Below are 72089 nucleotides of genomic sequence, written 5' to 3' on the forward strand. Positions count from 1 at the left end.
TGGAACAGGCCACCACAGCTCTACAGCTATCCGTGGCCCTGGAATCCCTTCTGTTCCTTGCTTGGTGGCACCTGGACCCTCTGAGTCCCAGGATCTTCACCAGGAAACGTCTCTTTTCTCCTTTCTAGCTCCTGACTGACTTGGAGCTCCCTTTCCTTGCACTTCTCCTCCTTGCCTGCCTCCTGCAGGCCTCCTCCTCCTTCCCCACTCTCTCTTTCTCTTTCACAGCTACATGCTGGCTCCTCACTTTCTCACTCTCTAAGGTAAACTGAAACTAACTTGACCTTCCTTTCTCTGACTGCACTCTGGTGGCTCCTCCCACCTCCCCAGTTGCTCTGATCTACCCTATAGGAGCAGGGATGAGTCTTACGGCCCCTCCCAGCATGCAGCATGGGAGGGTTTCTGCCACTATCCCTGGTCCCAGTGTGCTCCTAGCAATGGGTGTAGTGTAGATTTACCAGGGGACCGGTGTTCACTCCTTTCCTCACCCAGAATGGGGCATCACACCGCTAGGTGGGGTGCAATGTCCTGTGGCGACGGAAGCCTCAGGGGCGCCACACTACCCCACAGCGAATCCAAGCACGTCCTCGGGCTGAAAAACAAGAAAATGTGGAGAGAAACTGCAAAACATTTTTGTTATGCATAACATAAAACAATAAAAACTTTTCTTCCCTTTATGGGAGGCACAGTTACTTAAACGTTGCAAAACTTTCTTATGAAGAATCTCTATACGTGCACTTCCAGTTTATTGCACAGTCTGGGCACCTCCCCCATAATTCTGGTAGGGGGCACAACTGGTGCAACTATTTACATTCTTGGCTACAACAAGTCCAGTAGCCTGGCAGTTCGTTCAGCTTCCTCAAGCTACAAAAAAAAAAGGAAAAGACAAAACCAGCCACTAAGTCCAGTGGCCTGGTTACACAGGACACATTACATTCACATACACCGGGAACCACATTCCAGTTCCGTGGCCCGGTACATAAACAAGGGGGGTGACTTCTTCAAAAAGCACAAGGGGCAGTACAAAAGGGACATCTTCACAAAGAATGAGGGGCAGACAGGGGCTATATACAGTTCAGCATCTTCTTACTTCTTTACATGTAGGGATTCTTCTCCGGCTCCCCACCTGGCAGCAGGTAGACAGCGGTCAGCACAGTCTGCATCTGCTGGTCTTGGCGGGCCGCGCCTGGCATGGCGGCGGCCCGTATTGGAGTCGCTGCTGTGACCGATTCTTGACGGGCCGCACCTGGCGTGGCTGCGGCCTGGGCTTGGCGGGCCGCATCTGCGGCGTGGATTAACGTCGCCGCTGCGGCGGGATCTTGCTTGTCCAAGCGGGGTATCGCTGCTGGGGCCTGAGCCAGACGGGCCGGGCTTGGCGTCGCTGCTGTGGTGTGGATGGGCGTCGCTCCGGCGGCAAAATCTCGGCGGGCCGCACCTGGCGTGGCTGCGGCCCGGATTGGCGTCGCCGCGTCGGGCGTCCCTCCAGGGACCGCGGGCATGGCAGCGGGGGTTGGGGCATTCGCGCCGGCAGGGGCAGCATGGGACTCACCCAGATCTAGGCCGGAGATGCTCTGCAGCAGGATCGGCATCGCCGGTGTGGACTCCGGATGGACGTGGGCATCACCCCCACACAGGCCTCGCTGCACAGACTTCTGCAGACTCCTCATGGCCAGCACCATCTCCTTACCCCACACGGCTGTCTCCCGTCCGCTCTGCTTCTTCATCCCATCAGCCATCCTTCCGACCTCAGCCTCCAGCTCAGCGGCGGTCACAGACCTGATCCAGGTGAGCTCCCCCTGGCCTCCGCTTACAGGAGCCATTTTCTCTCTTCTTCCGCCCTCCATGGCGGGCACCGCTTCGCGCTCTTTTCTTGGACAAGGGGGCGGGGCTTCTCTTCGTGCCCTTTCTTCTGACACGCCCCCCTTCTTCCCGCTCTCAGCAGCGCTAAAGGCGGCAGTTTTTCACAGTAAAACACCGGCTATTTCACGATTCTTCAAGGCGCACAGTACCCGGTGAAACCGGGCACGAAGTCCTGTTCATGACGCCAAAGTTGACTCGCCCACCCCAGGGCTATGGGACACCTGGTGCCGGGCCGGACTAGTCCGGGGTAGTCAGTGGTGGCGGGGCCCGACTCCGTGGCCCTGGTGGGTGTCAGATAAATATATGGCTTGGTGAATAAAGTTTGTGTTCGTGACGCCACCTGTGGTATGCGGCTATTAAGCCGCCGCTGCTGTGTAAGGCTTCCGGGGTGATGATGTGGCAGCAATGATGGTACTGCTCCCCACAGGTGGAGCAATGCCCCGGGGCACTGTTGGTGCTCGTGAGAGTCTATGGTGTAATGGAAGGCTAAGCAGATGAAATAACAGAGACTACTCCAAGGGTGCAGTTCAAGTTCTTTACTCACAATTCTTGTCAAGCTGGCAGGAACCCTTGGACTGCTGGGACCTCTGTCAGGGACCTCCGCCGTTTCTGGGTGGTTCTTGGAGCAAAACCCGGTGCCCTTCTCTTAAGTGTCTCCTTCTTCTGCTGTCTTCCTAAGCCTTGCCTTTTGTAGGGTAAACCTGGCTTGGCCTCCACAACAGCCTCCTGGCTGGGGGGGTCACCTGTCGGCTGATTACCCCTTTTCTGGAAGTTCTGCTATGGGCTGTGGCCCGGGGAGTGTACAGCTTTCCCTGGGCCTCGGTTTTTACTGTTTGGAGATGATTTTGCACTCCTCCGGTTTCTAGGGACCGTCCCCTGTTGCAGCTTGATCCCTCCTACGCTGTTACTCTGGAACAGGCCACCACAGCTCTACAACTATCCCTGGCCCTGGAATCCCTTCTGTTCCTTGCTTGGTGGCACCTGGACCCTCTGAGTCCCAGGATCTTCACCAGGAAGCATCTCTTTTCTTCTTTCTAGCTCCTGACTGACTTGGAGCTCTCTTTCCTTGCACTTCTCCTCCTTGCCTGCCTCCTGCAGGCCTCCTCCTCCTTCCCCACTCTCTCTTTCTCTTTCACAGCTACATGCTGGCTCCTCACTTTCTCACTCTCTGAGGTAAACTGAAACTAACTTGACCTTCCTTTCTCTGACTGCACTCTGGTGGCTCCTCCCACCTCCCCAGTTGCTCTGATCTACCCTATAGGAGCAGGGATGGGTCTTACGGCCCCTCCCAGCATGCAGCATGGGAGGGTTTCTGCCACTATCCCTGGTCCCAGTGTGCTCCTAGCAATGGGTGTAGTGTAGATTTACCAGGGGACCGGTGTTCACTCCTTTCCTCACTCAGAATGGGGCATCACACTGCTAGGTGGGGTGCAATGTCCTGTGGCGACGGAAGCCTCAGGGGCGCCACACTTACAGAGGGATAAAGTCAACCTCTTAGCTTTGTCATGAGTCGCAGGAAATGGCCTTTTATTTGTCCGCATCTGAGGGACAGAGATCTGGCTGCTGTGTGGAGACGGTGGTGAGTAGGGTGTCCATGGAAAAATGCAGGTTTGTGAGGAAAGTGCAGGCGTAGACATGATGTTGCCTTCATCCAACGTTGGTGCTATTGATGTCTGAGAGAGCTGTACACACGCACTTGTTTCCCTTTCCAAACCAACTGATGACCTATGAAGCAAAATGCCTGTTGCGGTTACAGTGGTGGAAGTTGTGCGTGGAAAACCAGGTGTGACAGCTGTCCCCACAGTCCTAGAAGATGAAGAGCGCGCGGATGCACTGGAAAGGGCAGGCGGTGGATGGTCCGCTCCGCTAGGCTGCATTGCAGCACGATGAGCTTCCCACTGGGACATATGATATTTATTCATGTGACGATTCATGGAAGAAGTTGTCAAACTGCTGGGGTTTTTTCTTCTACTAACAGATTCCCGACAAATTTTACAGATCACATGATTTGGGCGATCCTATGAAAGGTCAAAAAAGGATCAGGCTAGGCAAGGCTTAGAGGGCATGCGACCTGCTGAGCCCCCCCGACTAGTGCTCAGAGGCAGAGTGGTGGCTGAGGATGCAGTTGTAGATGTGCTACCAGTACTCCTCCTCTGTCCAGGAAGGCGCAAGGTAACTTCTTTGTCAGTTGCATCCTCCTCCACCGCCTCTGTTGACCTCCTCGAGTGCCTGACTGTGGGTTGACAGTAGGTGGGATCTAGAACTTCCTCATCAATTGTTGTGTTTGCACTCCCCTCACCCTCAGACCGAGCCTCTTCCTGCCCTGACCGAATATTTAAGTTGTCATCCCAATCTGGTATCTGCGTCTCATCGTCATCAGTATGTTCCTCATTGCCTATAACAACAGGTGTTACAGTTGGTGAATAAGGGTCAACATTATGCTCAGAAAGTTGTTCCTCACAGCCTGAATCTGAGTCACAAAGGTTCTGGGCATCACTGCAGACCATTTCCTGGTCTGTACTCACTGTAGCTTGGGAGCAGACCTCTGATTCCCATGCTATAGTGTGACTGAACAGCTCTGCAGACTCAGCCATCTCTGCTCCACCATACTGTGCAGGGCGGATGGAGACTTGAGAGCTGGGAGAAAGCAAGTGTGATTGGGATGACAACTCAGAGGACTGGTGTTTTTTGGATGCGGTAGTTGAGGTGGAGGAGAGGGCACTTGTTGGACCACTTGAGATCCATTCAAGCATTTTCTTTTTTTGGGCAACATCTACCTTTGTTCCAGTTGTTCGTGTTCGTAAAAAAGGGAGCACATCCGATTGTCCACGGAAAGTAGTAGACATATTACTTTTCCTGGTAGATGGCCTATCTTCAGCAGATGTTAATGGAGCTTTGCCACCTTCCCCACGGACACAAACTTTTTTCCTTTTCCAACACGCCTGTTCCCCTTTCCACCAGCATCTGTCATTTTGCCACTCACTTTGCTAGCGACAAGAATGTCCACGTAAAATGTGGTAGTAAAAATTGAGAGGTGGTGTAGATTGCAGCGGTGGTCTACCTTTATTGACAGCAGAATAAACAACAATAACTATCACGGACAATGAAACTATGGCCCTTAAAATGGCAGCACAGTTTGCTAGTATAATAGCTTAGTAAAAGTGAGCTTGAGTGTGCAATGCAGAGGTGCTGCAAATAGATTTGCACCAGTGGGACACTAATGGAAGTCCAACTGCCACTTTTAGGATGCCACTAAATTTCCTCAGTGTTTGCTAGTATAATAGCTTAGTAAAAGTGAGCTTGAGTGTGCAATGCAGAGGTGCTGCAAATAGATTTGCACCAGTGGGACACTAATGGAAGTCCAACTGCCACTTTTAGGATGCCACTAAATTTCCTCAGTGTTTGCTAGTATAATGGCTTTGTAACAATGAGCTTGAGTGTGCAATGCAGAGGTGCTGCAAGTAGATTTGCACCAGTGGGACACTAATGGAAGTCCAACTGCCACTTTTAGGATGCCACTAACTTTCCTCAGTGTTTGCTAGTATAATAGCTTAGTAAAAGTGAGCTTGAGTGTGCAATGCAGAGGTGCTGCAAATAGATTTGCACCAGTGGGACACTAATGGAAGTCCAACTGCCACTTTTAGGATGCCACTAAATTCCCTCAGTGTTTGCTAGTATAATGGCTTTGTAACAATGAGCTTGAGTGTGCAATGCAGAGGTGCTGCAAATAGATTTGCACCAGTGGGACACTAATGGAAGTCCAACTGCCACTTTTAGGATGCCACTAAATTTCCTCAGTGTTTGCTAGTATAATGGCTTTGTAACAATGAGCTTGAGTGTGCAATGCAGAGGTGCTGCAAATAGATTTGCACCAGTGGGACACTAATGGAAGTCCAACTGCCACTTTTAGGATGCCACTAAATTTCCTCAGTGTTTGCTGGGATAATGGCTTAGTAACAATGAGCTTGAATTTGCAATGCAGAGGTGCTGGAAATAGATTTGCACCAGTGGGACACTAATGGAAGTCCAACTGCCACTTTTAGGATGCCACTAACTTTCCTCAGTGTTTGCTAGTATAATAGCTTAGTAAAAGTGAGCTTGAGTGTGCAATGCAGAGGTGCTGCAAATAGATTTGCACCAGTGGGACACTAATGGAAGTCCAACTGCCACTTTTAGGATGCCACTAACTTTCCTCAGTGTTTGCTAGTATAATGTCTTAGTAACAATGAGCTTGAGTGTGCAAAGGGCAGGAGGGTACAGTGGCCAGTTGTGGGTCAGTGGAAAGGGAAGGAAGCCTCACTTTCTATCCCTCCTAATGGTGAAATGCAGCAAGGAACTCCCTGACCTTAGCTACACAGACGCTCTTATCTGTAGCTGTTAAAACCTCTTTCCACGGACCTGACTGTCACCTATGGCTCTGAGCCTGCTGGAATTAGCCCTTACAAGGACTGATAGAAACTTCAATCCCTATTCTATATAGCGCTGTGTGTAGAGCGTCCACAGCAGTATCGGAGACAGGATCTGCGCCAGCGGTGACTGACACCCAGACGCAGAAGGCAGATAATGGCGTCCAGACGGGAAAATGGCCATTTTTATAATGCAAGGGCATGTGACAGGGACAGCCTATGACACATGCCCTCGCTTGTCTTGCAAAAGTCCACTTAGCTGTGTGTGTGTCTAGGATTGGCTGACATGCTGGCCCGCCCCACTACACGCGCGCTTAGGGAGGGAAGGAAGATCAGAAAAAAAAAATATATAGCGATCGCAGCAGCAGTGATCTGAACGCGCTGTTCCCGCACACTATACGCTGAAATTTCGTAATAGTGTGAGTCACAGAGTGACTTACACTATTACAGCGGAAAGCCAGCTAGTAATTAGCTTGGCTTTTTGCTGCTAGAACCGTTCTCGAACGTAACTAGAACTATCGAGCTTTAGCAAAATGCTCGAGTTCTAGTTCGATCTAGAACAGCCCCCAAAATCACTCGAACCACGAACTGGCGAACCTCGAACCATGAACCGCGCTCAACTCTAGAAGTGAGTGAGGCTGCTGCCAGATTGCCCATGCTAAAAATATCTCTAATGCGTCTGTGTGTGCATGTATCATGTGTATCTATGTATGTCAGTGTATATGACTGTGTGTAGATTATGTCTGTTTATATGCGTTTTTCTGAATTTCTCTTTAAATATGTAAAGGTACATATGCCTGTATGTGTGCGTGTCTGCATGTGCATGGGGACCACTAAGAATCTTTCACCCAGGGCCCACAAAAACCTGTAGCCGGCCCTGCCTCCTCTCCTCACCAGTGCCTATACAGTCTCCACAACAGTTGCTGAAGAGGAACCTGAGACCCTCAGAAGACCCTATAGTAACCCTGACTAGTGAGAGGCAGGTGGGGTTGACTAGACCTCACCGTTGCACTAACAACACACCAGGGAAGTAAAGACAAACAGGGGGAAAAAACAACCAAAAGGATACAGCCTGAGTACAGGGAACATCTACTGCAGAACTTCCCTCCAAGGCGGCTAGAGACCACATGACTTTGTATCTTCAGCAGAGATTGCTGGGATACACCACTATTTAATCCAGAAGGGCGTTACTACAAAGTAAGTGCAGCTGAAAACACTCAGCAAGGAACTGCTTGCAAAGGCTGCATGGGAAAAACTGATACTTCATCACTACAGTGTCAAGAGAAATGAAACCCATTTAACCCCTTAACGACTGCGGGCAGTAATTTTACGTCCTAGCGGTCATAGTGTTACTGCCCGTGATCTGCTGCCAGCAGCTTGCAGCAATCGGTGCACATCTCAGCTGATTTTTACAGCTAAGATTTGTGCCCACCCGCACGAGCAGAATTGTTATCTGCCCATGCCATTTAATCCCTTAAGTGGCGCTGTCAATATGTGACAGCGCCATTATTATGGCATCGGCGGTAAACATTTACTCACCGGAAGTCACGTGACGTGATCATGTGACTTCCGGTGGTTGTCATGGTACCACAGGGTCATCTGATGACTGCTGTAGCTCACATGACTCACTTTCAGTTTCACCCGGCCCAGAGCTGGGTAATACATGAAATTAGTATATCTGCTGTTCACAGATGGTAGCTGTGATCAGCAGATATGGCAGAGCGATCAGATTGCTGATCCATATAGCCCCCTAGGAGAGCTAGTAAAATAAAAAAAAAGTTGAAAAAAGTTTCAAAGAATTTAAAAAAATTAAAAAAAACCTAAAAGTTCAAATCATCCCCCTTTCGCCCCATTGAAAATTAAAAGGTTAAAAAAATAAAAAAATATACACACATTAGGTATCAGAAATGCCCGATCTATCACAATATAAAATTAATTAATCTGATCGGTAAACGGCGTAGCTGCAAAAAAATCCTAACGTCAAAATTAAGTTTTTTGGACGCCACAAATTTTGCGCTAAATGCAATAATAGGCGCTCAAAACGTAGCATCTGCGAAAAATAATACCATGAAAAACAGCAGCCTGAGATGCAAAAAATAAGCCATCACTGAGCCATAGATCCTGAAAAATGAGAGCGCTATGAGTCACGGAATATGGCATAAAATGTGTGCCACTTTTTTCAGACAAATTTCTGATTGTTTTAACCTCTTAGATAAAAGTAAACCTATACATGTTTGGTGTCTACGAACTCACAAGGACCTCGGGCATCACACCCACATATCGGTTTTACCATATAGTGAACACAGTGAATAAAATATCTCAAAACCACTAGTGTTATCGCACTTTTTTGGCATTTTTTCCGCATTTGGAATTTTTTGGCCGTTTTCCAGTACTCTATATGGTAAAACTTATAGTTTCATTTAAAATAACAACTCGTTCCGCAAAAAATGAGCCCTCATATAACCATATTGACTGAAAAATAAAAAAGTTACGTCTCTCGGAAGAAAAATGAGAGCGAAAAAATCGGCCGGTTGTGAAGGGGTTGAGAGCCAGATGAGAGGCTGAAGTCCAAAAACTGCCACTGGTCTCTACATTCAGGGAGACAAACGTGACACATGTATGAAGAAATCACAAAAAAGATTGTATATTACGCCACATGTACATGTCTTAAAATCTATTTGGGCCTAACTACAAGACAACTTATGGTATGGGTTTGACAGCAAGTTCAGGTTTGCTCTTCCTTATTGGTAACCTTAGTTGCAAATTTTCCCAATATGAAGCCAAGTGAATCTGGAAATTGAAAATAATGCATCCATTAAGCTCTTAAGGGTGCTTTACACGCTGCGATGTCGCTAACGACGCCGGATGTGCGTCACAAACACCGTGACTCAGACGATATATCGTTAGCGATGTCGCAGTGTGTAAAGCACCCTTTAGTTGTTTTCTTTCTATGTTACAGCCAAAAATATCTCCTGGTTTTAACCCAACGAAACACCTATAGGAATTTCTGAAGAAACAAGTTGTGTCCACCCTCCATCCAGCATCCAGGATCTACAAGAGGTCATTCTTGCAGAATAGAAAAAAATGGATGTTAGAATATATATATATCTCCAACTTGTTCACTCCATGCCTACAAGACTTGATCAGGTCCTTAATAATCATGAAAGTCATACATACAAATAGTAGATGTAACACTTTTTGAGGTATCGTATTTTTTGCTTTATATGATGCACCGGATTATAAGACGCATTCCCAAACTTAGAGATAAAAAAGGTAAAAAAAATGGGGTTTGACAATCCAATGGTGTCTTACCAGAGGGGAGGGGGGGGGGGGGAAGCAGTGGTGGAGTGGAGTCACAGGAGGCAGGGGCGGTGCTGGTGGGGTCTGTGCTGGCAGCGGTGGGGTCTGTGCTGGAAGCGGTGGGGTCTGTGCTGGCAGCGGTGAGCTCTGTGCTGGCAGCGGAAGCTGCCGTGGCTGTGTGGAGCATACCAGTGTGATGGGTGTCTCAAATGCTCTGTTGATAGTCCGGGCTTAAAAGTAATGGTGCCCAGAGCGGCGTGTGCGCAGATGGAACTCTCAGCCGAGAGCTCCATCTGCGCACATGTTGACTCTGTGCTCCATCATTTGAAGCCAGAGCATGTGGAACACCCATCGCACAGCCACTGCAGCCTTTGCTGCCAGCACAGCCCATGCAGCCCGTACAGCCAGCTGGCCGCCTGTACAGAGAGGCAGATGGCCGGCCGCACAGAGATGCAGCTGGCCGCCCACACCGACAGTTGGTCGCACAGAGAGCCGTCCGCATAGAGAGGCAGTCGGCCACCCACACAGACAGCCCCCTGGACCAATTCTCCACCTTCTGGTAAGCTATATGCAGATTTTAAGGCTCACCCCTCATTTTCCTCCCAAGTTTTTGGGAGGAAAAGTGCATTTTATAATCCGAAAAATACGATATATGTTCATTTTTGCATCATCTATTTTGAGTACACTTGAAGATTTTCTAATGAAAGTTTTATTATTAACCTTACTTTCATGTTGTGGGTCCAAAAAAAGTTCTATGAAACTCAGTCCAGTCAACATTTTTGAAATTGTTCTTTAGTTCATTGAGATATTGATTAAAATCATACTTTTCAAAGGGGGTGTATGTACCGCCCGCGCTCGGCTGCTGGCCAAGCCGCTCGGGTCCAAGCTCATTTTGGTGGGTGGCTCGAGCGCTTCCGGATCCGGGGGTCACGTCGCTCTGAAGGGAAGCTGGCGCTACGTGTAGGGATTTCGGTGGGGAGGTTCACGGCCGAGGCCGTGGTGTTTAGGGATGTAAGTTCGTGATGCCACCTACGGGATGTGGTGAGTGTGGACACCACTGCTGCTGTTAACTAGGCTCCCGGGGATGGTGTTGTGCAGCCTGGTGTTGACCCCCCCCGTGGGCAGAGGTGATGGTCCCGGGGCCCCGTGGTTGCGAGGTGCGGGCGTGTTGGTGCGGTGCGGTGCGCAGCCCGAGAGCAATGTTGTACTCAATATGACAGATACACCGGAGTCTCTGGTAAACCAAAAGGATGGTGGTCGGTGCCCGCAGCCGGCTGCGCTTGGTCCCCCACCCGGTTCGGTGGTTCCCGCCTTTCTCCTGCACCTCTTTTTGTAGAACTTGACTGCCTATGCTTCAGCAATGGTAGTCCGCTCCCCGGCTTTATGTATGTCGGAGAACCCGTTTGCCCGCAGGCGCTGGCCCGTGGGATCTCTCTGCCTGTGCGGTGGCTTTCTATCCCCCTCGGTGGGCTGTTGCCGTCTTTCGGGTCTTGGGACGGGAAAATACCTAAGATCCAGACCTCAATCAGTGAATTCGACATGGTACAGTGGCTTCTGGACCTCGTTCTGGGTCTGAGTACGTCTCCTGGTGCTCCGGTTTTCAGTTGGTTCCCCGGTTCGGTACCGGCGGGCCACTACCCTTTCCCGATCCCTTACAGTTCCACCAGCCGTCTTCCCGGCTCCTGCAGGCGGCAACCACCGTCTGTCTCCTGGTCACAGGGTATCCGGGCTATGACCCAGATCCCTGACAGACGTCTACACTTTGCTACTACTCTCCTTCACCTCCCTAACTGATCTGTTGTGTTTTCCCACCTCAGGCTATCCGAACTCCTCAGTGGGCATGGCCAACCGCCTGGCTCTGCCCCCTGGTGTGAACGTCAAGACCTGAGAGGGGTGACTCAGGGTTTTCAGGTTGGCTGCTGTTACCTTGTTAGGGGATGGGTGTTTGTGCAAGGTCCTACCTGTGACTACCTGACTAGTCCAGGGCGTCACATGTACTCATTTATGCTGAGCATTGTATATATTTTTACCAGCTTGTAAAAGCTGATTAGCAGCTTGAGAAAGCTGGTAAGAATAATCAATCATACTTTCTGCGCTGGCAGAAATGCAGACTGACCCCTAACACATAGCTTTATTCTGGCACAAATACAAGTGGAAGATGTCAGAAGTATTAACTTTCCCACGGCACAATGTTCTTTGGCAGTGGACTTACTGGTCAATAACTGGCAGAACTGTAGGAAAAAGAAAACCAGTATCAAATTTTTAATTTATCATTAACTTTTATTCTTGTTAGTTGGTTATCTACATAGTCACCTGTCAAGTCTATGCCGATGAATTTAGGAAAACCAGTGGGAACTCTGCAGCTTGGGGTTACTGGAAAGGTGTATGATAAGAAGACTTTTACTTACACCCAGTGGCATAATTTGAAGCTAACTAGCCCCAGTGCAACGGATCCCCCAATTATTTCAAGTCTTTTAATAGCATTGGTCTTTTCATATGAGTCAAAGGAACTTTTTGGGCCCCTAGACTCCAACCACCAGTGATCTACAGGATGTGTTTCCCTGCCACTAATTTTGGTTTACACTCTGCGACTTTATCCTCCTCTTCATACTGTGTATGCTATCACCTCACTGTCATCCCTCTAGATGAAATGGGTTTTTAGTTATATAGGGGTCGGTATAACCCTTAAAGGATTTATATATCACCACTTGATCATACACTACATCTGTTATTTAAACACACTCACATTCTAAGGCCCTCTTCACACGTCTATTTAAAAAAATGCATGTGAAACGTTCCGGTTTGACCATCCTTGTGCTGTTCGTGTGTACGTGTGTGCTGTCTGTGTGACATCCATGTGACACATACCGGAAAAAAAGCATGACACTGAAATGAATGTTTTTTTTATGTGTTAAAAATGTGCAAAGATAGATAGCAGATAGATTTTACAGCTATCAGTCTCCCCCCAAAAAAATAATTAATTGAAAAAAACAATGTGATAGAGAGAGAGAAGATAGATGATAGATAGATAAATAAATAGATAGATAGAGAGATAGATGATACATAGCTACTAGATAGATAGATTTTACAGCTATTAGCCAAATTAATAAATAATTCACCAGAAAAGGTAAAGTAGACAGCTGGGAGCTGGCATTATCAGGCTGGGAAGGTCCATGGTTATTGGGCCCTTCCCAGCCTAAAAATACGAGCTGACAGCCACCACAAAAGTGGCACATCAAATTACTGTAGATGCGCTAATTCTGGCGCTGTGCCTTTGCTCTTCCCAACAGCTCTGGTGTGGTGGCAATTCGGGTAATGGTTTATGGGGTTGATGTCAGCTGACATCAAGCCCTAGTGTTAGTAATGAAGAGAAGTCGCAGCGCAGTGACCCGGAATTGCCAGTAAGCAAATCTATGAAGTGTCGGAATGATGCTCCATAGACTTTGTTTGTTGGAATCTATGGACTACGTTAGACTAGCATGGTTTTTGTTGATTTTTTTAATAAGATGGTAAACGAGAGAAATTTAATTTGAGCATTTAATAAAATAAATTTTTTTTGGGTTGTGTCTGTTCTGTCCCCACTTAAAGGCGATGGAAGGTGCGTAGTTGTGAGAGGTACCTTCGTTTTTCCTAGAGGTGGGGCAGACAGGACCAGAGCACTCCAGAGTGAAACATGCACATGCTGAGATGAAACAATGGTGGTTTATTTTCTCCAAAGGTTAGGACATGCAGAGTGCAGTAATCCAAGTACTTGGCATTCTCCAGCGATGCTTGCCTCTGAAGCTACTACGTTGTCAGAAGACTTTGCTCCTAGTAGCTCCAATCCAATAAGGGATGTTGTTCTCACAAACTCTGGTTTGGAATGAACATCCCAGGATGTGATGCAAGAGCGTCATCAGACACTCCCATGGGCTGGACAAAAGAAACAGAGGAGCCGAAAGGTCTGACCAGTAGATGGCAGCAGAGACAAGCATGAAAAACATTAAATAACAGTTTTAACTAAGATAAATAGAAACAGCACACTCCCCGTCTGAAATTCACTTTGGGGATTTCACTATTGAGTCCATAATACAACCTGAAAGGAAAGGCATGTTAAATGCAAAAACAAGCTCAATTGAGTCCAAAACAAGAAGGATGGCTCAAAGTTCAGGTCCGGTAGCGTTCATCCTGTAGGGACGCTCTCTATGGGCAAAAGCAGAACAAGTTTGTGGATTGGCCTTGCAAAGGTCTTCGTCTCACCTTTCCTGATGACCTTTAGCTCCACCTTCCGAACATTGCCGTCCTGACTAGGCAGTATCCTAGTAATTAGTCCTATAGGCCAGTCAGTCCTTTCTGTGGTCTGATCTTTCATGAGGACTAGGTCTCCTTCCTTGAGGTTCGGCTTGGGATGTCGCCACTTCTTTCTTCCTTGAAGAATAGTGAGGTATTCCTTCCTCCATCGGTTCCAGAAGTAGTCAGCCAAGTATTGAACCCGTTTCCAGTGTTTTTGATAAGTGTTCGCGTGGGTGAACTCTCTGCTGGGCATTACCGCGTTGTCAGTTTTTTGGGTAATGAGAATAGTAGGAGTTAATATGGTTGGTGTTTCTGGATCCATGGTCACCGGCACAAGGGGTCTTGAATTGATAATGGCTGAGACTTCAGCTAAAAGAGTGACTAGAGTCTCATGTGTGAGTCTTGAGGAATTGACGTCCATTAGCATGGAGTTCAAGATGTTGCGTGAAATCCCGATCATCCTCTCCCAGGAGCCTCCCATGTGAGAACTGTGAGGGGGATTGAAGATCCAGGTGCAACCTTTCTCTGCCAGCTGATCTTGGATAGGTTTGGTGTCGATGTTCAGTTCTCTACATGCACCGACGAAGTTGCTTCCACGGTCAGACCTCAGCTGTTTCACTGGTCCTCTGATGGCAAGGAACCTTCTCAAGGCGTTGATTAGGCTGGAGGTATCCATGGACTCTAACACCTCAATGTGAACGTCTCGAACACTCATGCAGGTGAATAACACAGCCCACCGCTTGCTGTTTGCTTGGCCTCCGCGAGTTCTGCGTGTGGACACCATCCATGGTCCGAAAACGTCTAGGCCCACGTAGGTGAAAGGTGGCTCTGTAGAAAGTCTGTCTGTAGGCAAGTCAGCCATTTGCTGGTACAGTTGTTTTCCTCTCGCTTTACTACAGTGCACACAATCGTGTAGTATTTGTGCTACACGTCTCTTCATTCCAATAATCCAGGGGCCTGCAGACCGTAAAGCACCTTCTGTAATTTGTCTGCCTTGGTGTTCAGTCTTTTCATGGTGGTGTCGGATCAGCAAGACTGTAACATGGTGTTTGTTGGGAATGATGAGAGGATTTTGTTCTGCAACTCCAAGATGAGCCTCGTTCAAACGACCGCCAACTCACAGTAAGCCGAAACTGTCGATGACTGGGTTTAAATTGGCGAGATGACTTCTTAATGGAATCTGCTGTTTGTTGTATAAACACTTCCATTCTATGGCGAATTCACTCTGTTGGAGGTGGCGTATTATGAGGGACTCGCTATGGGAGATGTCCTCAGCAGAAAGGGCCTTGTGGCAGACATGCCAGCGATGACAGTCTTTGTTTTTAAGGTCAGTACAATAGCATCTGGCGATATGCACTAACCTAGCAACAGTCCTGACGAGCCTCATCCAGCTGGAGAAACGTTCAAAACGTTGGCAACCGAAGTTGGAAGTTTTTTCTGCACTGGTGGCCAGGGTATTGAATTCAGCTCGGACATCTGGATCGTTGTCTGGATCTAGGATGCTGAAGGCTTCCTGGACACCCTCTTCTGACTGTCTCAGCAGGAACTCTGGACTAGAGTTGAGCGCGGTTCGTAGTTCGTGGTTCTCCAGTTCTAGGCTCGAGTGATTTTTGGGCTGTTCGAGATCGAACTAGAACTCGAGCTTTTTGCTAAAAGCTCGATAGTTCTAGATACGTTCGAGAACGGTTCTAGCAGCAAAAAGCAGGGCTTTTTACAGCTACAGTGAGCAGGAGCCATCGCTGGCAGCCTGCCACAAGCTGGTAACCAAGATAAACATCGTGTATCCAAGCAAAGCGCTTTGGTTAGTAACCCGATGTTTATCTTAGTTACGTGCAGGAAGCCCACACTTTCCCGCTCAGCTCGCTCCACCCCCTCCTGCCCGCGGCATGTACACATACATACACATACACAAACACACACACACACACACATCCACCCCCCCCCCCCCCGCCCGCCCGCCCGCTCGCTCGGCTTACCTGCGGTGATGAAGTCCCGCCATCCCGACCTCAGCGCTGTCACTGTCCTCCATGGCAGCCGCTTGTCACATCACCTATCGCTTCCGACCCGAGACTGACACTGGCGGTGACGTCACGGACCTCTCGCGATACTTGATGTGAAGGCGCCGGTCATTGACCTCAGTGACAGGGGCTGTCAGTGTGCTGGAGATCAGCGCAGGTAATGTACCTCACTGACAGCAGCACTTGTCACCCCCCTGCAGTGACCTGGGCTGACCCATTGATGTTAGCTCAGGTCACTGCACTGCTCTCCCAGCCAATGGGGAACATCCTGCTCTTCATTGACTGGGACAGTGTGCATCGTCATGGCAACCCCTTGGATTACACCAGACCTGGATTTGTTTTTCAATCTAATAAATTGGTTAAAGAGGGAATGTTTTGGGGAGTGTTTTTTCAAATAAAAATGTGTTTGTCGTGTATTTTTTTTTTATTACTGACTGGGTTGGTGATGTCGGGTATCTGATAGACGCCTGACCTCACCAACCCCAGGGCTTGATGCCAGGTGACATTACACATCTGGTATTAACCCCAAATATTACCCCGTTTGCCACCGCACCAGGGCGCGGGATGAGCTGGGGCGAAGCACCAGGATTGGCGCATCTAATGGATGCGCCACTTCTGGGGCGGCTGCGGCCTGCTATTTTTAGGCTGGGGAGATTCCAATAACCATGGACCTCCCTAGTCTGAGAATATCAGGCCCCAGCTGTCTGCTTTACCTTGGCTGGTGATCCAATTTTGGGGGACCCCTACGTGTTTTTTTTTTTAATTATTTATTTAATTTAAAATAACAGCGTGGGGTGCCCTCAGTTTTGGATTACCAGCCAAGGTGAGGTTGCCAGCTGTGGTCTGAAGGCTGCAGCCGTCTGCTTTACCCTAGCTGGCTACAAAACTAGGGGGAACCCTATGTCATTTTTTTTCATTTTTTTGGCTAAATACAAAGCTAAGCACCCCTTAGTGCCACATGAAAGGTACCAAAGGGTGTTCCACTTTTTCTCCATTTTTTTCTCCACTTTCTCTCCACTTTTTCTCCACTTTTTCTCCATTTTTTTCTCCACTTATTCTCCACTTTTTCTCCTCTTATTCTCCACTTTTTCTCCACTTTTTCTCCACTTTTTCTCCTCTTATTCTCCACTTTTTCTCCACTTTTTCTCCACTTTTTCTCCATTTTTTTCTCCACTTTCTCCACTTTTTCTCCACTTTTTTCTCCACTTTTTCTCCTCTTATGCTCCACTTTTTCTCCTCTTAATCTCCACTTTTTCTCCACTTTTTCTCCACTTTTTCTCCACTTTTTTCTCCACTTTTTCTCCTCTTATGCTCCACTTTTTCTCCACTTTTTCTCCACTTTTTCTCCACTTTTTCTCCACTTTTTCTCCTCTTAATCTCCACTTTTTCTCCTCTTATGCTCCACTTTTTCTCCACTTTTTCTCCACTTTTTCTCCACGTTTTCTCCACTTTTTTCTCCACTTTTTCTCCTCTTATGCTCCACTTTTTCTCCACTTTTTCTCCACTTTTTCTCCACTTTTTCTCCACGTTTTCTCCACGTTTTCTCCACTTTTTTCTCCACTTTTTCTCCTCTTATGCTCCACTTTTTCTCCACTTTTTCTCCACTTTTTCTCCTCTTAATCTCCACTTTTTCTCCACTTTTTCTCCACTTTTTCTCCACTTTTTCTCCACTTTTTCTCCACTTTTTTCTCCACTTTTTCTCCACTTTTTCTCCTCTTATGCTCCACTTTTTCTCCACTTTTTCTCCACTTTTTCTCCACTTTTTCTCCTCTTATGCTCCACTTTTTCTCCACTTTTTCTCCACTTTTTCTCCTCTTATGCTCCACTTTTTCTCCACTTTTTCTCCACTTTTTTCTCCACTTTTTCTCCTCTTATGCTCCACTTTTTCTCCACTTTTTCTCCACTTTTTCTCCACTTTTTCTCCTCTTATGCTCCACTTTTTCTCCACTTTTTCTCCACTTTTTCTCCATTTTTTTCTCCACTTATTCTCCACTTTTTCTCCTCTTATTCTCCACTTTTTCTCCACTTTTTCTCCACTTTTTCTCCTCTTATTCTCCACTTTTTCTCCACTTTTTCTCCACTTTTTCTCCATTTTTTTCTCCACTTTCTCCACTTTTTCTCCACTTTTTTCTCCACTTTTTCTCCTCTTATGCTCCACTTTTTCTCCTCTTAATCTCCACTTTTTCTCCACTTTTTCTCCACTTTTTCTCCACTTTTTTCTCCACTTTTTCTCCTCTTATGCTCCACTTTTTCTCCACTTTTTCTCCACTTTTTCTCCACTTTTTCTCCACTTTTTCTCCTCTTAATCTCCACTTTTTCTCCTCTTATGCTCCACTTTTTCTCCACTTTTTCTCCACTTTTTCTCCACGTTTTCTCCACTTTTTTCTCCACTTTTTCTCCTCTTATGCTCCACTTTTTCTCCACTTTTTCTCCACGTTTTCTCCACTTTTTTCTCCACTTTTTCTCCTCTTATGCTCCACTTTTTCTCCACTTTTTCTCCACTTTTTCTCCTCTTAATCTCCACTTTTTCTCCACTTTTTCTCCACTTTTTCTCCACTTTTTCTCCACTTTTTCTCCACTTTTTTCTCCACTTTTTCTCCACTTTTTCTCCTCTTATGCTCCACTTTTTCTCCACTTTTTCTCCACTTTTTCTCCACGTTTTCTCCACGTTTTCTCCACTTTTTTCTCCACTTTTTCTCCTCTTATGCTCCACTTTTTCTCCACTTTTTCTCCACTTTTTCTCCACTTTTTCTCCTCTTATGCTCCACTTTTTCTCCACTTTTTCTCCACTTTTTCTCCATTTTTTTCTCCACTTATTCTCCACTTTTTCTCCTCTTATTCTCCACTTTTTCTCCACTTTTTCTCCACTTTTTCTCCTCTTATTCTCCACTTTTTCTCCACTTTTTCTCCACTTTTTCTCCATTTTTTTCTCCACTTTCTCCACTTTTTCTCCACTTTTTTCTCCACTTTTTCTCCTCTTATGCTCCACTTTTTCTCCTCTTAATCTCCACTTTTTCTCCACTTTTTCTCCACTTTTTCTCCACTTTTTTCTCCACTTTTTCTCCTCTTATGCTCCACTTTTTCTCCACTTTTTCTCCACTTTTTCTCCACTTTTTCTCCTCTTAATCTCCACTTTTTCTCCTCTTATGCTCCACTTTTTCTCCACTTTTTCTCCACTTTTTCTCCACGTTTTCTCCACTTTTTTCTCCACTTTTTCTCCTCTTATGCTCCACTTTTTCTCCACTTTTTCTCCACGTTTTCTCCACGTTTTCTCCACTTTTTTCTCCACTTTTTCTCCTCTTATGCTCCACTTTTTCTCCACTTTTTCTCCACTTTTTCTCCTCTTAATCTCCACTTTTTCTCCACTTTTTCTCCACTTTTTCTCCACTTTTTCTCCACTTTTTTCTCCACTTTTTCTCCACTTTTTCTCCTCTTATGCTCCACTTTTTCTCCACTTTTTCTCCACTTTTTCTCCACGTTTTCTCCACGTTTTCTCCACTTTTTTTCTCCACTTTTTCTCCTCTTATGCTCCACTTTTTCTCCACTTTTTCTCCACTTTTTCTCCTCTTAATCTCCACTTTTTCTCCACTTTTTCTCCACTTTTTCTCCACTTTTTCTCCACTTTTTCTCCACTTTTTTCTCCACTTTTTCTCCACTTTTTCTCCTCTTATGCTCCACTTTTTCTCCACTTTTTCTCCACTTTTTCTCCTCTTATGCTCCACTTTTTCTCCACTTTTTTCTCCACTTTTTCTCCTCTTATGCTCCACTTTTTCTCCACTTTTTCTCCACTTTTTCTCCACTTTTTCTCCTCTTATGCTCCACTTTTTCTCCACTTTTTCTCCACTTTTTCTCCACTTTTTCTCCACTTTTTCTCCACTTTTTTCTCCACTTTTTCTCCACTTTTTCTCCTCTTATGTTCCACTTATTCTCCACTTTTTCTCTACTTTTTCTATGGTCGGTCTACCCATTAGCTCTGCCATGCATAGTGTAGCTCTACACCTACTGCACATGTTACTTTATGATTGACATCTCTTTCGTACCAGAGCTGTCTAAGTCTACTCTGACCCCATATTTGTCATTACTATATTGTCCTTGTACTGTATTATGACATTTGTATCATGTGTTTCATTTCTTGCTGTGTTGCAATTTTTTTGCTGCATCCCAATTGTACCTCTACATTGTTCGAGTTTATGTTATTGTTCTCTCACTCTTATGTGATACTGATTATTGTCATTTTTCATGATTACATGCAGATAAGTCCAATCTGACGAAGGCTCAGGCCGAAACGTCATTTGTAACTTGTTTTGGACAAAAACATATATGCTTATGAAAAAAAAATTTCTTAATACGGACCAATAAAGAGTGATTTTGCATTACTATCCGTTGTGACTTACTGACTTAGTCTGGGAGATATAGAGTGCCGAGGTTACTCACTAATTTTATCTATTATTACCTCTGAGCACCTATATACCAGTGAGCAGAGCTTCCTCTGCAGTAGTTCTCCTGATTAGGCATGCCCTTACCTCATGAGCAGGGCATTGCAGCTTTGGTAGCAACCATTACGACATGGACTCTGCTGCTGTGGACCCGGGGAGAGTGAGTGCAGATTCATTGCACCCACACTCCTCACATGAAGGGTCCGCACTCCTAGAAAATGGGGGATACGTTCCCTGAGTGTCTCCCCCCCATATTCTAGACGGTCCAGAGTCGTCGTGGGACCCCTTTATTTTTTTTCTTACAATAAATTGGTGAAAGAGGAAATGTTTTGGGGACTGTTTTTTCAAATAAATTTCTTTTGTCGATTTTTTGTTTTTGTTAGTACTGACAGTTTATGATGTTGGGTATCTAATAGACGCCATGACATCACAAACTGCTGGGCTTGATCTCAGGTGACTTTACAGCTAGTATCAACCCGATTTATTACCCCGTTTGCCACTGCACCAGGGCACGGGATGAGCTGGGGTGAAGCGCCAGGATTGGCGCATCTAGTGGATGCGCCACGTCTGGGGTGCCTGCGGCCTGCTATTTTTAGGCTGTGAAGGCCCAATAACTATGGACCTTCCCACCCTGAGAATACCAGACCACAGCTGTCCGCTTTACCTTGGCTGGTGATCCAATTTGGGGGGTCCCCTACTTTTATTGTGTAATTATTAATATTTATAAAATAATTATAAAAAAGAGCCTGAGGGGACCTCCACATTGGATCCCCAACCACGGTAAAGCTGCCAGCTGTGGTTTTCAGGCTACAGCCGTCTGCTTTACCCTAGCTGGCTATCAAAAATGGGGGGACCCAACGTAATTTTTTTTTTTTAACTATTTTTTAAATAGAAAAAATTAATGGGCTTCCCTGTATTTTGATTGCCAACCAAGGTAACGGCAGGCAGATGGGGGTGGCAACCCATAGCTGTCTGCTTTATCTGCGCTGAGAATCAAAAATACCGCGGAGCGCTACGTCATTTTTTTAAAGATTTATTTTTACAGCACTGTGATGTCCAGCAATCAAAATACAGGGAAGCCCATTTTATTTTTAGTTATTTAAATAAATAATTAAAAAAAATATATGTTAGCTCCCACTGCATTTTTTGTATTGCTAGCTAAGGGTAATCCAAGCAGCTACTGGCTGCTAACCCCCACTGCTTGGTGTTACCTTCACTGGCAATGGAAAATCCAGGGAAGCATTTTTTTTTTTTTTTGCCAAAAAGCTACAAAAAAAGGACGTGAGCTTCGCCATATTTTTGTATGCTAGCCAGGTATAGCAGGCAGGTGCTGGAAGAGTTGGATACAGCGCCAGAAGATGGCGCTTCTATGAAAATGCCATTTTCTGAGGTGGCTGCAGACTGCAATTCGCAGCAGTGGGGCCCAGAAAGCTCAGGCCAACCGGTGGTGCGGATTCCAATCCCAGCTGCCTAGTTGTACCTGGCTGGACACAAAAATGGGGCAAAGCCTACGTCATTTGTTTTCTAATTATTTCATGAAATTCATGAAATAATAAAAAAAGGGCTTCCCTTTATTTTTGGTTCCCAGCCGGGTACAAATAGGCAACTGGGGGTTGGGGGCAGCCGTACCTGCCTGCTGTACCTGGCTAGCATACAAAAATATGGCGAAGCCACATAATTTTTTCAGGGGGCAAAAAACTTCTGCATACAGTCCTGGATGGAGTATGCTGAGCCTTGTAGTTCTGCAGCTGCTGTCTGTCTGTATGGAGAAGAGCAGACAGCAGCTGCAGAACTACAAGGCTCAGCATACTCCATCCAGGACTGTATGCAGAAGTTTTTTGCCCACCAAAAAAATGACGTGGGCTTCGCCATATTTTTGTATGCTAGCCAGGTACAGCTGGCAGCCACGGGCTGCCTCCAACCCCCAGTTGCCTATTTGTACCCGGCTGGGAACCAAAAATATAGGGAAGCCCGTTTTTTTTAATTATTTCACTTATTTCATGAAATAATTAAAAAACAAATGACGTGGGCTTCGCCCTATTTTTGTGTCCAGCCGGGTACAACTAGGCAGCTGGGGATTGGAATCCGCAGCACAGGTTAGCCCGAGGTTTGTGGGCGCCTCTGCTGCGGATTTCAGTCCGCAGCCGTCCCAGAAAATGGCGCTCTCATAGAAGCGCCATCATCTGGCGCTGTATCCAACTCTTCCAACAGCCCTGGAGCCGGGTGGCTTGTTGGGTAATCATGAGTTAATACTGGCTTTGTTTTACCAGCCAGTATTAAGCCAGAGATTCTTAATGTCAGGCACGTTTGACCCGGCCATTAAGAATCTCCAATAAAGGGTTAAAAAAAGACACCACACAGAGAAAAAATACTTTAATAGAAATAAATACACAGACACATTAGAGACTCCATCTTTATTACCCCTGTCAGCCCTCCACGATCCTGCTCTTCTGTCTTCTTTCTTTCTAGTGTAGTAGTAGTGACGATTGTAGTGAGGGGCATCACTTGGGGCTGGGGAACCTCCATCCTAACTACAATGCTCACTACAATCGGGAAGCAGCGTGCAGCCTTCACTCCGGGAGTGATCACTGCTGGCTGCTAGCGGTAACGCTGACAGACGCGTTACCATAGCAACGGTGCTCCCGGAGCCGCGGTTAGCGGTGACGTCACCGCTAACTGCGTTGCTATGGCAACGGTGATCTCCGTTAATGACCGGCTGTGTCAGCCGGTCCCTAACGGAACGGGGAGTCGACCGTGTGCTAGAGCATGTCGCCGGTACACGGCGATACACATATGTGCACCGTGTACCGGAGAGATGCACTCGCAGGTCCTACATGACGTGTCATAGTCATGTGACCAGTCTGTAGCCAATGAGATAATAGCCACGTGACTGGTCACATGGCTATTTTGACGTCACGATAGGTCCTGCTTCTCTGCTGGCAGTGCAGGTCACCGGGAGGATTCAGCGATCATCGGATGGAATAGCGGCAGGAGACAGAGTGCAGAAGGGATCGCGAGGACCGGTAAGTGTTATGGCAATGTTTATTAACTGTTTGTGTACATTTATAATGCATTTTTATGTGTTTGTGATTGCCTCCCATTATAGCCTATACGTTCGAGTTCGGTTCGTCGAACGTTCGACGAACCGAACTCGAACGGGACCCCCGTTCGGCGAACCGGCCTCGAGCCGAACCGGGACCGGTTCGCTCATCTCTACTCTGGACCTGTATGCCAAGAAGAGTTAGCAAAAGAACTTATAGACATAGGTCTAGTTGCGTGATCTGCTGGATTCAGTTCAGATGGTACATAACGCCATTGTTCTGGTTTGGAGGATCTCCTGATCTTTTCAATGCGGTTACTGACGTACACATAAAATCGTCTTGATTGATTGTAAATGTAACCTAAAACGACCTTACTGTCAGTGTAGTATTGGACCTCATCTATTTCGACACACAGTTTTTGTCGTATGAAGTCGGCAATTCCCACTGCCAAAACGGTGCCACAGAGTTCCAGTTTGGGAATGGTATGGTCGGGCTTCGGGGCCAGCTTCGCCTTGCCAAATACAAATCCAACGTAGTTTTGTCCAATGGGGTCTGTCACTTTCAGGTATGCAACCGCTGCTATGGCTTCTGTGGAGGCGTCTGAGAAGATGTGCAGTTCCTTCTTTATGCTAGAGGTGAGGGAGATTTTGAGATAACATCTTGGGATGTGGATGTTGTTCAACCCACACAACGACTGTTTCCAAGCTTCCCATTTTTGCTGTTTGTCGGAAGGGAGTGGGGTATCCCAGTCCTTGATGGTTTCAGAGAATTGTCTCAGCAAGGATTTGCCTTGTATAGTGATAGGCGCCACAAATCCCAGTGGGTTGAACAAGCTGTTCACTATAGAGAGGACACCACGTTTTGTGAATGGCTTGTCTGAGCAACTTACTTGAAATCCGAAGGAGTCGGCTGCAAGATTCCATCTGATGCCCAGGCTCCTCTGCACGGGTGGACTGTCTAGCCCCAAGTCAATGTCCTTGAACCCAGGGGCGTGATCACCCGACTCAAAGGCTCTCATTACGGTCAGGCTATTGGAAGCAATTTTGTGTAACCTGAGTTTTGCCTGGGACAGCATGCCTTGAGTCCTTTTGAGCAAATAAATGGCTTCTTCCTCGGTGGGTAGTGATTTGAGCCCATCATCTACATAAAAGTCTTTCTCAACAAAGTCTCTGGCATCTGTTCCATACTCAGACTCTCCCTCTAATGCGGTTCTCCGGAGACCATAGGTTGCAACTGCGGGTGAAGGGCTGTTTCAAAACCCTCATACGATATTCCACCATCTCTTTATTGGTGTCATTATCCTTGTACCACAGAAATCTGAGGAAGTTCCGGTGGTCCTCTCTAACTAGGAAACAGTGGAACATCTGTTCAATATCGGCAGTGATGGCGACAAGCTCTTTTCTGAACCTCAGCAATACTCCTATCAAGTTGTTTGTTAGGTTAGGACCTGTGAGGAGAACATCGTTAAGGGATACGCCTTCATGTTTGGCGCTGGAGTCGAAGACAACCCTGATTTGATTCGGTTTTCGTGGGTGGTATACACCGAATAAAGGCAGATACCAACACTCTTCGTTCTTCTTCAAGAATGGAGCAGGTTCTGCGTGGTTGTTGCGGAATATTTTGTCCATAAATGTCCATAAATATGTTCTCTCATTTCAGGTTTGCTGCTCATAGAACGCTGAAGAGAGTTAAATCTGGTCTGAGCTTGAGCTCGGTTGTTTGGGAGTCTTACCCTGGTAGATCGGAAGGGTAATGGAGAGACCCAATGGTTGGTTTTGTCTTTAGAAAACTCACAGTCCATTATTCCGATGAATTCTCTGTCCTCTACTGACAAGGCTACTTTATCGTCGTCCTTGGTTGTGTGAAAGACTGATCTTCCCAAGTTGTCGATATGCAGAGAAGAAGCGATGTCAGGTAGCCGTATTGTGTCTGGAGACTTCTCTTTCACTCCATAGTGATGAGGACATGGCTTTAAGCAGGTTGTGCGCCCATCTCCATGCACATAAGTCTTGAAGGAATCAATTTCTGATCGATCAACGCACACATTTCCTATGACTACCCATCCCAAGTCCAGTCTCTGGGCGTATGGTGCATAGTCAGGCCCATTACATTGCTGTCGCACCTTGTGTACCCTTAGATTGTCTCTGCCGAGCAGGAGTAGAATCTCTGCGTTATTGTCCAGAGGTGGGATAACACTAGCGAGGTGTCTTAGGTGTGGTTGATGAAATGCAGCTTCTGGTGTAGGAATTTCATTCCTGTGGCTCGGTATTTGGTCACATTCAACGAGCGTTGGTAGAGGTATTTCAGTCTTCCCATTGATAGGAGAAGCAATGAATCCCTGGGCTCTTCTGCCGCTAGTCTCTATGCAACCCGAGCAGGTGTTCAAGGTGTAGGGTTCTGATGGTCCATTAATTCCGAAGGCTTCAAAGAATTTGGTTCCTGCTAGGGACCAGTTGCTTTGGTCGTCTATGATGGCATACACCTTCATTGCCTTTTCTGGATGTCCCTCGGGATAAACCTTGATGAGGCATATTCGGGCACAACATTGCTGTGTTTGGCCCTCTCCACATACCTCTGAGCATGAGCAGGAGACGGCTGTGGTGGTGTCAGTCTGATTCTTGGACTCCCCGCCATGACTTGGAGTGGGAGTGGTGGTGACTGCAGCCGGTGTGTCTCTAGCTAGCTGGGTTGTATGTATGGCTGAAACGTGTTATTCACTATGACACTCCTCACACTTGACGATGGATTTACAGTCCTTGGCCATGTGCTCAAGTGATGCGCAGCATTTGAAACAGATCCCAAGCTCTGTGAGGACTTTCTTACGCTCCTGTAGGGTTTTGGATCTAAACCCTCTGCACTTGTTCAGTGAATGTGGTTTTTTATGGATGGGACATTCTTGATTGAAAGACTTATCTCGTGATGAGATGGTGTTCTGTTTATGTGCGCGTGCTGCAGGTGATGGTAGCTCAGTCTTCCTGACACTCACAGTGTTCTTAATGTCTCTGCGTTTGTGTATGGCACCTTCATACCTTGATGATGATGTTGCAGCTGCCGAAGTGTTGAACTCTAGGAAGTCGAGGCTGGGGTCGTTCCTCATCTGGGCCTGCTCGTCGATGAACTTGCAGAACTGAATAAATGGGGGAAAGGTGACGTCATGCATTCTTTTGTACCTTGAGACTGACGTTGCCCATTTCTCCTGCAGACTGTATGGCAGCTTCACCACGATTGGGTTCACTCCATGGGCTGCATCCAGGTAGCACAGCCCAGACAGACGAGGATCTCTTTTGGCAAGCTCCAGCTCCATGAGCAGATCACTTAGGTCTTGAAGCTTGTGGACTTCTTTAAGGTTGATCTTTGCGATGTCCTGCAGTCTCTTGAATAGGGCTTTCTCTATTGCTTCTGCACTGCCAAAGGTGCGTTCCAGTCTCTGCCATGCAGCAGCGAGACCTGCTTCTGCTTGTCCCACATAGACGGTTCTGAGGCTCTTGATACGGTTTGTTGAGCCTGGGCCCAACCACTTGATCAGGAGGTCGAGCTCCTGTTCTGCAGTGAAGTTGAGATTGGCGATGGCTGCCTTGAAAGTTGCTTTCCAGGCCCTGTAGCTCTCTGCACGATCATCAAATTTCGTGAGACTAGTGTTGATTTGCTCTCTGCTAACCATGAACCTGGCAAACTCAGACATATCTGATTTCTCACCACTTGTTGCCACGACGACTCGTGATGCCCCGGGCCGTATGGGTCGCCTGGCGTGAATGGATGAGATGTTCCCAGGTAAAATGACGTTGCTGCAGGGTTGAGCTGTGGTTTAGCCTCTGTAGATTCTGATGACCGCTGCTTGAGCTGTGGAAGTGGGTCAGGAAACACTTGGTTGCCATCTTGCCGTGGTGGCTGTGTTTGAGAGGGCACCTCTTGGTGACTGTTATTAATTTGCTCGGGTGCTTTAGGTGGCACTGGCACTGGTAGAGGTAAGTTGGAGGTTTCGGTGTTGTTGGCTTGGACGGTACTGCAAACCAGGGTTGCTACAGGTAACTGATTCAGTACATAGTCTCTTGTGCAATCAACTGGATTGTCTGCTTCCAGTGGTGGCGAGTGAGCTGGATCAGGACCTTGGATCAATGCTTGCTCAAGTAGTCTCACTTTAGCTAGCGCAACTTCCTCTTCCATCTGTGTCCGAAGAATCTTTATCCGAGCCTCCGCTTCTGCCCTTTTGGCTTCCGCTTTAGCAGCTTCTGCTTTTGCATGGGCTTCTGCTTTAGCGGCTTCTGCTTCTGCAAGGGCTTCTGCCTTAGCAGCTTCTGCTTTTGCAAGGGATTCTGCTTCTGCCCTTTTGGCTTCTGCTTTAGCGGCTTCTGCTTTTGCAAGGGCTTCTGCTTTAGCGGCTTCTGCTTTTGCAAGGGCTTCTGCTTTAGCGTCTTCTGCTTTTGCAAGGGCTTCTGCTTCTGTCCTTTTGGCTTCTTCCTCTACTTCTCTTTCTGTGAAGGAACGTCTCACCTTGGATTCCTCTGCTCTTATGCGGGCCTCTAGTATCCTGTCACTCAGGGCTGAGCTTCTTGAGGATGATGACCCGGATGACCGAGAGGAACGTCTAGATGAGGTTGATCGGTGTGATCTGGTTTCTTGCTGGTGAGAGATACGGTGTTCGGCCTTGTCTATGGCATCTTGCACCTTGGCATCTCTTTCCTTGTCTACCTCTTCTGCCTTGCTCAGGTCTGAAAGAGCTTCATCAATTTTAGAGTCTTTTAGAAAGGTAATGTACCTTGTTGACAGTCTCTTGTATCTTTCATGAGCTGTGTTCAGTCGTTCCAGAGCGGCTTGTAAGCATGTGGTATCACCTGATGAGGATTCAAGTCTTGGCATGTAATAGGTGACTCGTTCCCACTGTTCTTCCAGGTGTTCCCATAGCTCATCTTTCATAGTGTGATAGTTTTCAGTGACCTTTATCGTGGGTTTGGAAGAGCGCTTCGGTCGGACAACTTGGTCTGCTGAAAGCGTGGGCTCTGCCTCCTGGGCTTCATAATGGACAGTATCAGATTGTATTTGCTCTGTTTCAGCAATGGGGAACTGTCCAAGGTCATTTTCGGCCATTTTGATTTAGGGTGTACTGTCTCTATAAGAAACTTGACTTTTGAATAGGGGTCCAAAAATTGTTGTGCAGCTCTGCAATGACTCCCTGATGAGATTCCCAAGGTGTCTTTAGTAAAACTTGGGGTTCGCAGTCCAGCAATGTGCAGTAATGAGGTATAATGTACTGCAAGTCTATAGAAGTGGTATGGCTAGAGGGAAACAGCAGGTGCATAAACTGCCCCTTTACAATGCAAGCAGATGTGACACAGGACGTGGCAGATGGGAGAGCTTCCCCTTAGGCTTGTCCAGGCATGCACTGTGCAGGCAGACTAGTGCACAAGGCTTGTTGCTAGGCAGATTACATGGGAAGTTACAGGGTTCTTAGGGATCTGTAGCCGGGGTATTGAGCTCTTAAGCAGTCTTCTGACTGTTCTGTCCCCACTTAAAGGTGATGGAAGGTGCGTAGTTGTGAGAGGTTGTGAAAATCTTACCTTCGTTTTTCCTATAGGTGGGGCAGACAGGAGGACCAGAGCACTCCAGAGTGAAACATGCACATGCTAAGATGAAACAATGGTGGTTTATTTTCTCCAAAGGTTAGGACATGCAGAGTGCAGTAATCCAAGTACTTGGCATTGTAATTCTCCAGCGATGCTTGCCTCTGAAGCTACTACGTGGTCAGAAGACTTTGATCCTAGTAGCTCCAATCCAATAAGGGATGTTGTTCTCACAAACTCTGGTTTGGAATGAACATCCCAGGATGTGATGCAAGAGGGTCATCAGACACTCCCATGGGCTGGACAAAAGAAACAGAGGAGCCGAAAGGTCTGACCCGTAGATGGCAGCAGAGACAAGCATGAAAAACATTAAATAACAGTTTTAACTAAGACAAATAGAAACAGCACAGTGTCTTTTATTTGATTACTGCACTAGTGGGATGGGATGTCTGATAGACACCTCTCCATTATTAACTCTTGGGCTTGATGCCAGCTGACGCTACACAGCATATATCAACCCCATAAACCATTACCCCAATTGCCACTGCACAAAAGGAAAAGAAATGTCAAAGCTAGGGGCCAGAATTGGCGCATCTTATGTGATGTACCACGTCTAGGGCAGCTGCGAGCTGGTATTTCTAGGCTGGAAGGGCCCAATAACCATAGAATTTCTCAGCCTGATAATATGAGCCCCCAGCTCTCTGCTTTACCTTTGTTGATGATCAGAATGGGGGGATCCCACATCGATCTTTTTCAATTAATTATTTTTTTATTTGGTTATTAGCTGTAAAATCTAGCTATCTATATCTCTAGCTCTCTATTTATCTAGCATCCTTGCACATATTTAACACATAAAAATCTTGAATTTCTTGAATGTATGTCATTCTGGTCCATGTCACATGGACGGCACATGGATGTCACAAAGGTGTCATCCGTGTGCTGTACGTGTTTTTCATGAACCCATAGAGGTGTGAAAGGGGTTTTAAAGGTTTGGTCTTGTATAGCAAAAATAAAAAATGAAAGAAGAAACTGTGCCTTAGTTAATACTTTAGATATTTAATTCTAGAAAGTGGCGCAGGGCTCAGTTGTCAGCCTTTGATCTACTAGACCATGAAGGCACAAATTACAAATTTATCTTTAGTAGAAAAAACTCAGGAATTCATTAATTAAGCAATCTATTGACCTTCATAATGAAAAGAAATTAAAAACTGATTTTTAGTGTCCAATTAAACTGTGAAGATATTTTTTTAAATCTTAATTTTATAAAAGAACATGATTGCTTGACATTATGGGGTCAAAGACTATTATTCTGAGACAATCCCATAACAATATTTCCTGTTCTGAATTAAGATGCTTTGCTGTCATACCGCCATGGGTTATAATAAAATACACATTCATTAAAGCTTCTCATGTCGGCTAACTTGACTGAGCTATCGGCATTCAGAGACATGCAAATAACCTGTACTGGAGGCTGCTAGGTAAAGAATACAGGGTGAAAAGCAATAAGTGCATTGCCCCGCCCTAAAGCCCTTCCTGATAGATCTTCAATGCGATATTCCTTGCTGACGGAGCAGTGCTTTGAAGTCAGAATGGGATCGATTAGCTTATCTTTTAAAGCATTTTTCGTTTCAGCATGTAAAAGTTTTCCATAGGATCCCTTTAACCCATTCATACCAGGGTGGTTTTCCATTTTTCGTTTTTGTTTTTATGTCCCCTTATTCCAAGAGCTTGGTAATATAGTCAGTATGAATTCATAGATCCCAAACATGTATAGTATTACTTTTATCTAAGTGGTGAAAAAAATTCTGATGTCGTTTTCCGAGATCTGTAGCATTCTCATTTTCAGACAGCTAGTGGGAGAGTAACCAATAACAGATGCTGGTACGCTGTCAGCCTGACTGCAACCAATCACAAACACTGTCAGAGAGAGTAGGCGGGGAAAGCAGTGAATATTCATGAGAATTAATGAGCGGACCCGGAAACAGTGTGACAAGCGGATGAAAACTCGGTAAGTATAATTGTCCTGCTTTAATCCCCAGTTGCTTCCTTTTACAGCCCCCTAGCCATTTTACAGAACACAAGTTTGGGTCCCCATAAACTTATATGGAGTTTTTGAAGTTTGGGGTACGGGCTCAAATTTAGATTCAAGCATGGTCCCAAACTGACCTTTTTTTTTTTTTAAGTCTGACCGAACCAATGCATCAAACACAACCATAGTCATGTGAAATTACAAGATTTTTTTCAAGGGAACTTGTTATCAGATACTATTAAAGGGTTGTCTGGATATAAATCATTAATTTATCTATGATTCTATGGTTGTGAGTTCTCCTTCAATGGAAGTCTTTAAAAAGAGGTTGGACGGACATCTGTCTGGGATGATTTAGTGAATCCTACTTTGAGCAGGGGGTTGGACTAGATGACCCAGGAGGTCCATTCCAACTCTAATATTCTATGATTCTATATCAGATCCTGTTTGTGCTCCATTGCCTTGTGAAGGCCCTATTGGTGCTAACGTTATGTGAAGTATAATTCAATGTTTTGTTAATGTGACACCCTGGCCTATAAGGTCGTCACAGGGTATTGTGCAATCTGCCCTTCTGTGCAATATCCACCTCCTCCTTGCTTATGGGTCCCCAACTAATCGTGTTGCTAACAGCAGTCAATCAAAGTCCTAGGTACACGCTGCACCACACCCACCAGACACACCAGTGGACGGCCTGAGTGGAATAGGGTCGCCCACTTGGGGGGTTGGTTAAAGGGAGGTCAGGAGTGTCAGAAGCAGGTCAGTGAAGTGTAGGAAGTGAAGGAGAGAGGAGGTCAGGAGCCGGGCTCCTTAGAAGTAACTAGGTGACAGACTGTGGTCTGGACCTAGTAGAAGCTGGAGATCGCAGGGGATCGTGGTAAGGGGTACGGAACTGTTGAGGAGGACAGCCGGCGGCCTTGCACCATCACCGGGCTGGGACCAGGGCACGATGGGGTACGTGGACCCTAGGTCAGGGAGTAGCTCCAGGCAACCTGACAATTTACTCGACGAGAACGGAGCCTTCAAGATTCGTTCTCCACCCGCTCCAAAATCGGGGTACTAGCGCAACGAGGGGGATAGGACTTTCTACAAATACGGTCCAGAAAATCCCAATCGTGAACCCTGAGAGCAAGCTCTCACAGTTAGCCATACTGGGGAGCGAGACCCGGCTAGTTACACACTACCTGGACCAAAAGGGAAGTAACTTAGTGCCAGGAGGAAGGTCACGGATCACCAGGCAGCATCATCGGGGACGGGACCTGAACTAACTCCCCTCAGCGGCAGCGGTGTCCAGCACTTTAGTTTATCCTGTTGTCGGTGTCAGCTTTATGAATTGAGTGAGTAAGAAAGTGGCCCCTGCACTCCCCATGGCACCCCCCAATGCCATCACCGAGTCCCGGGGCATCTCCCCTACCCGTGGAGGGTCCTAACACCTGGCTGCCCCATTCCATCACCCCTGGGTACTCCCCAAATGCAGCGGTGGTACTCCCAAATTACCACAAACCACGGGTAGCATCACAAACTCTAACACATCCCCTGTAAATAACCCCCTTCGTTTGAGGAGCCGCATGACCCCTCGGGTCCGGAGACCTCTCGAGCCACCGCGGATCCGGATCCGAGCAGCCGGCTGCTGACGCGGGGGCGGCACATTAACTTTATTTTTTTTTTTTTAATTTATTTTTCAAATGTCTTTTTTTAAGGTACTTTTCCTTTCCCTGTTCCCACTATTATCTTGAGCACTGGCCATAGTCTTTTCGCTCCTCGTTCTCTTGTCTCTCCAGCCCTGCTGTAATCATCCAAGGTTTCTTGATAACCAAATGCTATTTTCCCTGAACAGTGTCCACCCATTAGATAACGATTCATGTTTTCATTGGTGAGGGTTGTGAATAAAAGTCTTTTTCCAAATGTAATGGTCTCGTACAGCTCACATTGAAGCAGAATGGCAATACTTTGTCTCTTGTCCTTCATTGCCCTCTTGGGCACCACCTATGGTAAGTAGCTATTTGGGTTTTCGGACTACCTTCATTATTGTCTCTGTACTTTTCCTTTAGTATAAGATTTTTTTGCTGAACTGGAATTGAATTTTGTTAATTTGAAAACAATGTAACGTAACTTTTTAGAAAAATAGTGATGGTGCTGATACATTATTGCTCTCTAGAACATTAGGTTTAGTACTTGATCCTGCACAAAATATATATAATATTCTATATAAGGATAAATCATGGACTATATTAAGTCATAGTTATAAATGATGTGGAGAAAGTCTGCCTTTCATTATTCTAAATTTTCACTTTTATAGGATGTGGAAGGCCAGCCATCCAGCCAGTCCTTACTGGATATGCTAGAATTGTGAATGGGGAGGAAGCTATTCCAGGATCCTGGCCATGGCAGGTCTCCCTTCAGGTAATATCAAACCATTTAGAGAGGACCAACCACCAGGATTTTCCTATATAAACTAAAGCCAGTGCTATACCGGCCCTATCACACTGATTCTATACATACCTTTAGTTGTGAGATCGGATGTATAGTTTCTGAAATATAGTCAAGGAAAGTTTGTAAAATGCACTATTACTTGATGAGAGGTGCAACAGAATATCTAATATCTGGGATGGGTTTTGCTAGTTATTCCTGTCCATGTCTGCCTGCTTGTCCTTCCTCCCCCTCTCTCTGTTATTACATGGGGAGGAAGGACAGAGGATGGGAAGGCCTTATAAGACTAGTAGAGTGCCTCCTGACAAAGATAGGCAAAACGCAAATTGGATGTAGGACATTTTATCCATTACATTTGTTAGTGGCCTTTATATTTGCATGTCTCTAAAGTTCTATCTATTGGGAAGTAAAAAGATTAGGACAATAACATATTATATTGGTCCATTTATTTCTTCCCCTTAGATACACTTTCTTACAGTGGTTAGGCTGGTTTCACACTACGTCTTTTTAACATCCGTTGAAAACGTTTTTTTAGCGGAAGTACGGATCCTGCTTTTACAGCAAATAACGTATGCAAACGCATATGTTATTTTGCAGGATCCTGCACTGGATGTTTAGGGGCGGGCATTGGAGTCATGTGATCGGGAGTGAGGGGAGCTAGACTGGGAGCCGGCTTCTGACAGCTGCAGACGCTGGTAACCAAGGTAAACATCGGCCTTGGATACCCGATATTTATCTTGGTTACGAGTGTCTGCAGCTGCTAGGAGCAGGGCTGCCTTCACGCGTAACCAACGTAAACATCGGGTAACTAAGAGAAGTGGTTACGCGATATTTACCTTGGTTACGAGTGTCCGCACCCCCCCTCTCAGGTGGGGGAGAGGGAGGGAGGGAGGAAGGGGGAAAGACAGATAGAGAGAGAGAGGGTGAGGGAGGGAGGAGGAGAGAGAGACAGATCACGCGAGACTGGTTCTGGGCATGCTCAGTACTTTCTGGGCATGCTCAGTACAAAAGCAGGATCCTGTCTATCAGCACGCCAGCGTTCACCTGCGTTCGCGTGCGTTATAGTGCGGATCCGGTGACTTGCAGTATTTTGACGCAGCTCAAAAACGCTACAAGTAGCGTTTTTGAAACATGTTAAAAAACTGCAAGTCACCGGATCCGCACTATAACGCACGCAAACGCAGGTGAACGCAGGTGGACGCGAGTCCATTGCAAATGCATTGAAATGAAAACGCATTTGCACTGGATCCGTACTTCCGCTAAAATAACGTTTTCAACGGATGTTAAAAAGACGTAGTGTGAAACCAGCCTTACAGGCATAGATCACTTTACCTGTTACGTTATAGTTGATCACCTCAGCTTTGTGTAGCTCCAGCTACGGCCATGTTCTTCTTATGTGTTTCCCTGTAGACCCAGATCTTGAAATTGGGGAGGAATTGCACAAAGTCACATAACTTATCAATAGTCATGTTTAAAATGTATACAAGAAAACCACTTTTACAGGGAAAAATGAAATAAATACATGAGAATTTTTTTCCTCTGACTTAAGGGTGGGTGAAGCATCCTCAGATATAAGGATCTCTATTCATAGGCATGTTAACTCTTTACAGGACAATACTGGATTTCACTTCTGTGGAGGATCCCTTATCAGTGATGAATGGGTCATAACCGCCGCTCACTGTAGTGTCAGGTAAGTGTTTTCCAAATAAACAGCAACTCCTGGTTTTATTACAGCAAAATATAAAATTTGTCTATAAATATATACCCAAAATTTTCAGGTATATTTGACATAAAATCAGTTCTCTTTGACCTCAAATGTCCCATTGTATCATTTTGTAAATCTACATTATTACGATTTTTAAATGGCTTTATACCATCTCCTTGCATATCACATTATACGAATAATCTGACCATCTAAATACATCAGACCTAATTTTCATATAAGACCATCAATATTCCAGAGCCATTGTAGAAAGTGGCTAATCAACTGAATTCAATAGAACAGGCCATACATATTTATAGGATTTCATGTTGATGATGACTGAAATTTTCCAACCTGAAAAATCACATTTTCTGCAAAGAAAAATCTAGCATTGGCCACTGCGATCAATCATGGGCATAAAATTTACAACAAATGGTTGGCCGAAATCAGCTATTTCATCAAATTTTTTAAAGATGGAAACTGGACTTGGGATTTCCCATGGGTCTAACCATTTCTCATTGGTTCCAACATGGTAATATAAAACAAAATATGAGAAGTCAGCTCACCCTTTTGTATGTCCTCCACCTCCTGGGTATGAGAGTTTCTGAGCGGATCCAGCTGGAGCTGCCTTGGTAAAGTAGGAGAAAAAAGGGTTTGATCCAGTGGATTTTCTCCAGAATCCAAAGATTTAAAACTTAACATTTATTTTGTACAAGCTGTAGTACCCAATGTTGTCCGGGATAGTAATTCAGTCTCTCTCTCTTTCTGTATTACTCTCTCTCTATCCCTCTCTCCTACTCTCCCTCCTTCCCACTCTCCCTCTCTCCCTCTCTCTCTCTCTCTCTCCCACCCTCCCACTCTACCCCTCCCTCTTCCCCACTCTCCCTCTCTCCCACTCTCCGTCTCTCCCGCCCTCCCTCTGTCCCGCTCTCCCTCTCTCCCACCCTCCCTCTCTCCCTCTCCCACTCTCCCATTCTCCTACTCTCCCTCTCTCCCTCTCTCCCACTCTCCTGCCCTCCCTCTCTCCCACTCCCCCTCTCCCCCACTCTCCCACTCTCCCGCTCTCCCACTCTCCCTCTCTCCCACTCTCCCTCTCTCCCACTCTCCCTCTCTCCCACTCTCCCGCTCTCCCTCTCTCCCACTCTCCCCCTCTCCCACCCTCCCTCTCACCACCATAATCATATTAACTAACACATAAGCTGTCTTATACTAAGAATGTCCTTTGTTATCTATAGCAGCCAATCAGAACGTCTATTAATGACCTGTAGCAAAATAGAACCAGAGCTGTGATTGTTTGCTATAGGCCACCTGATAAATATCCAAGCTGTCAAAACAATATATTACCTCACACATCCAAACAGTAAGTAAGCAGGGGTTTTTTTTGCAAATAACTGTGTACCGCCCTGAGAGGGGCTCGGCCGCTCCCTTCGCCGGGCCGAGCCGCTCGAGGTCTGGGCTCGGGTTGTCGGTGGCTCGAGCGCCTCCGGCCTGCGGGCCACATCGCTCTGTTAAGGGGAGGCAGTGGGGTGGTGGCGTGGGAAGAGGTTCGCAGCCGGGGGCCGCGTTGTCGTTGTACGGGTCGTGACGCCACCCACGGGTCATGGTGACGGGATGCACCACCACTGCGGCTGGAGTGAAGGGGGCTCCTGGGATCGGTGTTGAAGGCGCAGCCTGGATGTTAGCCCCTCCGTGGGTAGGGGCGGTGTGTCCCGGGGCCTGGTGGGATGGGCGATGATGTTGTCGGGGTGCAAGGTGCCGTACTGCGGTGTGGTGTTGTGCCCAGATGGCACTGGTGTACTTACTATTAATTCACACTCAGAGTCACTGGTAAACCAAAGTTCGGGTATGGTCGGGTCCCGCAGCCAGCTGCTTGTGTCCCTTGTGAGGCTGATGGTGGCCCCTTTCCCTTGCACCTCTTGTTGTGGTTTTCGGCTCCCCTGCCTGGGCAGTGGTAGCCCGCTCCCCGGCGTTTAGCTGCCGGAAGAGCCCTCGGTTGCCCGCAGGCACTGGCCCATCGGATGTTTGGCCCTTGGAGGTGGCTTTCACCCGGTATCGGTGGGCCGTTGCCTTCTTTCGGGACTTTGGGTGAGGATGAACCCATGAGGTCCAGACTGCAATTGTGGTGCCCTGGCCTAGCCAGGTAGTCACAGATAACACACCCCACCCCCATTAGACAGGGACACCAGCCAAACACAAAACCCTTGTTGCCTCCCTCCAGTGTCTGATGTCCACACCAGGTGGGGCGGAGCCAAGCACCGAGGAGTTCACAGGCCTGGAGGCGGGAAAAGTTTCAGTGTAGTCCAGGAGGTGGAAGTGAGAGGAGTAAACACTTGGGTGTCTGGGTTTGTGGCCCAGGCACTGACAGCAAGGTTGGCAGACGGTGGTGGCCGTCTGCAGGAGTGGTGAATCAACGCGGAACCGTAGGACCGGGATCGGGCGTTGGCCCGCCGGGACCGATCGGGGAGCGAAGTGAAGCCAGCACACACAGGCAGGGCCATCGGACCCCGACCAGGCTTCGAGCCCCGACAATAGGAAGAAGAAAACCGTTATAGATAATGATTAAGGGATCATATATTGTACACCGTGAGAAAAACCCTTAAAATTCAAATTCTTTAATAATAAATTTAAAATGAATATCCCAACATGAAAAACACACACATGTATACAACACAAAAAAATAGGAAATACTGCAGTGCAGAGGGGGAGTGGTCAACGCCCCTTCACTTTTCCCTGCCTAGCCTGCGGAGGTCGGCACCCTAAAATTCGTCAAGGCGCCCCCGCTCACCGTCGGCTCGCCCTCCTTTCCCTGCACTACATAATCAAGTGCAACTAGTCTGGGAATACAGGGGTGCTTAGTAAAAATACTACTGCACTGCAACAATTACAGGGATTGCAAAAAGTACCAATGTCTAACACACATGTGAGTGTTACTCTACATGGAAGTATCATATAAGGTGGTATTAAAGTAATAGAGCTTCAAAAATTCACCACCTTAATATGAACATACCCAGTGGACACCATGTGCCCCTGGAGCCCCATACACACACAAATACCAGTTGTACTGTACATTCAATGAAGGCCTGTAATTGAACGCCTATTGTGGTGCCAAAACATGGGTTACAATGGCCCAAATCAAAGGCACTGAATACGCCTAGCCTTCACCTAGTCCACACAAGGCAAAGAAAGTAATTCAATACCAAACTCCAGAGAGGCACACCAATGGATGGTCCCCCAAAAAAAATAGCATTTTAGGCCATCCACCAGACACAATACGTATAACAGAGGCTTCTCAAGGAAGAGATGGAGGGGAAATGCGAACAGAGGAGGGAGACAGTTTGTACCCAGGGAAGCTCCCTCTGGACCATCTATGTCCTCTTCTACCTCTGCTGTGCCCTCTGTTACAACAACCCCCTCTTTTTTAGAGATGAGGAATTTAGGGCCGTACGATCTCAGACAGAGAGCTCCTTTACCCAACAGAAAGGGCAATTAGGCCCCAAAGACCTTAGGATCATTAATCTGTCTAAGTATACACCGACGGATGTGGAAATGTCGGTATTACATGCGGGTCTTTCCTTTGTGCCCACGGTTAAATTTGATGCTTTCACATGGGTTAAAGACATCAACCTGTTTGTAAGAAAGCTTAAATGGAAGAAGTTTTTTGCCAACAATGATCGTAACAAGTGTTCCCAATTAGGGATACCACTGGAAATGATGACTGATTTTAATGTGCTCATGAGCCTGGAGGAAGAGAGCAGTAGACCTGAGGGCGAAGGTCCCTTCTCAGGGTTGAAACTTAAAAGTAAGAGGATGCCTCCTATTACCGAGTTTAACAGCACTGATATTTTCTGTAAATTGGTGTGTGAGGATATTAGAAAGATCAACCCTAGATCAGGACCAACAAGACCAAATCTGACGACCGAACAGAGATTAGCTGTCCAGTCTTTGGGCAATAATTCAGAAATAGTAATAAAGCCCTCCGATAAGGGGGGCAATGTTGTTATAATGAATTACAAGGAATATTTGTTGATGTGTCAGGTCATTTTGTCAGATCGGTCGACTTACGAAGTTCTGAGGTCCGATCCGACTTCAGGGTACCTTGGAGATCTAAAGGTTATTTTATGTGAGGCAAAAACAAGGAAATTGATTTCCTCAGATGAATTTGATTTTTTATTACCCAAGACACCAATGGTGGCGACCATTTTTGGTTTGTATTGTATACACGAGCCCCGACAATAGTCAGATCCGAATGTGACCTGAACCCCACACCGTGAGGGTATACAGCTACCACCTAAGGCTAGAGACCCAAGGGCCAGCGCCTGCGGGCAAATGGGCTCCTCTGGCATCCATACACCGGGGAGCGGACTACCGTTGGGAATCCATCGTAGTCAAACGAGAACACCAAGGTGCAGGGAAAGACAGCCGCCATCACCTGTCCGGGGAGAGACACTGCAGCCGGCTGCAGGACCCGTCCATCCAGCCGTTTGGTTTACCGAGGACTTTGTGCATCTCTTACTGAGTGAGTACACCCGTGCCATCCGGCACCGCGCCGCGCTGTCCCTGCAACCCTGCACCTCACCAACCCTGCCTCCCCGTCACACCACTGGGCCCCGGGACCACCTACCCCTACCCACAGAGGGGGAAAACAACATCCCAGCTGCTCCCTACCATCGCTCCCGGTATCCCTGTCACCAGCAGCGGTGGTGCCCATCTTCACCATGACCCGTGGGTGGCGTCACGGACTAAATCCCCCAAACCAACCACCCCTTTCACTCAGGGGCGAGGAGCGCCGCTCGAGTCCCCGGATCCGGCCCACCGCTCGAGCCACCGAGCAGCTGCAGCAGCGCCGGACCCGAGCGTTAGTGAGAGCGCAGCAGCGGCGGCGTCCTCTCCGCCCGTGACACAATCACTTAATTTACCTACACTCAGTGGCTTCTAAGCTAGGACGGGGTCTGAGTACCCAGTTTCTGGTGCTCTGGTAAATGGTTGACTCCCCGGTTCAGGGCCGGCGGGCTCCAACCCTGGCCCGGTCCCTACAGTTCTGCCGGTCGTACACCGGTACTCCTGCAGGCGGCCACCACCGTCTGCCTGCCTGACGTTACGGGGATCCCAGGCTCCAACCCGGGTCCCTGACAGCTCTGCTCCTCTACACCTCCTGTCACTCTCACTCTACAACTCCACTCCAAACTAACTGGTGTATTTCCTGCCTCAGGACAGTAGTCTCCTCGGTGTGCGTGCCTTTCCGCTTGACTCCGCCCACCTGGTGTGCCCTGCTGGCCCTGAGGGAGGCATCAGGTCTCCCTTTCGGGTGACAGGTGTGTCCTCACAAGGAATGGGGGTGTGTGTGTTAAAGGGCGTCACAACTGTAAAGTGTTAAAACAGTCTATGACGTTCCCTGAGTCAAATGAGGTGGCTATGCACAATTTCATGATTGTGAATGGCACTGTCTTAATCATTGTCTAAGACAGAGTGCCAAAACGCGTAGGTCTGCACCAACAGCTACATTTCATGCAGTGCTTTTGTGAATGACTTCCATGACTTCCATTTTTTCCATAATGCATGTATTTGTACCACCCCACGGCCTCGGCTGTGGCCCCTGAGCCGCTCGGATCCATGCTCGCGTTCTACGGGTGGTGGCTCGAGCCTATCACGGACCCGGGGGTCACATTGCTCTGCAAGGTGGGTTGGCATTACACACGGGGGATGCGGGTATTTGGTTTTGGGACGATTGTTCGTGACGCCACCCACGGGTTGTGGTGATGGAGGATACCACCGCTGCGGTGAAAGTAAGGGGACTCCCGCGAGCGGTGTAGTGGCGCAGCTAGGTGTTGACCCCTCCATGGGTAGGGGATGTTGGTCCCGGGGCCCGGTTGTGTGAGGGCCGGGGTGCAGGGCGCAGGGCTGCGATGCAGTGCGGTCAAGGATGGCACTGGTGTACTCACGATTAAACCATACAGAGTCACTGGTGAACCAAACGAAGGTATGAACGGGGCCCGCAGCCGGCAGCAGCTTCCTAGTTGGGTTGGCAATGTCCGCCTTTCCCCTGCACCTGTGTTTGCAGTGTGACCACTGTGCCTGGGCACTGGTAGTCCGCTCCCCGGCGTGTATGTGTCGTAGGAGCCCCTGGCTCTGGCGCTGGCCCTTGGATCTCTGGCCTCTGGCAGTGGCTACTATCCAGATGGGTTGGGCTGTTGCCTTCAATCGGGACTTTGGTGGGAATGAACCCCTGAGGTCCAGACCGCAATCAGTTAATTCGACTATGGTGGTGGTGTCGTGGGCGGAGGGGCCGCGCTCGCTACGCTCGGGTCCGGGGCTGCTGCTGCTCGGTGGCTCGAGCGGTGGACCAGACCCGGGGACTCGAGCAGCGCTCCTCGCCCACGAGTGAAAAGGGGTGGTTTGTTTGGGGAGATAGTTCGTGACGCCACCCACGGGTCGTGGTGATAATGGGCACCACTGCTGCTGATGACGGGGATCCCGGGAGCTGGGAGCAGCTAGGATGTTGGTTCCCCCTCCGTGGGTAGGGGTTGGTGATCCCGGGGCCCGGATGGTGATACGGGGAGGCAGGAAGGCCGGGGTGCAGGGTTGCGGGGGCAGCGTTATACTCACTCAGGCACAGATTCACAGAGTCTCTGATAAACCAAATGGCTGGATGGACGGGTCCCCCAGCCGGCTGCAGTGTCTTTGTCCCCGGACAGGTTGATGGTGGCTGTCTTTCCCTGCACCGCTGTGAATGTATTGACTCCGATGGTTTCCCACTGGTAGTCCACTCCCCGGCGTATATGTACTGAAGGAGCCCGTTTTGCCCGCAGGCGCTGGCCCTTGGATCTCTAGCCTATGGCGGTGGCTTTTTACCCTCACTGTGTGGACGGTTGTCTTCTGTCGGGTCTTGGGTGTTAGGGAACCCCGGGGGTTCCGGTCACTATCTGATTCGACCGTTGTCGGCGGCTCCTAGCCTGGTCGGGGTCTGATGGCCCTGCCTTTTTGTGCTTGGTACAACTCTGCTCCCCGGCTCGGTACCGGTGGGCCACCGCCCGTCCCCTGTCCTACGGTTCCGCTGACTTGTACCCCCTCCTGCAGACGGCCACCACCATCTGCCGACCTTGCTGACAGTGCCTGGGCTCCGACCCAGACACTCACAGTTTCTCTCCTTCACTGCTTGAACTCCAGACTGCACTGAACAGACTGCTTTTTCCCGCCTCCAGGCCTGTGAACTCCTTGGTGGGTGGGGCCAACCGCCTGGCTCTGCCCCACCTGGTGTGGACATCAGACCCTGGAGGGAGGCAACAAGGATTTTGTTTGACTGATGTTGACTATCCAGGGGAGGGGGTGTGTGTGGTGGTGTGTCTGTGACTACCTGGCTAGTCCAGGGCGTCACAGAGGCATATTGCGTAGTTCGGGGTCTGAGTACCCTACCTGGTGCTACGGTATCCAGTTAGCTCCCCGGTTCGGTTTCGGCGGGCCACTACACTGTCCCCGTCCCTTACGGTTCCACTGGTCGTGTTCCCGGTCTCCTAAAGGCGGCCACTGCCGTCTGCCTGCCTGACTGTTTGAACCGTCTGTCTGCACAGAACCCTGTACTGAACTGGACTGCTCTTTTTGCTGACCTCTAACCAACTCTCTTGTCTTTTTCTGCCTCAGGCCAGCAGACTCCTCGGGGGGCGTGTCTTTCCGCCTGACTCCGCCCACCTGGTGTGCCTGTCTAACACTGAGGGAGGAAATCAGGTTTTTGTGGTTGACTGATGGTACCTTTCTAGTGTGGGGGTGTATGTGGTGAGTGTTGTGACCTGTGACCCCTGGGGTCCAGGGCATCACATTCTCCCTTGGCTTAATGCAGACCGTCCGCGGGCTGCCCGTCCACACCGATTTATTTTGTTGTTAACTGCAAAAAGATAAATAACAGGTAAACATTCAAAAAGCATTTTCATTTCTTCCCTTACGGGAGGCACATCACTTGAACCGTTGCAAACGGGAAAACATTTTTAACAACATTAACGGGGACGGGTCCTTTCGCTTTCCCACCCAAGCAACCTGGACCTTGATGCTGCCCCTAAGAAACAGGCTGCACTCCTTTTCCCCAGTCCAGAAAACGGGAACTGGCCCAGGCCACCCAAGCGGGAACGGTGCTACGCACCCGGCAGTCCGTCAAAGGCCCCACATCCAAGGGGACCCCTGACCCGGAGGATGGTCACCGGTCCTGATGGTCACCGGACCCCAGGCTGCTCTGCTGCGGGTCTTTCCTCCAACCAGCCTCTCCGGGGACTGGCAATTGCGGGAAGGGGCAGTTGGGCACTATTTACAAGCCCAATAGTTTTTGGGTGGCTTGCAAGTTCTCAGCTTTGTCTTTGGGGGGGGAATGGTGACAACATCAGTCCCAACGGGGACGGGCACTTCAGCAGACAACGGGCTACCATAAAATAAACTGTGTGTCCCAACGGGGACTGTTACTGTTGACAACGGGAGTCCGCTGACTTACTTTAGGTCTCCTTCTTCATATTCCTCCTCCAGCTCCACATCGGGGCTGTGTAGCGGGAGAGGGGCTGGTTCACCCTTGATGTCAGAAAGAGGGCGAGCCGAAGTGTCGGCCCCATGAACGCTGCAGCTCACCCTCCTTCTGACATCAAGGGCGAACCAGCCCTTTTCCCCGCAGTGGCGGGTGTAGGTGACCAATGTGACGCCCTGGACCCCAGGGGTCACAGGTCACTACACAACACCATACACCCCCTTCCCTGGACAGGTCACACCAGTCAAACATTAAATCCTTGTTGCCACTCTCCAGGGTTGATGTCCACACCAGGTGGGGCGGAGCCAGGTGGTTGGCCCCGCCCACCAAGGAGTTCACAGCCTGGAGGCGGGAAAAACATAGTCAGTTATTCAGTAGTCAGTTAGTCCAGTGGTGGGAAAAGAGTCCAGTCCTGGGCAGGAGTGAGGAGTAAGAACTGTGTGTGTCTGGGTCAGAGCCCGGGCACTTCCAGCAAGGTCGGCAGACGGTGGTGGCCGTCTGCAGGAGTTGGCAAAGGTCAGTGGAACCGTAGGACCGGGGTAGGGCGGTGCCCGCCGGTACCGACCCGGGGAGCAGATTGGAGCCAAGCACCAAGCAGGGTACTCAGACCCCAACTAGGCTTAAAGCCAACCTCTAGTCAAATTATCTGATTGCGGTCTGGACCTCAGGGGTTCATTCCCAACCAAGTCCCGATTGAAGGCAACAGCCCAACCATTCCGGATAAGTGCCACCGCCAAGGGCCAGAGATCCAAAGGGCCAGCGTCTGCGGGCAAAGGGGCTCCTCCGGCACATATACGTCGGAGAGCGGACTACCGGTGCCCATGCATTGGAGTCAACATACAAACACAGGTGCAGGGAAACGACAGCCACTATCAACCCATCCAGGGAAACACTGCAGCTGGCTGCTGGCCCCGTCCATCCAGCCATTTGTTTTACTAGAGACTCTGTCTATCTGTGTCTGAGTGAGTACACCAGTGCCATCCGGCACCACGCCGCGCTGCACCACGACCCTGCGAGCCCCCATCCTACGGGAATCCAACCAGCCACCGGGCCCCGAGACCAACAGCCCCTACCCATGGAAGGGTCAACACCTAGCTGCTCCCCGCCATCGCTCCTGGGAACCCCGTCACCAGCAGCGGTGGTGCCCACCATCACCACAACCTGTGGGTGGCGTTACGAACTCTGTCCATCTCCAAAACCAATCCCAAATCCCCTTTTCACTCGTGGGTGAGGAGCGCTGCTCGAGCTCCGGGTCTGGCCCCGCTCGAGCCACCGAGGAGAAGGCACCGGATTCGGGCGCGATCTCCCTGAGCAGCCCCCGCGATGGAGAAGCCGGCCCCCGCCCGCGACACCAGCTCCCCGGCCTTCAGGTCACAATCCGGGTGACCCAGGGACAGGTGATGGTATACATGCCTCCTGGAGAAGAAGACTTCGGCCTCCAGGCCCGGTTCGTATATAAACCCCCATCCACGCCGGGGGCAAAACCACCGGACATGGCCCTCGTAGGTCTGGCCCCGCACCCGGTATGTTGCATTTTGGAGGTTGTCTTTTTCCCGGATGTTGCGGGCCAGTACTGCGGCCTTCTCCTTTTCATGGGCCTCAATCTTCCGGCCCGTCTGGTTCAGCTGCCGCTCTCAGTATGGGGTTTCCGCACGCTCCTTCTGCGCGGGGGTCGGGCCCAGTCGGCGCTCCCTGATGCTGGCTACAACCGGCACCATCGGTGTTGGGGAGCCCCGCTGTGTCGCAGCCTGTCTTGCTGCCTTGCAGCGACAACCCTCCGCTGCCTCAGCCAAGGCCTGGAGCTTGGGAGCGGCCAGCCTCACCTTCCGGGCCTCCTGCCGGTCAGCGTCCAGCATTCTTCGGGCCGGGCGGACTGCCGGGGATTTTTCGGGCGTGCTCACTTCCGGGACCTGCGGTTCCTCACGGGGAACGGACAACTTCCAGGGCAATGGGATCGGTGCCGACCGGGCAAGTGGCCGTCCGCGGGCCGCGTCTACAGGCCTGCCCTCGAGGGCAGGTACGGTGGAACCCGCTGCCGGTGTTGGGGGCAGTGGACCGATCGGTGGGGCAACAGCGACCGGTATTGGCGGTGGGGGACACAGCAGGGTGAGCGGGAGCAGACCGGGCCCCTCAGCAGCAGTAGCCGTTCCCTCTGGGACATAGGGACGTGGGTCGCTTACCCGCTCCTCCAACACTGCCTCCACCTCACGTGCCCGCATGGCCGTAGCTACCTCCTCCATCTCGGCCACCCATCCTTCCACGAGGAGCTGGACTTGGGCCTGCAGACGGCGCCTCATCTGCGCTGTCCGGGCCTCCACCCACGCCGCTGTTCCGGGCACGGGCTCCGGGGCTTCAGACTTGCTAGACGGGCGGACATGTTTCTTGCTCGGGATCCAGGAACAAGACGGGTGCAGAGTCCTGGTGTCCCTGCTTCTTATCCCCGAGATCACATGAGGCCAGCTCCTCGCCCGCCCCCCTTGGTTTTTCTACAGCACTTCTCTCTTTGGGGGCGGGGCTTCACTTTAGCGCCTCCACTGCTCGGGGAAGATGACTTGAGCGGGAAACCTTCGCGCCCAAGATGACGGATCTTCAGATTTTTCAGCGGGACGCCGCTGATGGGGATTACAAGGCGCACGTCTACCGGTAAGTAGACTGGTTATATCCTGTTCGTGACACCAGAAGAGTCGATGTGTACCGCCCCGCGGCCTCGGCTGCGGCCACAGAGCCACTCGTACCCGTGCTCGCGTTCTATGGGTGGTGGCTCGAGCCTCTCATGGACCCGGGGGTCACGTCGCTCTGCAAGGGGGGTTGGCGTTACACACGGGGGATGCGGGTATTTGGTTTTGGGACGATTGTTCATGACGCCACCCATGGGTTGTGGTAATGGTGGACACCACCGCTGCGGTAAAGGTATGGGGACTCCCGGGAGTGGTGTAGTGGCGCAGCTAGGTGTTAACCCCTCCGTGGATAGGGGATGTTGGTCCCGGGGCCCGGTTGTGTGAGGGCCGGGGTGTAGAGCGCAGGGCTGCGATGCGGTGCTGGATGGCACTGGTGTACTCACGATTAAACCACACAGAGTCACTGGTGAACCAAACGAAGGTATGATCGGGGCCTGCAGCTGGCTGCAGCTTCCTAGTCGGGTTGGCAATGTCTGCCTTTCTCCTGCACCTGTGTTTGTAATGTGACCACTGTGCCTGGGCACTGGTAGTCCACTCCCCGGCGTGTATGTGTCGTAGGAGCCCCTTTTGCCCGCAGGCGCTGGCCCTTGGATCTCTGGTCTCTGGCAGTGGCTGCTATCCGGACGGGTTAGGCTGTTGCCTTCAATCGGGACTTTGGTGGGAATGAACCCCTGAGGTAAAGACCGCAATCAGTTAATTCGACTATGGTGGTGGCATATAGCCTAGTTCGGGGTCTGAGTACCCTGCCTGGTGCTCCGGTATCCAGTTAGCTCCCCGGTTCGGTTCCAGCAGGCCACTACCCTGTCCCGGTCCCTTACGGTTCCGCTGGTCGTGTTCCCGGTCTCCTGCAGGCGGCCACTGCCGTCTGCTTACCTGACTGTTTGAACCGTCTGTCTGCACAGAACCTTGTACTGAACTGGACTGCTCTCTTTGCTGACCTTTAACCAACTCTCTTGTCTTTTCCTGCCTCAGGCCAGCAGACTTCTCGGGGGGCGTGTCTTTCCACCTGACTCCGCCCACCTGGTGTGCCTGTCTAACACTGAGGGAGGCAATCAGGTCTTTGTGGTTGACTGATTGTACCTTTCTAGTGTGGGGGTGTATGTGGTGAGTGTTGTCACCTGTGACCCCTGGGGTCCAGGGCGTCACATATTTTTATGCAAAATCCATGTTACATTTTAAATAATTGGACTCTGGAGAAAATCCACTGGATCAAACCCCTTTTTCTCCCACAACATGGTAATATGGTTGGCTTAGGTATATATAAAAGTTCTACAGGGAACTGCTACCTAGATTCTGAGGAACCCAGAAGTTCCATATCAACTCCTATATTTGAACTTCTTCCCCACAGGACTTCACATAAGGTTGTTTTGGGTGAATTTGACCAGAGTTCCTCTGATGAAGATATCCAGGTTAAAACCATTGAAAAGGTATGTCCTTATCTTATTGTAATCTAACTCTTAGGAATATGAAATTTAGAAATATAGTTATATTGCGTTCTAAAGGTGTTTGTATAAGATTGGAAAAGAGAATCCACTTTTTGTGTTAGGAAACAAAGCAATTCCTATCCATGGGTCGTGTATGCTCTTGTATTCTGCCCCATTCACCAAATTCTGGCAATACCAGACTCAACCCGAGGATTACAGTGGATGCATGAAGCTCGTTCTGAAATGTAGAGATACTTGCAAATTAAAAAAAAAACAAGCCCTACTTAGTAACCTGCTGCTGCTCCAATGGTATCTGCTGGACCACAATGACATTTTAACCACCTTTTACCTGAACCTGCAGGAAATCAGTGGCCAGGTCACTCAGTGTCATAATGCCATCACTTCTAGTCTGGCCCAATCAGTTGGAGCAGTGGTGCTGGAGTTCGGGTGAATGGATTCTGTATGACTTTTACTTCTATTATAAGTATCCCTATAATCTGGTAACTTTGAAAAAGGAGTGAAAAACCCCTTAAGTATGATAGCGCCAAGTGATGCCTGGCCTGATGAAGGCACCTGTTTGGTGTGGAAATACCTTTGTAAAATGACCGCGCAGATACCGATAAGCCTTCATGTTTTCCAGCAACTGACAGTGATTCCTTGTTTTTCCTGAATACTCTTCTGTAGGTGGTCCTGTTGGGAACCATGAATTCTGCTGTCCTGTAAGGGATAGCTCACAGGGAAGACCCACCAGCACAGCATGGCTGCATTAACACCCTAGATAATGCAGTCAATAGCTATCAAGGTGTTCAATGGGTGCCAATTATTGCTTGTGGGTCTAACCAAGGCCACCAAACCTGAAATTTGCCTATTTAGCTAAGCCTGTGGCTATAAGACTATGTCATGGCTATTTGCCTATTAGGCTAATCCTGTGGCTATAAGGCTATGCAATGGCTATATGCCTATTAGACTATGCTAGTGGCTATAAGACTATGCCATGGAAAATTGCCATGGCATAGTCTTATAGAACCAGGCATAGGCTTATAGATATATTGCCATTGGCAATATATCTATAAGCCTATGCCTGGTTCTATAAGACTATGCCATGGCTATATGCCTATTAGACTATGCCTGTGGGTATAAGGCTATGCCATAGCTATATTTCTATTAGACTATGCCTGTGGTTATAAGACTATGTCATGGCAATATGTCTATTAGACTATGCCTGTGGTTATAAGACTATGTCATGGCAATATATCTATTAAACCAGCTTTACACCTTACAATTAGGTGTGCGATCTCGTATGCGATGTGACACGCCCAGGTCGCATATGCGATTGAATGAGATTGCACGTAGGACGTTCATTTGCTGTCACACGTGCGTTAGTAGTCTATGTTAAATTGATCAATTTTGTGTGCGATCCTTTAGATCATGTGTTCTGTGACGTATGCATTGGGCACCCTTTTTTTTTTTTTTTTATTTATTGACTTGCCAAGCGTGTGTAATGTGTAGGGATGCGTTTTTGCTATGTCATCTGCCATTCAGCTCTGCTACATGGCCGCTGACAGCAGACACAGACAGCCATGTAGCAGAGCTGAATGGCCGCTGACAGCAGACACAGACAGAGCGCGATCAGCTGAGCTGTCACTGAGGTTACCCGCGGCCACCGCTGCATCCACTGCTGGATCCAGTGACAGCGGGTAACCTCAGTGACAGCTCAGCTGATCGCGCGGCTGTCTTCATTAGCTGCGTGGAGGTGACAGGAGCGGCTGTGTCTGCTGCAGCTCTGGTCACCTCCATGCAGCAGCGCTGGAAGCGACGCTGGACCATCCTGGATTACGCCGGACATGGAGGGCTTTTTGGGGCTGATTAAAGTGGTGAACCAGGGTATATGTTTGTGTTTTTTATTTCTAATAAAGGATTTTTTCGGGTGTGTGTGTTTATTTAATGTAATTTACAGATTAATCATGGAAGGTGTCTCGGGGAGACGCCTGACATGATTAATCTAGGACTTATTGGCAGCTATGGGCTGCCAATAACTCCTTATTACCCCGATTTGCCAACGCACCAGGGCAAATCGGGAAGAGCCGGGTACAGTCCCAGAACTGTCGCATATAATGTATGCGGCAATTCTGGGCGGCTGTTGGCTGATATTGTTAGGCTGGGGGGCTCCCCATAACGTGGAGCTCCCCATCCTGAGAAACCAGCCTTCAGCCGTATGGCTTTATCTGGCTGGTATTAAAATTGGGGGGGACCGCACGCCGCTTTTTTTAATTATTTAATTATTTATTTCACTGCACAGTATAGACACGCCCACCGGCTGCTGTGATTGGGTCCAGTGAGACACCTGTCACTCAGCGTGGGGGCGTGTCTCACTGTAACCAATCATAGGCGCCGGTGGGCGGGGAAAGCAGGGAATACGAGATTGTTTAATGGGCGGCCGGCTTTTTCAAAATAGTAAAAGCCGCCGGAGCAGTGTGATTGCCGTGCAGCGCCGCACCGGAGATCGGGGATCGGTGAGTATGAGAGAGGGGGTAAGAGGGATAGACTCATATGGACAGAGAGAGAGGGACAGAGATAGTGACCGACTGACAGAGATTAGTGAATGACAGACATTGTGAGGCGCTTCAGAATGCAGCTTTTCAGCTGCGCTCTGAAGTGGACCTTTTTTAAGCTGCGGTGCAGAGCGCACACCTGCGCACATAGCATCAGACACCAAAATCGTATGAGGGATGTCACACGTTTCAATTGACTAGGTTCGTGCAACAAAACGTCCAATGTATGAGGAATAAACGACGTGTATGCGATCACCGTATTTGCGTTCAATCTTGATCGCACGTAGGTGTCACACGCAAATACGTCACGAACGATGCAGGATGTGCGTCACTTACAACTTGACCCCGACGATGGATTGAAAGATTTATTGAAGTGTGTAAAGCGGGCATTAGACTATGCCTGTGGTTATAAGACTATGCCATGGCTATATACCCATTAGCCTATTAGAAAAATATCAACAATTTCAAGGTTGCAAGTCCATCTCCAGAGATCTTTATGTTCCATTGTCCACAGTGCTCAAAAACATTGTAGCTAATCTCCCTGGATGTGGATGGCAGAGAAAAATTGATGAAAGATTGCAATGCAGAATAGTCCAGATGGTGGATAAGCAGTTCCAATCTTCTTCCAAAAAATTTCAAGCTGTTCTGCAGGCTTTGGGTGCATCAGGGTTGGTGCAAACTATCCCTTTACATTGGCATGAGCTGAAATGCTATGGCAGGACAACCAGGAGGACCCCACTACTAACACAGAGGCATAGAAAAGCCAGAGTGCAGTTTGACAAAATATATGTGAATAAGCCAAAATCTTTCTGGGAAAGCATCTTATAGACAGATAAGACTAAGGGGTACTTTGCACGCTGCGACATCGCTACTGCGATATCGTCGGGGTCAAATCGAAAGTGATGCACATCCGGCAGGCGCTGGTAATGACGTCGCAACGTGTAAAGCCTAGATGCACCAATAAACGATCTCAAAAGCGTCGAAAATCGGTGATCTGTGTAGCGTCGGTCATTTTCATAATGTCGCACCAATAGGAGATACGATGTTCCTCGTTCCTGCGGCAGCACACATCGCTGTGTATGAAGCCACAGGAGTGAGGAACATCTCCTTACCTGCCTCCACCGGCTATGCTGAACAAAGGAGGTGGGCGGGATGTTTACGTCACGCTCATCTACGCCCCTCCGCTTCTATTGGCTGCCTGCCGTGTGACGTTGCTGTGACGCCGCATGACCCGCCCCCTTAGGAAGGAGGTGGGTCGCCGTCCAGAGCGACGTCGCAGGGTAGGTAAGTGCGTGTGAAGCTGCCGTAGCGATAATGTTCGCTATGGCAGCTATCACAAGTTATCGCATGTGCGACGGGGGCGGATACTATCGCGCTTGGCATCGCTAGCCGATGCTAGCGATGTCGCAACGTGCAAAGTACCCCTTAGGCCCCCTTAACATGCACGTGTCGCCGGTACGTGCTAGGTCCGTGCCCGCATGTACCGGAGACACGGGCACACGTAAACCAATTAAAATTAATGGGCATATGTGCACGCACATGTGCAGCCATTGGCCCGTGCCCCCGTGTGCTCCACACGGATGCATGTCCGTTTTTCTCCGGCAGCACGGGTGTTACGCAGCCCGCACACATACCACACGGATGTAGTGTGGATGCGGTCCCGTGTGACATGCGCCGGAGAAAGCTCACGTGTCAGAGAAAAAAATAACAAAACTTTACTCACCTTCTCCTGCCTTCCTGTCTCTGCCGCTGCTGTCACTTGCTGCCGACCGCCGCTCATTATACTCATTTAATATTCACTTCACTGCAGCCGGAAGCAGCAGCAGTGGGGAGTCGACAGGACCGGAGACTGCAGATCAGCACCACCCAGTGTCAGAAAGCTGAGTTTGCGTCCTAGGTCATGAATCTTCCAGCAGGACAATGACCCCAAACATACCTCAAGAAGTGCGCAGAAATGGTTGGACACAAAACGCTGAAGAGTTTTGAAGTGGCAGCAATGGGTCCGGATCTAAATCGCATTGACTATCTGTGGAGAGATCTTAAAATTGCAGTTGGGAGAAGGTGCCGTCAAAGATGAGAGACCTGAAGCAGTTTACGAAAGAAAAGTGGTCCAAAATTGGAGTTGAGAGGTGTAAGAAGCTTGTTTATAGTTATAGGAAGCGATTCATTGCAGTTATTTATTCCAAAGGATGTGCAACCAAAAATTAAGTTGAGGGTGCCAAGAATTTTGTCTGGCCCACTATTGAAGTTTTCTGTGAAATTATGTCCATTTTTGTCTTTTCTGGGTTTTTTTTGTGTTGTTCCAATACATACAAAGAAAATAAACATGTGTATAACAAAACATTTGTAACATGTATTGTAATTACAATAATTTTCTGGGAGAAATACTTGATTTTTTGGAACAATTTAAAGGGCACAAACACTTTAGTCCATGTCTGTAAATGAGACTTCATCTGAGACATGGTTTTTCTAAGCTAAAGAAACCCAACTTTTCCAACCTCTCATCATATGGAAGGCCTTCCATTCCTTGCAATAATCTAGTTGCCCGCCTTTCAACTGAGTCTAACTTCTGAATGTCCTTTTTAAAATGTGGAGCCCAAAACTGGGTCCTATATTCTACATGTGGCCTTATAAGTGATTTATAGAGGGGTAAGAAAACATTAGGATCACAAGATTTTATCTCGCTTTTGCAGCTGCTGCCTGACATTGAGTGCTGCTGCTTAGTTTACTAGTAACCAGAATACCCAAGGCCTTCTCCTTTTCTGTAGTCCCCTCAGTTTACTGTTCTGTGTCAGAGAAGGACTGATGTGGGGGATTATAATCTGTATACTGCACTGTAGGTAATGAGACCATATAAATAATGAGACCATAATGAGACCATGTAGGTAATGAGACCATATACAAATCATTATAAAATGAACTTGTCTGAATTTTATTCAAGGTCTTCAAGCACCCGAATTACAGCCCTTTCACTGTAAAGAATGACATTACACTTATCAAATTGGCTTCCCCCATTAAATCAGAAGTTGAAGTATCCCCTGTTTGTGTGGCATTGGCTACTGACAACTATGAAGGTGGGCTGAAGTGTGTCACCACAGGATGGGGGCTGACTGACTCCACAGGTATGGGGATAAGGAAGTATGGCTGATCCTTGACGGTCAGGATAAATTGTGCTACATATAGCCAAGATAAGCCATTGCTTCAATAAAAACCATCAGAATAAGGTATTATATGATCAATAATAAAAATTACTTTATTTCTTTTCAGCAAGCCAAACCCCTGCTAGGCTGCAACAGGTAGCACTGCCTCTCCTCACAAACACCGAATGCAAGAAATATTGGGGTAACAAGATCCACGATGTCATGATCTGCGCCGGAGCCGATGGGGCATCCTCCTGCATGGTAAGCATAACATGATGGAAGGGTTTCCATTCAGCTGGTCACTCATGGTCTATGACAGTGGTTCTACTCCCAGGTCCTGTATGGTGGGATCTCTTTCTCCCCCCCCCTAGTGTGCCAGTAGCCACCCATTTCTATGGTGCCTTGTCCAGGGACCTATATTCTGGACCTGTGCTATTACTTGATATGGGTCTCATTCATTGCCTGATAACTAATAAATACTCTATCGAAGACTTGTGCTGAGCAGAGACGTACAGATGTAACAGCCGTGTGTGTACTACCACATGCTAAGGCAACTGTAGAGTTAAAAAAAATGACAACACCATGCAAGTAGCATAGAGCCTAGAAGCCGTCTATAGCCCCAATTCCAAAAAAGTTGGGATGCTTTGCAAAATGTAAAGAAAAAACAAAACAAGAATGCAATAATTTGTACATTTCTTATTGCCATGTTTTATTTGCAACAGAATATAGAATACAGATCAGAGGTTAAACAGATATTTTTACATTTTATTTGAAAAAAAAAAAATTTAGACATTGTCGGCAGCAACACATTTCCAAAAAGTTCAGACAGGATTAACAAAAAGTATGAAAACAAAGGGTACTAATGAAAAATAGCTGGAGGGTCAATTTTCAACTATGTCACATGACCGGGTAATAAAAAGAGCAGAGAGGCAGAGTCTCTAAGAAGCAAACATGGTCAGGGGTCCACAGTCTGTGATCAACTGTGTCTAAAAAATGGGAAGCAAATTCAGAGAAATGTTCCACAATGACTATCCCGCCGTCTACAATATATAATAGTTTGAAAATATTCAGAGATTCCAGAGAAATCCATGTGCACAAGGGACAAAGCTGGCGATCAATATTGGATGCTCACAATCCATGGGACCTGCATTAAAGACAGACATGATTCGGTCATGCAAATCAATGAATAGGCTCAGGATTCAGTATACTGGCAGAAATCAGTGTCTGTGAACACAGTTCTTTATGTAATAAACAGATGTAAGTTAAAGCTGTATGATGCAAAGACAAAGCTATATTCGGCACAATACAGAAATGCTGCCAAAGCTCATTTCAGATGGACTGAGACAAAATGAAAAACTGTTCTGTGGTCAGATCAATCAAAATGTGAAATTCTTTATTCACATGTGTCTGTCCCTGGCCTCCAATAGGTATCTCAGTCTCTACAAAAAGCTGACCAAATGTTGAAAAAGCATGGCCATCCTCCACTCCTAGTCTAGGTCAGAGGATTGCAGTATAGTTTAGGGGACAAGATATGTTTGAGCACCTATACAGTAAAGCTACTTGAAAAGCCAAAAATACAATGTCATAGAGTTACTAAATCTTATATTTTTATGACTTTCAGGGTGACTCTGGTGGTCCTCTTGTATGTCAGAAGGATGGAAGCTGGACTTTGGTTGGAATAGTATCCTGGGGAAGCGGTACCTGCTCTCCATCGTCTCCTGGCGTGTATGCTCGAGTCACTGAACTCAGAGACTTTATTGACCAAACTATTGTTGCCAACTAAATAAGAGTAATCACTGTATTGTCGTTCAATGTTTCATCCTTGAATAAAATCGATTGCAGTCTACATTTGCTCGTGTCTTCTACAAGATCGCCACATTAAAAAATAACATTTGAGATATCCAGGCTCCAGCCTTAATTGAGAGAAGAGTGCGGTGGATTCCGGCTTATGACATTGATGAAGGTCAAGCATAAAATTATGGAAAGGTTTCCACTAAGCTGGTCACGCATGGTTTATAGCAGTGGTTCCACTCCCGAGTACAGCATTGTGGGAACTCTTCTTACCCATAGTATGCCTGTAGCCAAGTATTTCTATGGTGCATTGGGCAAGGAACCATATTCAGGACCTGTGCTATGTACTTGATATGTAATAACTAGGGATGATTGAATACCAGAATATTTGTTTCGCGAATATCCGACAAATAGGTTGCCGCTATGCGAATATTCGATGCGCAATGTAAGTCTATGGGAAGCCCGAATAGTTGTTATTTGGGTGTTATTCGGGTTTCCTATAGACTTACATTGCGCATTGAATATTCGCGAATAGTCGAATAGCGGCGACCTATTCGGCGAATATTCACGAAGCCGAATATTTGTGGTATTCGATCATCCCTAGTAATAATGTGGCGCCCTGGATAAGCCAGGGGCAACAGAGAACAACACCCACACACCCCACACTCCCGGTCAGGCACACCGAAGTCAGACACAAACCCTTGTTGCCTTCCTCCAGGGGCTGATGTTCACACCAGGGGGGTGGGCCAGGCGGTTGGTCCCGCCCACCGAGGAGTTCACAGTCCTGGAGGCGGGAAAAGGCAGGCAGATAGAGTTGGAGAGTGAAAGTGAGAGGAGTAAAGTGGCGGTAAAGCAGCCTGAAGTTGGTCCGGGTGTGTGGCCCGGACAGATCAGCAAGGTTGGCAGACGGTGGTGACCGTCTGCAGGAGTGGCCTATCGGAGTCTACCGTAAGGACCGTGGACGGGCAGTGGCCCGGCGGTACTGGACCGGTACACAAAGAGAAGTCAGCACCATCTGGCAGGGGCTTACGGACCCCGGCAAGGCTAGGAGTCGCCATGAATTTGCCAAATCCGTCAGCGAAGGGAACCTCCTGGGTTTCCCAGCAGCCAAGTCCCGACAGAAGGCAACAGTCCAATCGTGAGAGGGAAACACAGCCACCGCCAAGGCTACCGTTTCCAGGGCCAGAGCCTGCGAGCAAAAGGGGCTCCTCCGGCCCATATCCAAGCTGGGGAGCGGGTTACCGGTGGGAACCCATTGGAACCATTTACCGTACATAGGTGCAGGGAAAGGCAGTCACCATCAACCTGCCGGGAGAAACAACACCGCAGACGTGTGTTTTACCGAGAACTGTGTCCTCATCATTGGCTGAGTGAGTACCACCGTGCCGTGCGGCACAGCGCTGCCCCCGTGACCCTGCACCTCACCAGGCCCCGTAACCTGCCTGCCATCCATCCCTACCCCATCACCGGGCCCCGGGACAACCAACCCCCTACCCACAGAGGGGAGAACTAACAACAAAGCTGCTCCCTGTCACCGCTCCCGGGATCCCCGTCCAGAGCAGCGGTGGTGTCACCAACTTCACCACAACCATGGGTGGCGTCACGGACAATAACCCAATCCCCACCATCCAATCAAACCCCCTTTCACTCACGGGCGAGGACCGCCGCTCGAGTCCCCGGGATCCGGCCCACCGCTCGAGCCACCACAGAGCAGCGGCAGCAGCAGCCGGACCCGAGCAGTGGGAGAGCGCAGCGTCCCCTCCTCCGCCCGCAACAATAACATTTGAGAAATCCAAGCTCCAGCCTTAATCGACCAAAATATTAAATTACTAACACAATGGTGGTCAACATCCAATATTGTGGGACTTTAACGCTGTAAAAGACAGGCTGTCAACACAAAGTGACTATACAAACCGAGCACAGTCATTCAGTGCACCCTCAGCATGGCCAAACAGTTCAGTGCAGATTCCCACTTACTCGTTTTGCCTCCCTCTCCATCCTACTCCTCCTTGATTGACCGCATTGACTTTATAAGAAGGTAGAGATTGCTAGAAAACATCATTCCCAGTTAGGCCACAATCCATTCACGTCCATTCTTCACGTATGTGTTCATCTGTTTTTCACTGATAGAACATGTAACTATTAGTCTATGGGGATATTTACATGTCCGTATTTTTTATTTGCGAACCACGTGTCCTTAAAAAATATATGGAGATGTTATTTTGGATCAGAGTCACACATCACAGTCATCCGTACAAGTCTACGAGTCTGTGAAGCCACTGCCACACATTGACCATGGTGTTCAATCCATGTGCTGTTTGTGAACATCTTTGCAAACGGCTTGACAATTTTAGTTTTTTGGCATACGAGAAAATCACTGATGAAACTCCAATGGTAAAAATGGATGTAGAAGCTGAAGGCGGAGATGATACAACGCCGTGCTGCCGTGTGGAAATCACCCGACCAAAGTAGTAAAATAATGAATTTTTATATTCATCAACGAGTTTCTGCGAACACTTTCGCCTTCTTAAGGACAAAGTCGCATTTGATTTTTGTCCTGAAGAAGGTGAAAGTGTTCGCAGAAACGCTTTGATGAATAAAAAACCCCACTATTTTGCTATTTTCATCTTTTTATTGATCAGCACAGAGACTGGTGAAGCGCACATTCAGTTGTCCTTGTTGTTGCCCCTAAATGTTTCCACTTGATAACTCCAGACCTATTCCACAGACTCTTTACTACTGTAGTAGCCTGTAACGGGGTGCCAGGGGTGCCTCGGGGATTGTAGTCGTGGCCCCTTCTATCAGGCTTACCCCTGGTTCCGCCGTCACTTTGGGGACAGGAGATGACTTGGTGGGGCAGAGTGTGGTGGTGCAGACGCCGTCGTCAGTTGTACAGAGACTCTGTAGACGTGGATCAATTGAACCAGCAGGCATTCTTTTGTTAAACGCTTTTTCTCCACAAAGGCACAACACTTCAGGTGACTTTACACTTTTTGCTAGGAGGGAAAATCCTGTTCTTGACGTCTCCTCCAGTGGGGATGTGCCCGGCTAATCCACTTCACCTGGCTCCCACTACGGCTAACACAGACCGGACCCACACCAGTACTGCTTCACACTTGAGGTTACGCCTTCTCCTCTTCTCTCCGGCTTTCCTATTCACCCAGCTCCCACACTCTGCCCCTTCTGCTTCTTCTCTTTCGTCCCGGACTCGACTGCCTCCTGGTTCTAACCCTTTTCTTAACAACTCTCTTACTCCCCCCCCTTTCTGCTGCCGGCTCCTCCTTTCCTCTGCCCTGTTTCTGTGAGACAGCCGCCCCACCCGGCCACTAGGGGAACCCACTAAAAACAGTGTAATAACAATAAAACATTTTTATTAAATAACATCAACATTCCGGAGAAACTGTACCTCATTGTAAGGGGTCTGCCCACCCCTTACAAGCCTATAATGGGAGTGGGGAGTAGTAGCTCAGAGTTTGTTTATCACTATACAGTGAACTATATATTATTAGATGCCTGCAGTTTATCTTGAGATACAATATGGCATTCTTATATTCAAAAGAGCAATAATCTATAAACGTCCAGAAGAACAATCTATATATATAATTGCCTTATTCTGTCTGTCTGTCTGTCTGTCTTGCTCCAAAATTATGTCGTTACAGTCAGGGCTAGCATCAGCACGCGGCAAACACGGGCAAATGCCGGGGCCCTGGACAGCCGGGGGGGCCCACTTGCAAGTGCCGGGGACCGCAGTCCTCCGCAAGAAACTGAGGCTGCGTCCCTTTAAGGTGATGCATCCTCCTGGTGTCAACTTCATGTGTGGGCGGAGCTACGGTGCAACGTCCTGCTCCAGTCCCACAGCACAGATGAAGGAGGTGAAGTGCAAGCCAGCGACCCCCAGCACAGCACTGCCCTCCAGCGCTGTGTGGGGCCCCCTCTCCACCAGTAATTTTGAGCGGTATGTTCTACACCCCTCCACCCCACCCGATCTGTATGTGCCCTGAGTCCCCGCCCCCCACTCTATGGACCCCAGTGAGTTGTATGGGTTTCCCTTCCTCCGGAGATGTATGTCCTGGCCCCCAGAGCTGTGTGGCTGTGTGTTCTGGGCCCCCCATAGCCGTGTGTGTGGGGGACCCAGAGCTGTGTGGCTGTGTGTTCGGGCCGTCCATAGCCGTGTGTGTGGGGGTCCCAGAGCTGTGTGGCTGTGTGTTCGGGCCCCCCATAGCCGTGTGTGTGGGGGCCCCAGAGCTGTGTGGCTGTGTGTTCGGGCCCCCCATAGCCGTGTGTGTGGGGGCCCCAGAGCTGTGTGGCTGTGTGTTCGGGCCCCCCATAGCCGTGTGTGTGGGGGTCCCAGAGCTGTGTGGCTGTGTGTTCGGGCCCCCCATAGCCGTGTGTGTGGGGGCCCCAGAACTGTGTGGCTGTGTGTTCAGGCCCCCCATAGCCGTGTGTGTGGGGGCCCCAGAGCTGTGTGGCTGTGTGTTCGGGCCCCACATAGCCGTGTGTGTGGGGGCCCCAGAGCTGTGTGGCTGTGTGTTCGGGCCCCCCAGAGCCACATGTGTGGGGGCCCCAGAGCTGTGTGGCTGTGTGTTCGGGGCCCCACAGCCGTGTGTGTTGGGGCCCCAGAGCTGTGTGGCTGTGTGTTCGGGCCCCCCATAGCCGTGTGTGTGGGGGCCCCAGAGCTGTGTGGCTGTGTGTTCGGGCCCCCTATAGCCGTGTGTGTGGGGGCCCCAGAGCTGTGTGGCTGTGTGTTCGGGCCCCCTATAGCCGTGTGTGTGGGGGCCCCAGAGCTGTGTGGCTCTGTGTTCGGGCCCCCCATAGCCGTGTGTGTGGGGGCCCCAGAACTGTGTGGCTGTGTGTTCGGGCCCCCCATAGCCGTGTGTGTGCGGGCCCCAAAGCTGTGTGGCTGTGTGTTCGGGCCCCCCATAGCCGTGTGTGTGGGGGCCCCAGAGCTGTGTGGCTGTGTGTTCGGGCCCCCCATAGCCGTGTGTGTGGGGGCCCCAGAGCTGTGTGGCTGTGTGTTCGGGCCCCCCAGAGCCACGTGTGCACATTTCTCAGATGTCCCATCATAAGCTACAACCCCCTGCATTGTAAAAAGATAACTACAACAGTGTGTGTGTGTGTGTGTGTGTCTGGTTGGAGCAGAGCCGAGTGTGTTTCTGGGTGGAGCCGAGCCGAGTGCGTGCCTGGGTGGAGCAGAGCCGAGTGCATGCCTGGGTGTAGCAGAGCCGAGTGCGTGTCTGTGTGGAGCAGAGCCGAGTGCGTGTCTGTGTGGAGCAGAGCCGAGTGCGTGTCTGTGTGGAGCAGAGCCGAGTGCGTGTCTGTGTGGAGCAGAGCCGAGTGCGTGTCTGTGTGGAGCAGAGCCGAGTGCGTGCCTGGGTGGCGCAGAGCCGAGTGCGTGTGTGATGCCCTGGACTAGCCAGGTAGTCACAAACATACCAACATACACACCCCCACCCTAGGCAGTTACAGCAGCCAAACACAAAACCCTTGTTGCCTCCCTCCAGGGCCTGATGTCCACACCAGGTGGGGCGGAGCCAGGCAGTTGGCCCCACCCACCGAGGAGTTCACAGGCCTGGAGGCGGGAAAAGTGTCAGTTCAGTCTTGGAGGTGAAAGTGAGAGGAGTGAACACTTGGGTGTCTAGGTTGGAGCCCAGACACTGACACCAAGGTTGGCAGACGGTGGTGGCCGTCTGCAGGAGTTAGTGGAACTCCGCAGAGCCGTAAGGACCGGGGTCGGGCGTCGGCCCGCCGGTAGCGGACCGGGGAACGGAGTGAAGCTAAGCACACAGGCAGGGCCATCGGACCCCGACCAGGCTTGGAGCCGCCGTCGATAGTCAAATCCGAATGTGACAGGAACCCCAGGGGGTCCCGATTGAAGGCAACCGTCCACCCAGAGAGGATATACAGCCACCGCCACAGGCTAGAGATCCAAAGGCCAGCGCCTGCGGGCAAAACGGGCTCCTATGGCACCTATACGCCGGGGAGCGGACTACCGGTGGGCAACCACAGGAGTCAAGAACATTCTTAAAGATGCAGGGAAAGACAGCCACCATCAGCCGTCCGGAGAGAGCACAACAACAACACTCCAGCCGGCTGCGGGACCCGTCCATCCGGCCGTTTTGGTTTACCAGAGACTGTCAGTAATTGTATGAGTGGGTACACCAGTGCCGTCCGGCACCGCGCCGCGCTGCCCCTGCAACCCTGCACCCCAGCCATCCGGCCTCCCCGTTACACCACCGGGCCCCGTGATCACCAACCACCTACCCACGGAGGGAACAACATCCTAGCTGCCTCCCTACCATCTCTCCCGGGATCCCCGTTACCAGCAGCGGTGGTGCCATCATCACCACGTCCCGTGGGTGGCGTCACAAACAATCTCCCTAACCAAACCATCTTCATTTCACTCACGGGTGCGGAGAGCTGCTCGAGTCCCCGGGTCCGGTCCACCGCTCGAGCCACCGAGCAGCAGCAGCAGAAGCCCCGGACCCGAGTGTGGCGAGCGCGTCCCCTCCGCCAGCGACACGTGCCTGGGTGGCGCAGAGCTGAGTGCGTGTCTATGTGGAGCAGAGCCGAGTGCGTGTCTGTGTGGCGCAGAGCTGAGTGCGTGTCTGTGTGGCGCAGAGCCGAGTGTGTGTCTGTGTGGAGCAGAGCCGAGTGCGTGCCTGGGTGGAGCAGAGCCGACTGTGTGTCTGTGTGCAGGAGAGCCGACTGCGTGTCTGTGTGCAGCAGAGCCGACTGCGTGTCTGTGTGCAGCAGAGCCGACTGCGTGTCTGTGTGCAGCAGAGCCGACTGCGTGTCTGTGTGCAGCAGAGCCGACTGCGTGTCTGTGTGCAGCAGAGCCGACTGCGTGTCTGTGTGCAGCAGAGCCGACTGCGTGTCTGTGTGCAGCAGAGCCGACTGCGTGTCTGTGTGCAGCAGAGCCGACTGCGTGTCTGTGTGCAGCAGAGCCGACTGCGTGTCTGTGTGCAGCAGAGCCGACTGCGTGTCTGTGTGCAGCAGAGCCGACTGTGTGTCTGTGTGCAGGAGAGCCGACTGCGTGTCTGTGTGCAGCAGAGCCAACTGCGTGTCTCGGTGCAGCAGAGCCGACTGCGTGTCTGGGTGCAGCAGAGCTGTCTGGGTGCAGCAGAGCCGAGTGCGTGTCTGGGTGCAGCAGAGCTGTGTGAGTGTGTATGTATGGAGCAGAGCTGTGAGTGTGCCCCCCCCAGAGCCGTATGTGCAGCCCCCGAGAGCACTATGCAACCCACCCCAGTAATGTGTATACCTCAAATCTGTTTGCTACTCCAGTAACATCTATGCCCTCCAGTAATGTCTATGCCCCCCTGCCCCTCCTGTGATGTATATATTGTAGCCCCCAGCCCCACTTGTGATCCACTCGGCCCCGCCCCCGGCGACCCGCTTGGCCCCGCCCCCGGCGGCCCGCTTGGCCCCGCCCCTGGCACGCATTGGCCCGCTCGGTCCCGCCCCCAGCACACATTGGCCCGCTCGGCCCCGCCCCCGGCGATCCGCTCGGCCCCGCCCCCGGCGACCCGCTTGGCCCCGCCCCCGGTGGCCCGCTCGGCCCCGCCCCCGACACACAATAGCCCGCTCGGCCCCGCCCCGGCACACGTTGGGCACCTATACACCTCACCACCAGAACTACTCCTCCCATTATACTCCTCTTTCCCCAGGACTACGCCCCCTGGGCTGTCCAGATCACAGCAAAGGGAAGATTTCAGCGCCATTTTTGTGGAGATTCAATCCATGCTTTTTGCGCCACTTTACACCTGTCAACCGCCGGGATGTAAGTCCGGGACGCCTCCCCTCACCCCGTTACCAATCACACAACCCTCCCTCCCTCTGTTCTCACCCACCCCCGCCCCCTGCCGGTACCGTCTGTTAGGAAATCATGTCCCTCCGCTGTCCCCAGCCCCGTTCTGGTGGCCGCCGGTGTGTGTGTGTCCTCCCTCTGCTCTCACCAGCCCCCTGCTGTTACCGTCTGTTATTAAATCACGTCCCTCCGCTGTCTGCAGCCCCGTTCTGGCGGCCGACGGTGTGTGTGTGTCCTCCCTCTGCTCTCACCAGCCCCCTACCATTACCATCTTTTATGAAATCACGTCCCTCCGCTGTATCCATCCCCGTTCTGGCGGCCGCCGGTGTGTGTGTGTCCTCCCTGTGCTCTCAGCAGCCCCCTGCCGTTACCATCTGTAATGAAACCCCCTCCCTCCCCCAGCTGTCCCCAGCCCTGTCCACGTTCGTGTGTGTGTGTGTGTGTGTGTGTGTGTCAACCCTTCTGCTTGCCACCCTGTGTGTACTGCTGTATCTAATCCTCATGTGTGATACTGTGTGCTGAGTTGTGTATCTATTTCTCTCCTGTGTGTTACTGTCTGCACAGCTGTGTATCTAATCCTACCCTTATCCACCATACAGTGCCAACTACTGAGCCAGCGTACAGTGCAATCTACAGAGCCACAGTACAGTGCTAACTACTGAGCCACCGTAAAGTGCCAACTACTGAACCACCGTACTGTGCCAAGTACAGAGCCACCGTACAGTGGCAACTACTGAGCCACCGTACAGTGCCAACTACTGAGCCACCGTACAGTGTTAACTACTGAGCCACCGTAAAGTGCCAACTACTGAGCCGCCGTACTGTGCCAACTACTGAGCCACCGTACTGTGCCAAGTACAGAGCCACCGTACAGTGCCAAGTACAGAGCCACCGTACAGTGCCAAGTACAGAGCCACCGTACAGTGCCAACTACTGAGCCACCGTACAGTGCCAACTACTGAGCCACCGTACAGTGCTAACTACTGAGCCACCGTACAGTGCTAACTACTGAGCCACCGTACTGTGCAAACTACTGAGCCACCATACAGTGCCAACTACTGAGCCACCATACAGTGCCAACTACAGAGCCACCGTACAGTGCCAACTACAGAGCCACCGTACAGTGCTAACTACTGAGCCACCGTACTGTGCAAACTACTGAGCCACCATACAGTGCCAACTACAGAGCCACCGTACAGTGCCAACTACAGAGCCACCATATAGTGCCAACTACAGAGCCACCGTACAGTGCCAACTACAGAGCCACCGTACAGTGCTAACTACTGAGCCACCGTAAAGTGCGAACTACTGAGCCACCGTACTGTGCAAACTACTGAGCCACCGTAGTGTCAACTACTGAGCCACCGTAAAGTGCCAACTAATGAGCCACCGTACTGTGCTAACTACTGAGCCACCGTACAGTGTTAACTACTGAGCCACCGCAAAGTGCCAACTACTGAGCCACCGTACTGTGCCAACTACTAAGCCACCGTACTGTGCCAACTACTGAGCCACCGTACTGTGCAAACTACTGAGCCACCGTACAGTGCCAACTACTGAGCCACCGTACAGTGCCAACTACTGAGCCACCGTACTGTGCCAACTACTGAGCCACCGTACTGTGCCAACTACTGAGCCACCGTACAGTGTTAACTACTGAGCCACTGTAAAGTGCCAAATACTGAGCCACCGTACTGTGCCAACTACTAAGCCACCGTACTGTGCCAACTACTGAGCCACCGTACTGTGCCAACTACTGAGCCACCGTACAGTGCCAACTACTGAGCCACCGTAAAGTGCCAACTAATGAGCCACCGTACTGTGCCAACTACTGAGCCAGCGTACAGTGTTAACTACTGAGCCACTGTAAAGTGCCAAATACTGAGCCACTGTACAGTGCTAACTACTGAGCCACCGTACAGTGCTAACTACTGAGCCACCGTAAAGTGCCAACTGTTGAGCCACCATACTGTGCCAACTAAGGAGCCACCATACAGTGCCAACTACAGAGCCACCGTACAGATCCAAATACTGAGCCACAGTAAAGTGCCAACTACCGAGCCACCGTAAAGTGCCAACTACTGAGCCACCGTACAGTGCCTACTGAGCCACCGTACAGTGCTAACTACTGAGCCACCGTAAAGTGCCAACTACTGAGCCACCGTAAAGTGCCAACTACTGAGCCACCGTACTGTGCCAACTACAGAGCCACCGTACAGTGCTAACTACTGAGCCACTGTACAGTGCCATGACGTTTTAATGCGTTTTTTTGCTCACTGCGTTTTTATGCGTTTTTATCATTGAACAATGTCATTGAAGATTGTTTATAAAATTAAAAAAGAAAAAACGTCTGATGTCATTTCCTTCTTCAATATTCTTCATTCTCCACTAGTGTATGCAGGAGAGCAGACAGCTGCAGAACTACAAGGTTCAGCATGCTCCATCCAGGACTGTATGCTGGAGGGAGAGGCAGGGGGAGCACAACTACAAGGCTCAGCATATTACATCTAATAGTGTATGCAGGAGAGCAGACAGCAGCTGCAGAATTACAAGGCTCAGTATGATCCACCCAGGACTGTATACAGGATTTTTTATCCCCCCAAAAAAATGACGTGGGCTTCGCCATATTTTTGTATGCCAGCCAGTTACAGCAGGCAGGTACGGGCTGCCCCCAACTCCCAGCTGCCTATTTGTACCCGGTTGTGAACCAAAAATATAGCGAAGCCCTTTTTTTAAATTATTTCATGACTTTCATGAAATAATTAAAATTAAAAAAAATATTGGGCTTAGCCCAATTTTTGAGTCCAGCCAGGTACAACTAGGCAGCTGATGATTGGAATATGCAGTGCAGAGTGCCCAAGCTTTCTGGGCAGCCACGCTGCATATTGCAGTCCGCAGCCACCCCAGAAAATGGCGCTTTCATAGAAGAGCCATCTTCTGGCGCTGTATCCAACTCTTCTAGCTGCCCTGGTGACGGGTGGCTCGCTGGGTAATAGTTGGGTTAGGGCTAGCTTTATATTATCAGCTAGCCCTAAGCCCGAAATTTTTGGTGTCACGCCAATATTAGACATGGCCACCATGAATTTCCAGTAAACATAAAAAAAAAACAAAAAAACAAACACACAGAAATTTTTTTATTTGAAATAAAACACAACAGAATTAGTGACTACATCTTTATTGAAATAAAGAACCCCCCTCCGCAGTAATCCTGGGTCAAGGGTCCCGCGCCGTCCAATCCGGATGCAATATAATCTGATCGGTTTGCTGGATGATGTGTCAGGATCAAGTGCCTGAATCACATGACACAGCAGCTGATTGTATAAATGCCGTTTATACATACAGCTGATGAATCAGTGAAAAAAAAAAAACCTACACACGCCCCTGCTGACTCCTGTCCGACCGCTGCAGGAGCTGCCGGTGATCAGCTGAAGAAGTCTCCGGACGGCATCAGCTGATAGCCGGGTGGAAAAAAGAGACTTGCGATCAGCTGATGGGTCAGGTGACCACATCAGGTGATCCACCGCCAGGTCCTGCCGCCATCGTACGTGCCTGAGAGCACACAGCCGGTGCGGTGGTAACGGAAGAGGAGCTGGGAGCGGGCATGGCACTGGGAGTCTGCAGACACGTGAGTATTTTTTTTTTTCTTTCTATTGTTTACTTTCGTTTCCACAGCTACTTCCATCTCACGCGCGGGAGCAGACCTGCCGCCACACGGGAGATTGAAGGAGCAGTGGCGGTACCGGGAGGATTCGATTACCGTAGTGTGTATATTATATATATATGTAACAGTCAGTGTATATATATGTGTAACAGTTAGTGTGTGTGTGTATATATATATATGTGTGTGGGCTGAGAAGAGTCAGTGGATATATATGTGTGGGCTCAGGACAGTGGATATAGCGTATGTGTAACAGTCAGTGTCTATATGTGTAACAGTCAGTGTATATATGTGGAATAGTACGTGTGTGTATATACTTACTAATGGTTGAGTCATCTCCACGTTCCTGTGAACGCTGATCTTCAGAGACCTGCTGCAGTAAGGCTGCTCAAACGGTGCTGCTCCTTCTCCGGTGCACCGTACGATGCTGCTGCTCCTGTCTGACTAAAATGAGTTTCCACTTTACTTCCGGGTGGAGCTGTACAATTCATATACAGTCACCCAGAAAATGGCAACACATTACTATGAAATACACCTCCTCCCTTTTTGGGCGCAGTGTAACACCCAAAAGGGGAGGAGAATAGGCATGTCATCTAGTGACTGCCCAAATCTGCAGCTATCGTAATTCTACTAAGGATTACTTTAGCTTTTGGATGTGTACACAGGAAGATGCTCCCCCTACTGGCAACTATAAGTATTTTTAATAAAATTTTTTTTTTTTTACATATTTAAAAGTTGAATTACATTAAGAAAAGAGTTGTTACACAATTCTAATAATATTGTTTGCTGATTTGGCCTACAAAAAATATAAAAATTAGACCATACAGTCACTTTAATATTTTTGGAAGTTGGAGTGGGTTTTTTTTAGATTTGGCTATCTTAGGAGGATATCTGTTTGTGCACGTAATTATTACTGTGCAGAATTATTCATAGTATCATAGTTTTTAAGGTTGAAGGGAGACTCTAAGTCCATCTAGTTCAACCCGTAGCCTAACATGTTGATCCAGAGGAAGGCAAAAAACCCCCCAATGTGGCAAACAAGTTCCAATGGGGAAAAAATTTCCTTCCTGACTCCACATCCGGCAATCAGACTAGTTCCCTGGATCAATACCCTGTCATAAAATCTAATATACATAACTGGTAATATTAAATTTTTCAAGAAAGGCATCCAGGCTCTGCTTAAATGTTAGTAGTGAATCACTCATTACAACATCATGCGGCAGAGAGTTCCATAGTCTCACTGCTCGTACAGTAAAGAATCCTCGTCTGTGATTATGATTAAACCTTCTTTCCTCAAGACGTAGCGGATGCCCCCGTGTTCCAGTCGCAGGCCTAGGTGTAAAAAGATCTTTGGAAAGGTCTCTGTACTGTCCCCTCATATATTTATACATTGTGATTAGATCCCCCCTAAGCCTTCGTTTTTCCAAACTAAATAACCCCAAGTTTAATAACCTGTCTTGGTATTGCAGCCCACCCATTCCTCTAATATTCTTGGTCGCTCTTCTCTGCACCCTCTCCAGTTCAGCTATGTCCTTCTTATATATCGGTGACCAGAATTGTACACAGTATTCTAAGTGCGGTCGCACTAGTGACTTGTACAGAGGTAGAACTATATTTTTTTCATGAACACTTATACCTCTTTTAATACATCCCATTATTTTATTAGCCCTGGCAGCAGCTGCCTGACACTGTCCACTAAAGTGAAGTTTACCATCCACCCATACACCCAAGTCTTTTTCTGTGTCTGTTTTACCCAGTGTTCTACAATTAAGTACATAATCATAAATGTTATTTCCTCTACCCAAGTGCATGACCTTACATTTATCTACATTAAACTTCAATTGCCACTTCTCAGCCCAATCCTCCAATTTACATAAATCTCCCTGTAATATAAAATTATCCTCCTCTGTATTGATTACCCTGCAGAGTTTAGTATCATCTGCAAATATTGAAATTCTACTCCGCATGCCCCCAACAAGGTCATTTATAAATATGTTGAAAAGAAGCGGGCCCAATACTGACCCCTGTGGTACCCCACTATGAACTGAGACCCAGTCCGAGTACGTACCATTAATAACCACCCTTTGTTTCCTATCACTGAGCCAGTTTTTAACCCAGTTACACATATTTTCCCCTATCCCCATTATTCTCATTTTATGTACCAACCTTTTGTGTGGCACCGTATCAAAAGCTTTTGAAAAGTCCATATACACAACATCCACTGAATTTCCCTGGTCCAGGCTTGAACTTACCTCTTCATAGAAGCTGATCAAATTAGTTTGACAGGATCGATCCCTCATAAACCCATGTTGATACTCTGTCATAAGGTTATTTTTCTTGAGATACTCCAGTATAGCATCTCTCAAGAAACCCTCAAGGATTTTACCAACCGTAGAGGTTAAACTTACCGGCCTATAATTTTCCGGCTCAGTTTTTGTCCCCTTTTTGAATATTGGCACCACATTTGCTATGCGCCAGTCCTGCGGTACCGACCCTGTTATTAAGGAATCTGAGAAGATTAAAAATAATGGTCTATCTATCACAGAACTCAATTCCTGTAGTACTCTGGGGTGTATGCCATCCGGGCCCGGAGATTTGTCAACCTTAGTGATTTCGAGGAGGCGGCGTACTTCCTGCTGGGTTAAGCAGGTAATATTCAAGGGTGAATTTATGGTATCACTGGTCATGTCATCTGCCATGGCATTTTCTTGTATAAAAACCGTAGAAAAAAAGTCATTCAGCAGGTTGGCTTTACCCTCATCCCCTTCCACCAAGACTATTTTTAAGGGGGCCAACACTATCGCTTTTCAGTTTTTGTTTATGTTTATGTAGTTAAAGAATATTTTAGGATTATTTTTACTTTCTCTCGCAATGAGTCTCTCTGTCTCAAACTTAGCTAACTTAATTTGCTTTTTACATATTTTATTTAATTTTCTATAATTATTTAATGCCTCATCACTACCTACCCGCTTTAATTCTTTTAAGGCTTTCTGTTTTTCTTTTATTGCTTCCCTTACAGCTCTATTTAGCCATAGGGGTTTCCTCCTATTTCTAGCATGTTTGTTCCCATAGGGTATATTTTCTGCACAAGCCCTATTCAGGATGCTCATAAAAGTCTCCCATTTGCTTTGTGTACTTTTATTACTTAGTACATCATCCCAGTTTATTGCACTAAGATCATCTCTCAACCGTTTAAAATTTGCTTTCCTGAAGTTTAGTGTCCTTGTATTCCCTCTACTATACATCTTACTAAAGAATACATGAAAACTTATTATTTTGTGATCACTATTCCCCAAGTAACCCCCAACTTGTATATTTGATATGCGGTCTGGCCTATTGGTTAGTACAAGGTCTAGTAGTGCTCCCCCTCTTGTGGGGTCCTGTACCATTTGTGAAAGGTAATTATCTTTCATTGTTATCAAAAATCTATTTCCTTTGCTGGAACTGCAAGTTTCTGTTCCCCAATTTATATCAGGATAGTTAAAGTCCCCCATAATAATTACCTCTCCGAGACTCGCTGCTTTATCAATTTGCTTTATGAGGAGATTCTCTACCTCTTCCATAATATTCGGCGTCTTATAACACACCCCTATCAGTATTTTATTATTCATTCTCCCCCCCCTTATCTCCACCCATAGGGACTCTACATTCTCAGTACCCTCACATATGTTGTCACGCAGGATGGGTTTTAAGGATGATTTTACATATAGACACACACCTCCCCCTCGCTTATTTGTACGGTCATTCCTGAATAGGCTAGAACCCTGTAAATTAACAGCCCAGTCATAGCTCTCATCCAGCCATGTCTCTGATATCCCCACTATATCATAATTTTCTTCCAACAATATTAATTCTAATTCCTCCACCTTATTTGTGAGGCTTCGGGCATTAGTGTACATGCACGTTACGTATGACTCTGTACCTGTATTCCTGCTTACTGTATTAACTGTCCTAACCCCGTACCACCCCCAATTTCATTACTTGTGCCCTGGTCACTATCTGCACTACATTCCCCTTCTATAAAGTGAATACCCTCACCCCCCATTCCTAGTTTAAACACTCCTCCAACCTTCTAGCCATTTTCTGCCCCAGCAGAGCTGCACCTTCCCCATTAAGATGCAGCCCATCCCTAGCATAGAATCTGTAGCCAACTGAAAAGTCGGCCCAATTCTCCAGGAACCCAAAACCCTCTTTCCTACACCAATTCCTGAGCCACCTGTTAACCTCCCTGATCTCTCTTTGCCTCTCTGGTGTGGCTCGTGGCACAGGTAGTATTTCCGAAAATACCACCTTTGAGGTCCATGCTTTAAGCTTACAACCTAATTCCCTGAAATCATCTTTAAGGACCTTCCACCTACCTCTAACTTTGTCATTTGTGCCAATGTGTACAATGACCGCTGGGTCCTCCCCAGCCCCTCCCAGTAATCTGTCAACCCGATCAGCGATGTGCCGAACTTGAGCGCCAGGAAGACAACACACTGTTCGGCGATCCCTGTCTTTGTGACAGATTGCCCTATCTGTCCCCCTAATAATTGAGTCCCCCACTACCAGTACCTGTCTTGCCTGCCCTGCACTCCTATTCCCCCCCTTACTGGAGCAGACACTCCTCTGGCATTCAGAGGTCATGCCTTGCTGCAGCAATGCTACCCCTGTAATGACATCCCCCTCATCTGCCAAGTTTGCAAACCTATTGGGGTGTGTCAGTTCAGGACTAGCCTTCCTAGCACTTTTCCCTTTACCCCCCTTTCTAACTGTCACCCAGCTACCTACCTCACCGTCCTGCCGCTCCCTACTACGATCCTCCCCCACATCTGACCCAGCAAGCTGCTGCTCAGTGAGCCTCAAACTCCTTTCCATATTGCTAATGCATCTCAGAGTTGCCAGCTGCTCATTTAGATCCACTATCTGGGCTTCCAAATGTGCAACTTGCTCACATCTCGAACAACAGTATGCACCCTCGAACGGCTTTTCAAGGGCTGCATACATGAGACAAGATGTACACTGGATCGCATTAGCAATAGTGGAGCACATTTTCTAATGGGGATAGCACTAAACAAATGTTAAGTAATTAAACAACTAAATACAAACAATTCTACTCACACTTACCTTTGCTCACACTTTGCTCACTCACGCTCACAATGCAGAAGACAGGCTAAAATTCGCGCGCCGCTAGGGCGCGGTTTTCAGAAGTCTTCCTTCCGGCTGTAACGGCCAAAACCCGGTTCTCCTTGAGCTCGCGGTGACTCTTCACTTATCCCAGAAGGCACTGGGAATATGCAAATTATCCTCGCAAGACTCCTTCCCTGGCTTTCAGAAGTCTTCCTTCCGGCTGTAACGGCCAAAACCCGGTTCTCCTTGAGCTCGCGGTGACTCTTCACTTATCCCAGAAGGCACTGGGAATATGCAAATTATCCTCGCAAGACTCCTTCCCTCATTAGGCATTAGGCAACTTAATAACAACCAAATATATTCCCATGTCACTTGTTTATTTTCACCAGG

The 72089-nt window shown here is 48.8% G+C and overlaps 1 protein-coding gene across 1 annotated transcript; it reads left to right on the plus strand.

Annotated features, from left to right (window-relative positions):
* The first annotated feature begins 32835 nt into the window (after window positions 1-32835).
* On the plus strand, window positions 32836-55197 carry LOC142255216 (chymotrypsin A-like). The gene is made up of 7 exons (XM_075326730.1): window positions 32836-32905; window positions 33214-33317; window positions 34955-35034; window positions 47570-47648; window positions 53139-53319; window positions 53465-53598; window positions 54959-55197. Exons 1-7 carry the CDS (start codon window positions 32854-32856, stop codon window positions 55118-55120), a joined length of 792 nt encoding a protein of 263 aa, XP_075182845.1. The 5' UTR covers window positions 32836-32853; the 3' UTR covers window positions 55121-55197.
* Window positions 55198-72089: the final 16892 nt, after the last annotated feature.

The sequence above is a fragment of the Anomaloglossus baeobatrachus genome, chromosome 10 (assembly GCF_048569485.1).
Source record: "Anomaloglossus baeobatrachus isolate aAnoBae1 chromosome 10, aAnoBae1.hap1, whole genome shotgun sequence".
NCBI lineage: Eukaryota > Metazoa > Chordata > Amphibia > Anura > Aromobatidae > Anomaloglossus > Anomaloglossus baeobatrachus.

Coding starts and splice junctions, on each gene's coding strand:
- LOC142255216 (XM_075326730.1), top strand. CDS start 32,854: ATGGCAATACTTTGTCTCTTGTCCTTCATTGCCCTCTTGGGCACCACC. Junction 35,035..47,569: donor GCCGCTCACTGTAGTGTCAG/GTAAGTGTTTTC, acceptor TCTTCCCCACAG/GACTTCACATAAGGTTGTTT. Junction 47,649..53,138: donor AGGTTAAAACCATTGAAAAG/GTATGTCCTTAT, acceptor ATTTTATTCAAG/GTCTTCAAGCACCCGAATTA.